This window comes from Pongo pygmaeus, chromosome 18, assembly GCF_028885625.2.
Source record: "Pongo pygmaeus isolate AG05252 chromosome 18, NHGRI_mPonPyg2-v2.0_pri, whole genome shotgun sequence".
Lineage (NCBI taxonomy): Eukaryota > Metazoa > Chordata > Mammalia > Primates > Hominidae > Pongo > Pongo pygmaeus.
Genome location: NC_072391.2, coordinates 79,800,492 through 79,872,580, shown reverse-complemented (window position 1 = coordinate 79,872,580; position 72,089 = coordinate 79,800,492). Strand labels below are relative to the sequence as shown.

Below are 72,089 nucleotides of genomic sequence, written 5' to 3'. Positions count from 1 at the left end.
TGCTGGGATTACAGGAGTGAGCCACCATGCCCGGCCTAGCTGGACACCTTTCATCCAGTCATCCTGTATCGTTTGGATGACTCAGGCACATGTACTAGGACAGGGAAAAAAAAACAAACCAGAAAAACCTGCCTTCTCCCAGGAAAACTGGAAATCCCACACTAGACTGCCTGCGTACAGAGGGTATGGAGCCTTCACGGTGAGAACCAGAATCCGTTGCGGCCTGATATCTGTGGCCTCATCTTGACTCAGTCAATAGATTTTTTATATATCCCAGGAGTAGGCAAGCACTACTCGTTACTGCCCAAGTTTCTGAGAATAGGACCAGAGAATCCCAGACTGGAGCAGAGAGTTGCTTATCCCAGTCATAGAGGCTTAACAGTCCCTCTAAAAATATCTGAGCAGCCGTGTTTGCAGCAACTGTCAAGCGTCCTCACTTGGCTCTGAGCCCTGGCCCTGGCCACCCCAGCTCTGCCCTGTTTCTGATCCTTATGGTCTGGCTTTCATTTCTGGCCTCCTGCTGATGATAATCCACAGTCAGTTGAACTTCATCTCATGTATCCCAAAACTCAACAATCTCAATTAATGAGAGAGTCAGAGTATTTTACTCTGCTGAAACTACACCATGACTGCTTTATACATCTTCAGTACTTTACTTTCTTGGACAAAGACTACAACCCATTTGGGGATCCTGTACATTTTACTGAACAAATATTGCAACTTCTTTCAAAGATATGTTTTCTGTATGCTTTTCTAAAAGCCTGAATGAAGTTTGCTAATTTATGGCAAGGACCACCTTCCTCTCCCCCACTGCACATCACGTCTTTCTCTTCTGAATGTCACAAGACCCCTTCATCCCCTGACAACCACAGGCCATGTTCACTGGGACTTTCTGTTGTATTCATGGATTCTTAAGCCTGTGACGTGATGTGTTAAGGGGTACAGTAGCTCCAGACCCCTGAGTGGTCAACACTTCCCTCCTTCCTGAGAAGCAGTTCTCATAAACTACAATGTTTTCTTAGAAAAATAAAATAAAAAGGATTTTTTTTTCCTGCAAAAACTTTTACTCCATGGATTAAAAGCAAAAACTGACTTCTCTAACTTGACCCTCAGCTTTCCCCGGCATACCCACTATGTTAGTTATCTATCGCTACCCCAAAACTTGGTAGCTTAAAACAACAATAAACATTTACTATCATTTAGAGTTTCAATGCGTCAGGAATTCAGGAGTAGCTTAGCTGGACATTCCTGACTGGGGGGTGTCTATCAGCGGCAAGGACTTGGCCAGGATGGCAGCCACTTGAACGTTTGTCTTTGGAGGATCTTTCAGAGTAGCTGCCCACATGGCTGGCAAATTGGTGCTGGCTTTCTACAGGAGACCCCAGTTCTCCTTCACCTGGGCCTCTCCAGAAAGCTGCTTGAGGTTCCCCAGGTCATGGTCACCAGATGCCCTCAAAGTAGGAGACCCAAGAGGCCAAGGTGGAAGCTGTCATGCCTTTTATGAAAGCCTGAGAGATTAACAAACTGTAATCATGGCCGTACTTGATAGGCTCTCTGAGTTACTTCATGAGCAGACTACACAAGCGCATGAACAGTAGGAGGCCAGGGTCACTGGGGGCCGTCAGGGAGGCTCGTCCTCCCACACTAGCCCTCTGGCCCTTCACTCCCCTCTCTGCTTCTGGTCACCACTTCACCAATCCCTGCTTAAGTTCCTGGAAACCCATATAGGATTGTCCACCTGGCTGGAGCCTCATCATGCCTGTTTAAGCCGCTGAAATTTTACATTATTAAAAAATATTAATTACAGAAAATTTCTTCTCTTATCTTAAATATAAAATGGAAAAATAGTGAGAGCCAAATTGGTACCAGCTCATAAGAGAAAAGATGCATGAATTGACTGCAAGCTCCGCCAGCCCAACGTAAAACACAGCTGGCGAAAAGAAATGGCCAGTGCAACTCGAGACGATATCAACAGTTATAAAGTGTGTTTTTCAAAGAAGGTGATCATCTTAGTGATGACTGAAATAGTTCAGGAGACTGGAACCTTGAGCTTAAATCTTTTATCATATCAAGAGGGACATGGACAACCCTAAGTTCAGAGGTAAGGAAGAAGGGGTGAAATCCAAACTTAAAACATATGAAGGTCTGGGCGCAGTGGCTCACACCTGTAATCCCAGCACTTTGGGAGGCCGAGGTGAGTGGATCACTTAAGCCCAGGAGTTCGAGACCAGCCTGGCCAACATGGCAAAACCTCATCTCTACTAAAAATACAAAAAAATTAGCTGGGTGTGGTGGCATGCTCCTGTAATCCCAGCTACTCAGGAGGCTGAGGCAGGATAATCTCTTGAACCCGGGAGGTGGAGGTGGAAGTGAGCCAAGATCATGCCACTGCACTCCAGCCTGGGCAACAACAGAGCAAGACACTGTCTCTAAAATAAAATAAAATAAAATAAAATAAAACAAAACATATGAAGGATGCCAATTATTTTACAGTTATCATGTCCAGTGCACTGACCCTTTTTTTAAATCATTGCATCCTCCCTTCCCTTCTTACCCAGCTTTTATCACAGCTGAAATTCCCTTTCCCATAGTCTCTTCCCTGGCCTATGGAAGCTTCCTAGTTTCCCCCTCTTTTTTTTCTCAGTACCCCACAGTGGACCAGCAGACTCATGGGTCACAGCAATGACAATGCTGCACACAGGCACAGCACTTTACAGTTTACCAAGTGCTTGCACATCTATTATCTCATCATCATTGGTGTAAGGCAGCTTAGCTTTGTCCTCTGGAGCCCCACAGGACAGAACCACAACCAATGACAGGCACCCTCAGGAAGACAGCGGGAACTATGTATTTCTTTCTTTATCCAAGGAAGGATATCTTAACACATGGACTCATGCAACCTTGTGAAGCAGGAAGAACAAGCTTCTCTACCCAGAAGGAAACTGAGGCCCAGAAAGCTTCAGTCACATGACCACTGCCTCACAGTATGTTGGTGGCAAAGGCCAAACCAGGAACCCAGGTCCTGGGACTGGAGTCTGCTGCTCTTCCCCCCAAAGAAACTCCTTCATGGGGAGGCGGAGGAGACAGGAGGACCAGGGAGAAAGTGCTTTGCCTGTCGCGGTGCAGAAGCTCAGGTGGTGGCACCCCTCGCCTGCTCCCTAGAGCTGAGGGAGATAATGGTTTGCTCTTATCAGTCCTCATTCATCTCTCTGTCCCCCTGTGACATTCATTATTGAAAACACAGGCACCAGGGAAGGGCAGGAGCTGGAATCGGAAGAATGCAGGGGCGCCCTTTATAGCCGCTAGCGGCTTTCTTTTCCATTTATAATAAACTCTGTTAAAAGCCTGTGCCGGGGAGTGTAAAAAAGTGGAGTGGAAGGAACAAAGGCAAACATGTATTTTATTTGTGTAAGAAAGGCTCATGGGAGAAGCTGGCTTTAGCATAACAACGCGCCTCTTGTCCGATATGTTACAGGAGCGAGAAAATTCAAAAGAGCTTATGGAAAGACATGGGATAAGTTGGAGCCTTGGTAGATTTAGGGAGCAGAATATGACAGACTCAACCCAGGTGAGGGGACTAAAAGGGTAGAAAGGGTTTCAGAACTGGGCAGACAGAAGTAGAGCCGCCTCACCCCCAGAGGCCCGGTCCAGGGGGAAGAGGGCTAAGGAGAGGTTGCCAGAGGAAGCAACCACCTGAATATGGCCCTGAATTCATAATCCCCCAGTAAGGTGTGAAGTGGTTTTGTCCTTCCCGTTCCCATGACACAGAGTGGTAACTTCTCACATCTCAACACACAATCGCAGAGTACTCACCAGGTCCAGCAGTAAAAAGGACTCTTCTATCAACACAGAGAAAGCAGCAGTAGGAAGATGGAGGAGTCCTCAGTCCCCAGGGCACCCATAGAAGAGGACCTCTGATGCTAAGGTGCCTACTTCTGCTCATTCCACTCCCTCTCTTCATGTCTGCAAAGAAGACCCAGGTCTCAACAGAGTTTCAGTTAGGATGAGTAAGTCAGAGCTTCCCCAAGTGTAATGAACAGCCTGGAAATCGGGGTGAAATGCAGGTTTTACTTTAGCAGGTCCAGAGTGGGGCCTGAGATTCTGAATTCCTAACAAGCTCCTAGGTGAGGCTGATGTTTCTGGTCCACGGACCATACTTTGAGTAGTAAGGCAATCAACTTCTGTTCTCCCTGCTGTAAAACAGATTTGATTAATAATGACTAATGTTTAATAATGGTTAGTGATTAATATGGTTATAATACTGTTACCAGAAATGGGTCCCAATCTAGACCCCAAGAGAGGGTTCTTGAATCTCTTGCAAGAAATAATTCGAGGTGAATCCATAAAGTAAAGTGAAAGCAAGTTTATTAGGAAAGTTAAGGAATAAAAGAATGGCTACTCCATAGGCAGAGAAGCCCTGAGGGCTGCTGGTTGTCCATTTTTATGGTTCTTTCTTGATGGTATGCTAAACAAAGGGTGGATTATTTATGCCACCCCATTTTAGACCATATACAGTAACTTCCCGATATTGCCGTGGCATTCGTAAACTGTAATGGCGCTGGTGGGAGTGTAGCAGTGAGGACAACCAGAGGTCACACTCGTTGCCATCTTGGTTTTGGTGGGTTTTAGCCACTTTCTTTACTGCATCCTGTTTATCAGCAATGTCTCTATAACCTGTATCTTGTACCAACCTCCTATCTTATCCTGTGACTAAGAATGCCATAACTTACTGGGAATGCAGCCCAGCAGGTCTCAGCCTTATTTTACCTAGTCCCTATTCCAGATGGAGTTGCTCTGATTCAAACACATCTAACAATACCATCCTCACTCTCTCATCACCAGAAGTAACTAAAATACTGGTTCCAAAACTGAGGGGAACCTGTAAAGCACCCTACATAGATAGTTAATATTCCTGGGGTCCTCAGTGCACTGCCCAAACACACTTGAAATCCAGAGAAACGTGCTGTAGAGACACAATGGCACGGGGAAATGGTGGGCCACTGGGACACCCAGATGATGTTTCTGTCCATACACTGGAGGGGCAGATTAGGGAAAGAAATTCAGTTCTACAATCCTGCGTCCAAATTCCTTTCTCCTTTTGCTTTTTGCTATAACTGTAATAGAACCAAAATTAATCATCTATAGGGATTCACCAACTTTCTCCTTCCCCAACTCAGACAGAGCTTTCAGGTGCTAAAGATAATTGAACAGGGCTGCTATGGGTGAGACAGGGCTAGGAGGAGTGTGAGACCACAGGCCATGTGAGAGATCCAGACACCAGAAGAAAAGACCATCAAATTGATCACAGACCCTCAGAACAGATGCTACCCCTTAACACCAATTCAGAGCATGCTGGCAGCTTCTTACTGCAGAAAACTGCAATAGATATTCTGCCTGATGGCATTCTCATTCCTGGGGTGCATAGAGCAGGCCAGAGGAGCCAGAGACTTGATGCCCCCAAAAGTAGCCATCAAACATTAACTGAAACATACAGTGCAGGCAAACTCCAGTTTCCTTGCCCTGCAGGTGAGACCACCGGAGGTGCAGTACTTAGGTCTCCAGGAGCCCCTCAGTTGCCCACAGAAGTAGCTGGCTTATTAACACACCCTTGGTAACTTCCTTACCTTCCCTGTCGTATTAATTTCCTGTGGCTGCTGTAACAAATCCTCGTAAATGGGATGGCTTTAAGCAACAGAAACGTATTCCCTTGCAGTCCTGGTGGCCAGAAGTCTGAGATCAGGGTGTCAGCAGGGCTGTGCTCCCTCTGGAGGCTGGAGAGGAGAATCCTCCCAGCTCTGGCAGCTCTGGGGATTTCTTGATTTGCTTCTACACCACTGCAATCTCTGCCTCTCCCGTCACATGCCCTTTTTTCTCCTGTGTCTCATCTCCTTTTTCCTCCTTCTTAGAAGGGTAAATGTGATTGTATTTAGGGCTCACCCAGATAATCCAGATAATCTCCCCAACCTAACAGCCTAATGTTATTATATCTGCAAAGATTTCGCAATAAAATGTAACACTCACAGATTGCAGAGATTAGGACAGGGCCGTCTTTTGGTGCCATTTTTTAGCTACCACATCTGCATCACTCTCCTACTTCCCTACTGGAGCTTCCTGGGATTATTTCCCGAACAAATTCTTTGCACTCAAATCCTAGTCTCAGGGTTGGCTTCTGGGGAAACCAAATCAAGACAACCCCCCTCAGTTGCTTGAGAACATGAAGAGAGACTGGAATTGCCACCTGTACTAGACTTTGAATTAGACCACGCCATGGGATTAGACCACGTGGGCCAGAGCTTCCTCAGTGCCACACAATAAAAGAGAGACTCCTCACAGCAGAGGCAGGGTCTGCTGGCTCCCCTGCATGCTCTGGCCCTCCAACCTTCTCAGCATCCGAGTGGTCCTGAGGGTCTCCTCACTGTCTTGGTGTTCAGTCTCCTCTCTTTGACATCTCCTTCTCCAACAACCCACTCTCCAGCCTTTCCCATCTTAGAGAGGAGGTGCCACCTGCAGATGGGAAGCAAAGGCAAACCAGGATTGAGGTCCAAGGGGCCAGCTGACAGCCCACTTCACTGGGAAAAACACAGCAACCTTACTTTTTTGCCCTTCTCTTGCCCTTCTCTCACTGACAGAAATAAGGGGGAGAAGCTCAAAGGATCACTCCGGCCTCTCCCTTCTAAAGCCTTAAAGTATGGCCCCACAGGGGATATCAACAGGGTTCTCTATTATTTTCCTCCAGAGCCCTCACATTTTCTTGAAAAACATTGTGGACCAAACAAGGCTTGCTTAGGAGGTAAAGGCCTGGAAGGGCATCATAAAACCTGCTGTTCTGCAAAGCACCTTCTCTGCCTGTCACATCCCTGGGGAGTAGTTTTATTTCTAAAGGCCCCATTATACACATAAGGAAACTGAGTCATGTAGAAATTAGGAAATGAATTCATAGTCTTGCAATTAGGAAGTGAGGGAGCAAACATTCCAAGCAAGTGGTTGCGCTTCTGACCGCTGCTCCACACACTGCCCACATCTCAGGGTCAGCTCTAGGCTCAGGCTGTGGCTGCTCGAGACTGCCCAGGGCTCCAAGCTCAGCTCCACACCCACTACCAATCCCCACGTACTCACCCCAAGTCACCACGTACTCACCCCAAGTCACCTCCCAGTACCTCACTGGTTCTGAGCTGCCTCTGACTGTTTCCTGGAAAATGACATCAAGGTTGACTGATAGGGACAAGAGCTCAGCCTTTGCCAGCAGGAAAAAGAGGAGGCCTGACTGTAGCAAGGGAGTGTCTCTGACTCTCTTGGCGGGAGTCTGTCAGCAGGCACCTTATTATGCTGTGAGAGTACGCGCAGGCCCCCCTCTGGCCCATTCATCATTGTTCTGCAAAGTCCATTGCTTTGATGCAGTAGCCTTGATGGCAGTTTTTCCTGCTGCTCCTGGCTTCAGCAACCTAGAAAGCAGGGCAATGGGTAATCAGTCTCACCGTCACTAGGCCAAATGGGAGAAATGCTCCTGTGGACATGGCCTCCCAGTGTGGGTGAGCAAAAGGGCAGTCTGAGGTTTTTAAATGAAAAGGCTGGCTTGTGGAAGCCTGTCTCCAAACAGAGGCAGCGTGAAGATGAATGGTGTAGCTGCCTGGAGCCCAGACAGTGTCCTTCTGCTCAGACTTTGTCAGAATCAGGGATGGGCTAGGGATAGGCTGTGCATGGAGAGCTCAGTCACTCTGGATGGCAAGAGAGTAGGCACTGGTTTCCAGAGATGGCCATGAGAGGCTGCCTGGAGAAAGTTCTGCCACAGGTAGGACTAACCATCAACAGGAACCCAGCACAGCCGTTAGCACACAAACTCCAGAGTCCAGTAACCTGGGCTTCATTCCTGACTTCCCTATTTTTCTAGCTGTATGATCTTGGCCATATTACTTGTCTACTCTGAACCCAAATTTCCTAAACAGTGAAATAGACAAAATAAACATCACTGGATTTTTGAGGTTCACAAGGTATAATCCATGTGCATAAAGTGTGCAGGCCATAATAAGTTTTTGATAACTGTTAGCTGTCATCAGCCTTATCATGGACAGAATATAGGGCTCACTCATAATGATACTCTGGTCAGCCTTAAAGATGAGAAAGATATATTTGGGTCCTCAAATCGTCACCATGTCCAAGCAAAGGCCTTGGAGGCATGGGAAGGTGAGAGAGTTTTATTATGAGACTAAAAAAATAATAAAGTGCTTTTAATCAGCATAGCACTAACTGCTCGAACAAATAAACCCCCAAATTCCAGTGGGTTAACAAAATATAAGTTATTTTTTACTCGTGTAACCCACCAGGTGTTCCCGGTTGGTAGGCAGCTTGGCACATTTTTAACCCATGGCCTCAGCCTCACCCTGCTCCTGAGGACAATGAGCTGGTAGAAAGGGAGAGAGTGTTGAGGAGAGAGTGTGGGAGGTATGCATCAGCCAGGCCTGGGAATGGAGCAAATCCCATCAGCCCTCATTCCATTGGTCAGAACTCAGTCACATGACCTCATTGAGCTGCAGGGGAGGTTGGGAAATATCTTAGGGAACATTTGGAGAAAAAGGAAGTGAGTTTGATGGACACATTTGACGAACAGAAATGAACAATTAGAGTATCACTTCTCAAGAGGCCAGGCCCACTGCTGGAGCCTTGTCATCCAGGTTGGTAGGGATTTGGTGTGGAGAGGCACTACTGAGCCTCCATATCTTAAAATTTATCACTCATGTGGCCCTTAGTTGATCCTTTCCTTTTTTGGCCTGCCTTTGGATTCTGAGCCCATGCACATGGCAGGACAAATGTGGGACATGTCCTCTCCTGAAAGAGTAGCAATTATAGACATGACATCAAAGAGAAGTGAGAGAAGCTGACCTCTGTTTTTCTTAAGGATGAAAAGAAAAAGAGGGACCCAGTGCCAAAAACCAAGCTTTAAGAAACTAGTTGATACAAGAGCCCATATTCTTCCATTTGAGTCCATGAGGTGACACATGCCCAATCTTAGTTGGTTTTCCATTGCTGTAAAAGAAGACCACAGACTGCATAATTTGTAAAGAATAGAAGTTTATTTGGCTCATGGTTCTGGGTGCTGGGAAGTTCAAGAGCATTGCACTGGCATCTGGTGAGGGTCATCTCATGGCAGAAGGGCCGAAGCAAGTATGCAAGACAAGATATGGGAGGAACTTATATCACTCCTGTGATAACCAAGCCACTCCAAGGTAAGAGCATTAATCCACTGATGAGGGCAGAACCCTCAAGAGCTAATCGCCTCTTAAAATCCCAACCTCTTAATACTGTTACAATGATAATTAAGTTTCAATAAGAATTTTGGAGGGGACATTCAAACCATCGCATGTCCACATTATTTTGGGCAAGCTGACCAAACCAGACTCACTGAGATTATACTGGCACTGGACTCCCAGTCATCTTGGTAGCTGGGAAAATGTGAGTCAATCCTTGAATGACAGATTATGTTTGCCACATTGTCACAGCTTGAAGCCAGAAGATGGTCATGGTATGGTCTCCTAAGAGCAAGGCTTGGGTTTTAATGAACAATTCACTGATTTTTGGAAAGAGAAAAGATTCAAAACTGTGTAATGTAATCCAGTCACAAGCTATCATCCAATTATCTGATGGTCATTTTAATCAACTTTCAACAGGTCACTATGTGGTCACTGACATCCAGGCATTCACTGGATGATAGGAGAGTCATTCTGGCTCTTTCATGAGAATAGCTATATTTGATGACCAAGTATATGGACATGCAACAGACAGCCTTGTGAATAACAATTTTATTGTTAATATAGTATGTTTTCTCTGAGTTTCAACTGTGAACTATTATACAGACATGGCATTGATCTCAATGTGTTTCCATTTTCACATCTAAAAAACAGATATTTAATGTTACTCCCCATACAGATTAGCTTATTATTTAATAAATATTCACTCTTTTTCCCTAAACTTTATGGGAGCAGTGCACTTCCCTGTCACGCGATATTAGACTTGACCATGTAACTTGCTTTGGCCATTGGAATCTGGATATAAGTGACAGTACATCACTTCTGACCCTAGGTCCTAGGAAACATTGTGTAATTCTACTCACCCCTGTAAGGGATTCCAACCTCCACTATAAGAAGGCCTTTCCTCTGCCCTAGATAAATGCTGCCCCTTCACCATGGCCCCGATAATGAAAATGTGTAGAACACAACCACTGATCCAATACCAGCTACCTCACAGCTGTATAAGCAAAAAATACTTATTGTTATATTCTGCTGAGTTTGGGGATGGCTTGTTATACAGCATTATGGTGGAAAAGGCTAACTGATACATTCTCCATATGGTGAGAATATAGCAGCATGGTCATTTTGTAATAGAAGACAACTTACATAATCAAGGCAATGATCGTGAGTTTCTTAAAAGCCCTAAGGTTGGACTGTGTCTTTGAACATGAGCTCTTCTCTATTGTCAGATCAGTTCTGTGGGTCAGGTACCAAGGAACTTGTTTTCCTTCCAGCAGGCAGTTTTCCATATGGCTCTGTCTTCATTTGCCAGACAAGTGAAGTCAGAACTTAGAGCTAATTCTGTTCTTCATTTGGAAAGTTTATCATTTTATTTTATATCTCCACAGTCAGGTTGGCCACACAAATCCTGTTTTTGAGAGTGCAAATTTTCTCCTTTCCAAGGAAGGCAGAGATAACGACTCTAGCACAGATGGAGGAGATTTCTTCAGGGAAGGAAAGCAGCATTTAGGTTGGTTAATGCCTTCCCTGGTGAGCCATTGTATTCTTGTTTGGGGTTTCTGGGCCCTCAATTTGGATACAGCAAGGCTCTTCAATGGAGATTTATGGCATGGAAACAGTCAACAAGAGCACATGAATCAATCTGGGAAGCCATCTTGCCCTCCACATAGTACACTTCCTTCTGCTTCCCCCAAGTATTTACCCTTTTCTTGCAATCATTATTTATCTGATGAACCATATTAAAGCAGTTTCATGGGTATATTTAGCCAACAGTTATCATAGTACATGCGTTAATATGATTGCTGCCTTGCTCAAATATGTGGTTTTATTTATGATCTATTTTACAAAATATCATATATTTCTATTATGAATATGTGCTAGGGAATATCACCTTGGGTCCAGTCATATTCTACATTGCAGAGGGAAGTGGGTAACTCTGAAATCTCCTTAGTTGTTTATTCTTCACACCAATATTCTAGGACAACTCTTCTCTAGCCTGGGTTCCAGACAAGGAGTATTGTTAATGTTGGGAAGATCTACGTGGAATGCTGCCACTTCCCCTCTCCAGCTTGTGCTCTCCCCAGTCCACATACCTTTCCTAGGTGATTTCATCAATTTCCATGGCTCGCTTATAGTTAGACCTCCAGCCAGAACACACCCCTGAGCTCCAAATTCACAAAAAACAACAGGATACTTGACACCTCCATTTTGATCACTTATAGACATTTCAAACATACTATATCCAAATGGAATTCTTAATCCACTCTCTCCACCCACATACAAACACCACATCTCCAAATGTGATTTTCTTCCAAACTTCCCTACTTTCAGTAAATGACATTTTTATCCTTTCAGGCAATTAAGTCAAGCGTCTGGAGTCATCCATGCCCCTGTGTTTCTCTGAGCCCTGATAACTAATGTCTTACATACTGAGTCCTATGGAGTCTATTTTCAAAACACATGTAGAGTTCATTCACTTTTCTCCACCATCACCACTCTAGCCGAGCACCATTAACTCTTCTATGGGCTTTTACAAACTCTTCTACTTGGTCTTCCTCTTCTTGTTCTCCCCATAGTCACCCAGTTGTGTGTGTGTGTTTTAATGTGAGTCGGTCCCTATCACAGTTATCTTCAAAACCTTCCAGTGACTTCCTCTTGTAAAAAAAAAAAATCACAGATTTAGTGGCTTAAATCAACAAAAGCTGATTATTTTACAGCTCTGGAGGTCAGAAGTTTGACATGCATCTTTTGAGCTAAAACCAAGGTATCAGGAGGTCTGGCTCCTTCTTGGGAGCTCCAGTTGGGGGATCAGTTCCTTTCCTTTCCCACCTTCTGGAGGCTGCCTGCATTCTTTGGCTCATGGCCCCATATCACTCCAACCTCTGCTTCTGTTGTCCTATCTTCTCCCTCACTCTGACTCTCCCACCTCTCCCTTATAAGGAAATTTCCCACGGCATAGGGATCACCCTATGCCTAAGGACGTTTCAAGATCCTTAACTCAATCACATCTTCAAAGTCCCTTTTGCCGCATAATATATTCACAGGTTTTGGGGATTAGGATATGGGGGCCTAATTGGGGACCATTATTTCATCTATCACATTTCCTATCTCACCTAGGACAAAATTAAGTTGTTTTCTTGGCCTATAAGACCCAACACAATCAGAGACCTTCTACCTCTCAAATTGCATGCCCTGGACTCTCTCCCTTATCCAGTCAAACTCCAACTGGTTTTCTCACCATGCCTCAAACATGTCAGTCCTGCTCTATCTGCTGTAGCTAGGAAGCTCTCCCAAAATACTCACACTTCCTCACGTAATCCAGGTCTCTGCTTAAATGCAATTTATGGAAAGGGCTTCCCTGACCAACTGTCTAATATAGAACCCCCAACCATACATGCACAAACACACACACACTCACATACATATACACACACATGTGCACACATACCCAACAAATACCCCATATATGAACATATACACACCACACACACACATACCCCATCATTGCCCTCACCCAATCTTATTTTTCTTCTTTGAAGCTCATATAGTATATATTTGTTTGATTCTTTATTTATTATTAAGTTCTTTCTTCTACGTGTAAGCTCTGTGAGAGCAGGGACTTTGCTTTTGTTCACTGCTCTTCATACAGCCCCTCAACAGTGCCTGGTGCACAGGAAACATTCAGTACATACGTAGTGAAAAAAAAATGAAAGAATAATAGAATTATATAGGTGCAGTGGGTTATATACAAGGGGTTTAGCTAACTATAATTGTTTAGAGTAAGATTTAATAGAGAAGGGAAAAGCTAGGCAAAATTTTGAGGGATAAATAGACATCCAGCAAGTGAACAAAACACTTATCAACCCTCCCAGGGTTGATACTCCCTTGGTGAAAGGAGAACATTGAATTTGTGGACCAAGAAGCCTGAAAACTCTTTTATCTCAAGGAAAGTAACCAAAGGACTTCTTCTCTTGGGCCACATCTCTTGCTCAGATGCTCATTGGTTAATAACTGTTTTTTTCAGTTCACCCAGGACTGCATGCCAGTGCCAACCAAGGCAGGCAAATGAACTCAAGTGTAATTGGGGAAAAATATCCATACTGAGTGAGGAGCCAGGGCCTTTCTGGTGGGAGATTTTGAGCAATGGTAAAATGGAGTTTAGCTAGGCTGCATCTTGGGAATGCAGAATCTGTCATTTTCCACTGAATCACGAACTGTTTAAGTCCCTATTATGTGCCACGTATCCAGAGCGCAATTTTGGCCATTCCCCTGAGGTGCCTATGGTCCAGTGACCCTCTTCATGCTAGTTCTCTGCCCAGGGTGAGGGTCACGGGAGTTAAGATCTCATTCCTCCTGGAAAGGGAGGGCAAGCTCAGCCAGCTGGACTTCAGTTCGAAGTTAGACAAGGTAACTGAATATGGTAATGGTACAGTCTACAGAATGGGGGATTGCGTCCATATTGATTACATTAAAGATCCTACTTTTCCATGCCTCCCTGATTTTTTGGTAGTGTCCTCACACTGATTCTTGTGGCGTGCTTTGGCCAACTGGATCAGAGGTTTCATAAAGTACCTGAGCAATCTGTTTCTCTCTTGGACCTGGTGCTACAGCTGTGAGACCATGCCCAGGTTTGCCTATAGGAGGAGGTAAGAAATACATGAGGAAAAGCTAATGTGTCCCAATAAAGACCATCCATCCCTTAAACAACTGCCCCAAGCAGTTCTGCTAACTGACCACAGATATATTAATGTACCCAGCCCAGATCATCTGAGCCTCAACCAGATCAATGGAACTATCTAGCTGTCAGTTACTCCTGAGAAATGGTAAACAGTTGTTGCTTAACCCATTAAATTTGGGTGTGGTTTGCTACACAGCAATAGCCACCTGATACAGGGTAAAGACAGACAGATTGTCCTGTGAAGGGGCCAACACAGAGAAGTATGGTTTGGTTAATTATAACTGTTTAAAGTAAGACTTAATAGAGAAGGGAAAAGCTAGGCAAAATTGTGAGGGATAAATAGACATTGAGCAAGTGAACAAAACACTTATCAATCCTCCCCATGGTTGATACACCCTCCGTGAAAGAAGAACGTTGAATTTGCGAACCAACAAGGCTGAAAACCCTTTCACCTCAAGGAAAATAACCAAAGAGCTTCCGCTCTTGGCCCATGTCTCTTGCTCAGATATGCTTGTTGGTTAATCACTTTTTTTCAGTTCATCCAGGGCCGCTTGTCAGTGTCAACCAAGGCAGGCAAATGAACTCTGGTGCAACTGGGGAACATTACACCAGAGTTCATTTGCTGCTGTGTCCCACGGCTAGGTTGCTGACTGCTGGCCCACTGGACAGAGTTCCCTGGCCACAGGTTCACATCTAAGACCTTCAAAAGGCAGGATGTACTGCTTGCCTGAGGGTGGTTGGCTTAGTTGTTGTGGTAGTTCTGCCCCCAGTGTTTGGACTGGTCAGTCATATTATTTTAGGCATCTAGAAAAACAAGTCTGGGCTGATGCTCGTGGCCTGTGAGAGGCTCAGGAAAAGAGAAGAGAACAAAAAGAAGTTCTCTCTCTACCCATAAGGAAGGATGCTCCTTAGAAATCAATGGCAGGGTGTGATGCTTAAGTCACCCTCCCCTGCAGGCTCAGCTGCTACCCAGAAATGACCTTGAAGAAGCAACATCTACAGCAAAACAAGCACAATTTCAGTGATTCCCTCTACAGTTTTACCGATGTTTGATGGACACAGATAGATATTCCTCAGACAGCAGAGATTTCTCTCTCAGATTCGCCCTCTCCTTGGAAGAAAATCAGCTGGACAGAATTTTTTTTCCCAAATGTAAAACATTGCTTCCCAACAAAAGAAATGAGATGTTTTCTACAGCTGCTCCACATCCATTATGCGTTTGCAGAAGCATTGTTTGTGAGGTTTTTATGATGCAAAAAAATAATTAAGATGAGAGGCATTTCTTGTCTCTGAATCTTTTTTGTTTAAACATGTTTTGCAAATGGCCAATATCTCCTGTTACTTAGGTTAGCTTCCAGAAAATGTTAGCACTTGATTATAAAATCAGCAGCTAATGTGCTTAATGACTTTCCATTATACCCAACAATAGCTGCAGTGTGTTTTAAAAATTCATTTGCATTCATACTTCTTCGACCTATCCATCAGAACATTGAGACAACCATGCTCTAACCGTTTACTAATAATTGCCCTGGTTAACCTGGGGGCCTTCCGTGTGGTGTATCCAGAGAGGGAAGAAAGTGCTTTCTGGAGGGAAGAGCAGGACTTGGCTCACAACCCAGCTTTGTCTTTCAAGAGCCCAGAGCCTATGTGTTTAATATTTAATAGGATGCTGGGCTCCCCACGAGCTAGTGAATCTCATGTCTCAATGGGGAAGGTCATAGGGAAAAGGGCCAGGACTGGTGCTGAGGGGAGCGCAGTAAAGAGGAATGGAAGATCTGGATGTTGAGGGGTGCCTGGGGGCAGAAAACAGAGGAATGAATTGTGTTTCCCCAAAATTCACATGCTGATGTCCTCACCACCAGTACTTCAAAGTGTGGCTGCGTTTGGAAATAGGGGCAGGAGAGAGGTAATTAACAAAAAATTAAGTCATACCGGCAAGTCAAAATTTAGTATGACTGCTGTCTCTCCTTATAAGAAAAGGAAATTTGGACACAGACATCTACAGAGGGAAGACCACACAAAGACATGAGGAGCAGTGGCCAGCTATCTGCAGGCTAAAGACAGAGGCCTCAGAAGAAATCAACCCTACCAACACTTTGATCTTGGACTCCTGGCCTCCAGAACCGAGAGAAAATAAATTTCTATTGTTTAAGCCACCCAGTACTTTGTTATGGTAGCCCTAGCAAACAAACACAGGCAGACTCTAATAACATCCACATCACAGTCCAGACGCTGAGTGGTTTCTGATGGTTTTCAATATAGGTATTCACCAGTGTGGTTCCTTTATAAGCTTCGCTACCCATTTCCATAAAATAGGCTACATGCAATGGGGATTCAAGCTCTCCTTTGAACCACTAGCCCCATCCCATCCCTCACACCACAGTCCGTCCTGTCCTTTGTGCCTCTGGCTCCTCCCAGGACTGGCCACTTAAGTCCTCTCCTGCCTTGTCTTCCAGACCTGTTACTCTGTACTCAGCTACTTTGCTGCTGCACCTTTCCTCTCTTGCCATAATTCCATAATCACTTTTTAGGCTTTCCTTCCTCACACCATACATCCTGTTTGTTCCAAACTTGGCCTTTCCCATTCTGGGGCAGGCCGATCAGCAACGCCACAGACACTTAAGCACAAGCCAAGTAAGTTTTGTTCTAGCACAGTGCTTCTCAAACTTTAATGTGCATGAGACACCTGGGGATCGTGTTAATCTTGTTAAAATGTCAATTATGATTCAAGGAGGCCTGACTGCAGCCTGGGATTCTGCATTTCCAACAAGGTTGTAGGTGTCTCTGAGGCTGCAGGTATAAGGATCACCTTGGAATAGCTCTAGCTTATGGCTTCCCAACCTTAGCACTGTTGGCCTTTGGGGCCAGATAATTCTCTGTGGTAGGGGCTGTCCTGAGTATTGCAGGATGTTTAGCAGCATTCCTGCCCTCAACCCACTGGATGCCAGTAGCACCTCCAGTTGTGACAACCAAAAATGTCTCCAAGTATTGCCAAATATCTCCAAGGGGGAGGTAAGGGGGAAATGGCTTCTCAAACCTCTACACATAATTTCTAGTGTTACTTCCTGAAGTCTTCTGATCATAGTATCTATTGAAAAGGAAAACAAACAAAGAAAGCGTCCATGATGTACCGGGGTAACTGAGGAGGTAGCTTGCTGCAGAAAATGACCACTCCAGGGACTTCAGTGCCCCAGACCCATGATGGCTACGAGGAGCAACTACTTGATTTGTGGGCCCCAGTGCAAAATGAAACTGTGGGGCTTCTTATTCAGAAATTATTAAGAAATTCAGGATAGCAACGGCAGAGCATTAAACCAAACGCTGTGTGACTATATAGGTCACACATATATAGGGGGCACATTCATAAAACTGGTCCTGCTGGCCATCCTGAAGGCCAATGGAGGGATTCATACTCATCACCTCCACTGGGTGGGATGATCTCCCACTAAGCAATCTCTCTCCCAGTAGTGTTAAGATCACCAGTAGCCTGGTGCAAGTTTATGAGCTGAACATTAGAAGAACAGCTGTTTTAAACCTATTCTGTTTTGTTCAATTTGTGGTTCAATATATTTCCCACCAAGAAGGTGGAGTACTTGACTCCTTTGTAAAAGCCCCAATTGGTAGGAAAGGGCCAAAGAAGGCTATAAAGATGCTGAAGATGCTCACTCTTAGCAAAGCTGTTTGGTACAATGACAGAGAGGCCAGTGTGGGTGAACTGAGAATTGAATTCATTGACATATTGTGGTAAAAGTTTCCCAACTCAATTTCTCCTGAATAGGAGGAGACTTTCCATGTATTCTCATTGTTTAGCTTCCACTTATATGTGAGAACATGCAGTATCTGGTTTCTGCACATGTACCCACGAGCCTTAAATTAAAGAAAAAAAAAAGAGAAGGAGACTGTCGTGGAGAACTCAGGCTACCAGCATAAGTAGAAAGCCTTCATTATCTCTTCTCACTTTGCTTTAACCAAGATGTATGGAAATCAGAGCCAGGATTTAGACTAAGGGGCAGCCAATCAAGGACACAGAAAAGCCAGGTGCAAATATTTTCTCCCATTCTACAGGTTGTCTGTTTAGTCTGTTGATAGATTCTTTTGCTGTGCAGAAGCTCTTGGTTTAATTAGAGCCCATTGGTTGATTTTTGCATTTGTTGCAACAGCTTTTGGCATCTTTGTAATGAAATCTTTGCTAGTTCCTATGTCCAAAATGGTATTGCCAGATTGTCTTCCAGGGATTTTATAGTTTTGGGTTTTACATTTAAGTCTTTAATACATTTTGAGTTGGTTTTCATATACAGTGTAAGGAAGAAGTCTAGTTTCAATCTTTTGCATATGGCTAGCCAGTTATCCCAGCACCATTTATTGAATAGGGAGTTCTTTCCCCATTACTTGTTTTTGTCAACTTTGCCAAAGATTAGATGGTTGTAAGTGTGCAGACTTGTTTCTGGGCTCTCTATTCTGTTCTGCTGGTCTGTGTGTCTGTTTCTGTACCAGTATCATGCTGTTTTGAAAACTATGCCTCTGACAAAGGTCTAATATCCAGCATCTATAAGAAACTTAAACTAATTTATAAGAAAAAAAGGGCCGGGCTTGGTGGCTCACACCTGTAATCCCAGCATTTTGGGAGGCTGAGGCGGGTGGATCACAAGGTCAGGAGATCGAGGCCATCCTGACTAACACGGCAAAACCCCGTCTCTACTAAAAATACAAAAAATTAGCCGGGTGTGGTGGCGAGTGCCTGTAGTCCCAGCTACGCAAGAGGCTGAGGCAGAAGAATGCCGTGAACCCGGGAGGCAGAGCTTGCAGTGAGCTGAGATTGCACCGCTGCACTCCAGCCGGGGTGACAGAGCGAGACTGTCTCAACAAGAGAGAAAGAAAGAAAGAGAGAGAGAGAGAGGAAAGAAAGAAAGAAAGAAAGAAAGAAAGAAAGAAAGAAAGAAAGAAAGAAAGAAAGAAAGAAAGAAAGAAAGAAGAGAGAAAGAAAGAACCCCATTAAAAAGCAGACAAAGGACATAGATAGGTACTTTTCAAAAGAAGACATGCACGTGGCCGACAAGTATATGAAAAAAAGCTCAGTACCGCTGATCATTAGAGAAATGTAAATCCAATCCACAATGAGATACCATCTCACACTAGCTAGAATGGCTATTACTAAAAAGTGAAAAAATAACATGAGGCCAGGCATAGTGGCTCACACCTATAATCCCAGCACTTTGGGAGGCCAAGGCAGGTGGATCACTTGAGGTCAGGAGTTCAAGACCAGCCTGGCCAACATGGTGAAACCCTGTTTCTACTAAAAATGCAAAAATTAGCCAGGTGTGGTGGCATGTGCATGTAATCCCAGCTACTTGGGAGGCTGAGCCAGGAGAATCGCTTGAACCTGGGAGGCGGAGGTTGCAGTGAGCCGAGATCGCACCACTGCACTCCATCCTGGGTGACACAGCGAGACTCAGTCTCAAATAAATAAGTAAATAACAAATGCTAGAGAGGACATGGAGAAAAGGGAACACTTATTTACTGTTGGTGGGAGTGTAAATTTGTTCAGCCATTGTGGAAAACGGTGTGGCAGTTCCTCAAAGAGCTGAAAGCAGAACTACCATCTGACCTAGCAATCTCATTACTGGGTATATACCCAAAGGAATATAAATCATTCTGTCATAAAGACACATGTACACGTATGTTCACTGTAGCACCATTCACAATAGCAAAGACATGAAATCAACCTAAATGCCCATCAATGGCAGACTAGATAAAGAAAAGTGGTACATACACCATGGAATACACACAATGGAATATACACCATGGAACACTATGCAGCCGTAAAAAGAACGAGATCATGTCCTTTGCAGGATGGATCTGGAGACCATTATCCTTAGCAAACTAACACAGGAACAAAAATCCAAACACTGCATGTTCTCACTTACAAGTGGGAGCCAAATGATGAAAACACATGGACACAAAGAGGGGAACAACACACCAACACACACTAGGGCCTACCTGAGGTGGAAGGTGGAAGGAGAAAGAGAAACAGAAAATACAATGAATGAGTAGTAGGCTTAGTATCTGGGTGCAATCTGTGCAAGCAACCCTCCGTGACACAAGTTTCCTTATGTAACAAACCTGCACGTGCACCCATGAACCTAAAAAAGACAGAAAGAAAAATCAGATGCCCTAGAAGAGCTGCTAAGCAGAAGAGAGCTGGGTAATCATCACTCACAAGGCGCCTGCTGCCTCCTGGCACAAGCCAGAGCAAACCATCAGCGGCGGGATTCGTAAATAAGCTCCAGTGAAGCCCCAGTGAAGCCTGGATGAAAGAAAATTACAAGTGGGTTATGAACAGGGGGAAAAATAACTACAGCTCTAAATAGGGATAGGAAACAGCTGAATTTAGAGCAAAGGTAAACAGCTTAATCTCGATAGTCTCGTCTTTCTAATTTGGACTAGAATGCCATTTTCTTCTTTCTTTCTTTTTTGTTTTTTGAGATGGAGTCTCACTCTGCTGCCCAGGCTGGAGTGCAGTGGTGCGGTCTCAGCTCACTGCAAGCTCCACCTCCTGGGTTCAAGCCATTGTCCTGCCTTAGCCTCCCAAGTAGCTAGGACTACAGGTGCCCACCACCACGCCCGGCTAATTTTTTGTATTTTTAGTAGAAATGGGATTTCACCGTGTTAGCCAGGATTGTCTCGATCTCCTGACCTTGTGATCCGCCCGCCTCAGCCTCCCAAAGTGCTGGGATTACAGGCATGAGCCACCATGCCCGGCCCCTTCTTTCATTCTTACAGTAAACGTGTAAGTTTCCTAGGGCTGCTATAGCAGTAACCCAAAACTGGGTAGCTTAAAACAATAGAGATTTATTCTCTTACAGTTTTGGAGCCCTGAAGTCTGAAATCAAGATGTCAGCAGGGCCCTGTTCCCTCTGGAGGCTCTAAGAGGGAATCCATTCTTGCCTCTTCCAGCTTCTGCTGGCTCTAAGCGTTCCTTAGCTCATGGCAGTGTCACTCCAAGCTCAGCCTCCATCCGCACATGCCATTGTATTCTGTATCTTCTGTCTTTTATAAGGACATTTGTCACTGGATTTAGGATCTACCTGAGTAATCTAGGGTAATCTCATTTTGAGATCTTTAATTGCATCTGCTAAAGCCTTGTTGTAAATAAGATACCATTCTCATGGTTCGGATACTGATATGCATCTATCTTTTGGGAGCCCACAATTTAACTCATTACAGTACACAAAAATTAATAGCCTGATTTTTTGGAAAAATCCTTAATTTTAAGGAAAATATCTAGAAAGCCACATTATGTGCTATGTTAAGGAAGATCCAATTCCCCTGCTTGCATGTTTCCATGAAGGGATTTCTATCCCATTCCCTAGAAGAAAGCAGGACTGGGTGCTTCTGGCCCTCCGCGTACCCCCTTACTCACTCATTCTGATGGGAGGGTCACAGGCTAATCTGTTTGTGAAGAGTAGGGAAGGTTCAACATCCCGTGGGCCACTGACCAAGAATGGGTGAGCATTCAGAGTAACAACATTCCTCCCCCAGATGATGGCTCCCTGGGTAGCTGGAGACCCTCTGCTGGCTGGGAACTTGCTTGGACTAAATCCTGAAAACCTAGTTGCTGAAGATAGGTTCAAGGTCTAGATTTAAGGGTTTCTTGTAAAAACACTCACTTTGACCTCAGGCCTAAGCTGTGTTCTCCAGCATGGCTAATAGGAGACCCTAAATATGAAAGGATTGGACACTGGCCTTGCTCATTAATATAATACATCTGATGTTTCACTTGACAGTCCCCTGGTTCTTCAAGTCTATGTTCAACTGGATAAGAGTTTAGAGGGGAGAAGAGGGAGGAGTAGAACCCCTAAATCTCCAAAATGCCACTTTTCTTTTCTTTTCTTTTGAGATGGAGTCTCACTGTGTGGCCCAGGCTGGTGCCATGGCACAATCACAGCTCATTGCAACCTCTGCCTCCCGGGTTCAAGTGATTCTTGGGCCTCAGCCTCCCAAGTAGCTGGGATTACAGGCATGTGCCACCATGCCCAGTTTTTTTTTTTTTTTTTTTTTTGGTATTTTTAGTAGAGATGGTGTTTTGCCATATTGGCCAGGCTGGTCTCAAGCTCCTGACCTCAAGTGATCTGCCTGCCTTGGCCTCCCAGAGTGCTGGGATCACAGACATGAGCTACGGTGCCCGGCCCAAAATGTCATTTTCATATTTTCTCCGATTTATGCATCCTTAAGTATTGCTCTGATAGCCAAGGCAGGGCCACTACTGCTTACGGGCTCTTAGCCATAAAAACTGAAGTTGTGTTATCTAGAAAAGACAGTCAACATTTATAGGTGTGGCCTTGCAAACTAAGACGGAGAAAGCGATAACACATACTATCGTAAAATCCAAAAGGTGAATTGCATAATAAAAGTTCTGGACTTGACAGCAAAATGTCAACATAAAATCTTAAATATTTACTCAGCCATATGTTGACTGTAAAATATCAAGCATTCCCTAGAATGAAAGAATAAAGAATTACCCTCACAATACTGAAAAACAAGAAACCACCTAAATGTCTGTCAATAACAGATGGTTAAATGAATCTGGCACCTCCATCCTCTGGGCTAGCATATAGCCACCGAGAAAAATAAGCCATGTTATGTAAAAAGAGAAGTTGCAGAACAATATGTAGCATAAGACCCTATTTTTGATAGGAAAAAGAAAACATATATTTCTATATGTTCCTATAAATGAAATGGTAGGCAAAAAGCTACAGATATTCACACTGAGCTGACAGCAGTGAGTACTTCTAGGAAGAGCAGACATCTTGGTGAGAGCAGGGCACAAGTGAAAAGAGAGTTTCATATTTGGGGAATTATTTAGATGTTTGATGATTAGAATGTAGTCTCTTACTTCTTGAACAACTTAAGTAACCATATCAATTAATTATTTTATTTCTTAAAAAGGGCAAGAGGCAGCAATAGATCTTTCCAGAGGCTGTATGAGTCAGGGTTCTCTAGAGGGACAGAACTAACAGGATAAATGTATATATAAAGGGGAGTTTATTAAGGTGTATTGGCTCACACAATCTCAAGGTGAGGTCCTACGATACGCCGTCTGCAAACTGAGGAACAAGGAAGCCAGTCTGAATTCCAAAGCTGAAGAACTTGCAGTCCAACGTTTGAGGTTAGCAAGCATCCAGCACAGGAGAAAGATGTAGGTCAGAAGACTAAGCCAATCTAGTCTTTCCACGTTCTTTTGTCTGCTTTTATTCTGGCCTCATGGGCGGCTGATTAGATGGTGCCCAACCAGATTGAGAGTGGGTCTGCCTTTCCCAGTCCACTGACTCAAATGTTAATCTCCTTTGGCAATACCCTCACAGACACACCCAGGAACAAGACTTTGCATCCTTCAATCTAATCAAGTTGACACTCAATATTAACCAACACAGAAGCTGTGTACAGGGATAGTTAGGTTTTATCTAAATAACAGGCACTTTATATTTAATAATGGATTTATTATTAAATTAATACATTAAATTATTATATTATATATTAAATTATTGTATATATTATATATAATAAATTAAATTATTATTATATAAGTTAAATTATTAAATTATTATTAAATTAACCCAAACTATATATCTATAACTGTGTGTGTGTGTATATATACACACACATGTGCACCTATATGCATAAGCAAATACATACATGCATATATATATGGAATTTTATATATATAGTAAGGATTTATTGACAACCATCTAATTTCAATTTACAGATTACATGGAGCAACTCATGATTCTTTTTCAGAACCTTTTATTTTTCTTTCTTTTTCTTTTCTGCTTCCAAATAAGCCCAAGTTGCATTTAACAAAAGAGCAATTTCCTGCTCCCCCTCCACCCTGGCTCTCCAAGGCACGCCCCTGGATGCCGGTTGAAGTGAATCAGCTCTGTACCCTGGGAGGTCCCAGCAGCCACACCTCCTTCATGTGATTGGTGGAGGTGGAGAAAGCTCTAGTCATGACTGTGGAATTGAAAGAGAAGGCCACATGACGTGGTAGAATCAGCAAGGATTTGGGAGTCAGATCAATGTAATTTAGGATTCTGGCTCTGCCAACTTGTAATTAAATGACCTGGCAGAATAATTCAATCTCACCTATACAATGAGGGATAAAATAAATACTTCAGAGGGTTAGCATGAAGATTCAAGGACATAGAGCAAACATCCAGGTAGAGCCGGGCCTGGCAAGAAGTCAGACTGCAAACGTTGTCCCTTGCTATCCACCACCTTTGGAGGACGGGAAAGTCTGTCTTGGTCTTTCATGAGTGAAAGGCTCTGTGCTTTGGGTTAACAAAAGGTGGCATAGAGTAGTAGGGATGGTTTACTTACTAACTTCGTGCCCTTGTGTGTCTTGACCAGGGTCGGATATAAATTCTATTATTGGAAGTTTCCAAGACCCTGGTAGACACACACCACCTTCCTCACATCTTTCAAGGCTTTTGTGTGATGGAAAGTACCCCACAACCCACATGAGCTTCATTCTTTATTTAGTCTAATTAATGTATGCTTTCCTTCCTCTTATTTTTGGGGCAAGGCCAATTGCATGAAATCGATTTCTAGAATTCCTTAAAGAAAAATACCTTCCATTCCAATTGGCATTTAACTAGTTTAAAATTATGATCCTTATTAGTAAGGCGTTATTGTCGTTCTTCTTGTTTTCTTTCCCACTCCTCACTGATATCTTCAGCCGCTGGTCATACCTTCCTTAGTATCCGCAGTTTCTGGATGCTAGGGACACTGCTCAAAATTTCCTTGGGTGAATCAGAAGCTAAAATTAGGGCAGCCACTCTTCCCTTACAAAACCCAGGCTCTGTCTCACCCTCTCATCTCTGTAGTTTGCTCATTTGCTGCCAGTCCGTGCCAGCACCTCCCTTTGCCATCTGAAGCTTCCTACGCACCCAACAGACCACGATGAAGAGTCGTGAAGTGGAAGTAAATATTCACGTGTCAGGCGGACTTTGCTATGCTCATACCAGAAAAAATTAGAGGCAGAAAGGGCAGGTGAGTATTGGCTAGGCTTGCTGTGAGCATTAAATTACATAATGTACATAAAGTGCCCAAGATAGCACCTGGCACATAGTGCTGGTGATGGCAATAACTTGTCTCCTCTTTCTCCTCTTCCCTGCTTCTCCTCTTCTTCCTTCTCTTCCTCCCCTTATTTTTCTCCCTACTTCTTCTTCTCCATCTCCTCCACTTTCTCCTCCTTGTTATTATTATTTGTACATTAATAGCAGCTATACTTACTTATGGAGCTCTTATTAAGCTAAGTGTTCACCTACAACATTGCATTTAATCCTCAAAATCACTTGGCAAGGCATACATTATTGAGCATCTCCAATTATGGCAAAGGCAATAATCAGTAGTTAAGACATTGAACTGCTGAGTCCAAACACCCAAATTTGAATCATCACTTAGCACTTATTCATTGTTGGCCTCTGAGCAAACAGTTTCTTCTCCAGAAGCTTTATCTGTAAAATGGTAAAATAAATACAGTAGTTCCCAACTTGGGCTGCTAAGAGGCTCACAGGGCAGGGCCTAGTGTCTGGCAAATAGTAGGGTTCTCCTTGTCGTGACCTTTTCTCCTTATCCCCTTCTACTGCTCCTAATTCTATAGACCAGCACTGCCTAATGGAATAATAAACATCTTGCAGTTATGTGTGAGTTGCACATGGAACTTAAATTTTCTAATGGTACATGAAAAGAAAGTAAAAACAAACAGAGGAGATCAACTTTAAAAATGAATTTTATCTAACCCAATATATCCAAGATATTATTATTTCAACATGTCAAGACGTAATCCATGCAGGAAATTATTAATGAAATATGTTACATTCATTTTTTTCATCCTAAGTGTTTGTAATCAAGTGGTGACTTTACATTTGCAGCACATCTCAGGACACACCAGCCACACTGGCCTCATTTCAGCAGCTCCGTCGCCACATGTGGATAGTGGCTGGTTTAAAATTATGATCCTTATTAGTAAAGCTCTATTGTCATTCTTTTTGTTTTCTTTCCCACTCCTCACTGATATCTTCAACTAGTCATACTTTCCTTAGTATTCACGGCTTCTGAATCCTGAAGACACTGCGCAAAATTTCCCCAGGTGAAACTGTCAGAAGCTGGACAGTGCTGGACAGGACAGTAAGAGACAAAGAGGATGGAGACAGGTCGTTATGTAATTAAGTGAACCCTCCCAGCCTACATGACTCACACGTGGTTCTATCAGGAGTCAGATCATGTCTGTCTCATTCCAAAGCCTGCCACAGTTTCTTGATAGTCACACAATCCATTAGAAAGTGGCTCAAGGGCCTAGTTTTATTCCTTCCAGATCTCCAAGTGGAATGATAATTATATTCAAAGCGGGGTGGGAGAGCCACCCCTTTGAATCTGGCAGGCTGCACCCCATCTCTCCAGTCAGCTGCTGTCACGCTGATGTGCACAGGCCTTTCTGTATGGAAGCCACCTATCTCTCTCACCCTCTAAAGAAACAGAAGGTTAGAGATGCAGCTGAGCCCCACCTCCCTCACCCTTCTCTGCCAGAGCTCACCTCTTCCCAGAGGCTGGTATGTCCTTTCCACTTAAGACCAGACTCATGTCAACCTTGGCAAGTCTGAGATATCCTCAGCACACCTCAGGGTGTGCAATGACTAATCAGTGCTGGTCTCCGGGGACAGCACGCCACTTGCTTACTCACCACAGTGAAGGACACATAAGCCTCGGGATTTCTCTTCAAATCACTTTGAATTGCTTGGCTCAAGTTCATGCATCTCTATCCCACCAAACATGCTCCCTGATCCTTGAGCACTCTGAAAAGCGTGTTGTTCTGGGATGATCTTCAGAACAGGAGCCCTGAGGGATCTGTCTTCACCCTCCTATCCCATTCACTCAGAGGAGGTCGCTGGGAGCCTTGGATTTTTCTGAAAGGTGACAGTTTCCTACGGTCTATACCAACATTTCTCAAGATCTGGTTAGAGATCAAATTTTTGACCATCCTCAGCAAATGGACAACATTTCTAGTTCTGACATAGAGCTAAATTTATTCTGCATGCAGGCTGATCTTTTTTTTGGTGTTCCAGTAAGACACTCTTGCTATTATCATTGCGACCAATGTCAGTTAGGTAGGTGCCCGGATGGTACAGCCTCTGTCCCTTAAGTTAAAAAAATCTAATTATCTTCTTTCACATCAGAACTGAGGATCCCGGTATCCCACAAGCATGTATCTCAAACACCTGAGCTAACCACTCATGTTAAAAAGAAATGAAAAATCCACAACACTGTATGTAATTTTAGATTCTTCTATGAAATAGTGGTGAGAGTAGATGGTGGTGTGGTGTTTGTCTTTGAATGTCCTTAATTGGCATAAGTTGACAATTCTATTTAAGTTCTCCAGAGTTATATATGTTTAAGTGCCCACACACAATATTGTATTTAATCCTTAAAACTGATCTGCAATGTAGACATATATAGAGCTATAAAATCTCCCTGTCTGGGAAATACTGATCGGATACTTGCAAAATGACATGAGATCTGGAAATTCTTGAAGACTAACAAGTAATGTACAGGTGAACAACTTTTTGAGGGGCAGCAGTAGAGAAGAGTGACTCAGCTCTGCTCTCAGGACTAATTGCTTATTTCCTTTTCTGAAGTGGGTGAACCAGCTCCTTTCTACCAGGACAGCATCACAAATAGCAGCTAACGTTGTTTCTGCCAGGCATCGTGTAAAGGACCTGTGTGCATTACCTGTGCACAGTGCCTGTGTGCATTACCAACTTTTATTATTATTATTATTGTTGAGACAGAGTCTCACTCTGTTAACCAGGTTGGAGTGCAGTGGCATGATCTTGGTTCAAACTGCACCCTCCACCTCCCGGGTTCAAGCAATTCTCCCATCTCAGCCTCCCGAGTAGCTGGGATGACTGGGACTACAGGCATGCACCACTATACCTGGCTAATGTTTGTATTTTTTTTAGCAGAGATGGGGTTTCACTAGTTCTAGGCTGGTCTCGAAATCCTGACCTCAAGTGATCCACTTGACTCAGCCTCCCAAAGTGCTGGAATTACAGGCATGAGCCACAGTGCCTGGCCACAACTTGAATTCTTATAATAACTCTGTTGGATAGACAGAGTATTCCTGCTATGGCAATAAGAATATCAGGAGGAAGCAAGGGAAGGCAACTGATTCAAAGCTGGGATTCAAATCCAGTTTGTCTGATTCCAGAGCTCATGTTCATACCTACTGTGTTATAATATATTGTGTAGCTATGTGGAAGTAAACGTAACATTATGGGAGCGAAAAGTATGTACAGTATCATGGATTTGGCATTTCTTTTTAACTTGGATGGTTAGCTCAGGTGTTTGGTATATATGACTTTGGGATGCCAAGATCTCCAGTTTCGATGTGGTAAAAATTAATTAGATTTTTGACTAAGGAGACTCAGATTATACCATCCTAGGCACCCGCCTAACTGACAGTGATCACAATGGAAGCAAAGAGAGTGTGACTGGCTCAGGGCAAATCCATCCCAACCACTTTCCAGGATGCACAAAGCACACACTCCATTGCAGAAGACAAAGAATTATCTCACCATCTCCCTGAGTCTAGCCTGAACTCTGCAGGCATGGTGTACAAGGATTTTCTGGGTACTTATCATTTCATCACCAACTTCTCCATGTTGCAGTCTTGCTAGAGGAGTTATTATAATCACACTAAAAGTATGAGGTCTAAATGAGGTGGTTTGAAGTGGAGCCTCAATCTGTCAGAAGTCTTTACTCCTGCTTTCACTACTGTTTCTCCACACCCCTCTCTTCAAACTGGAATAGTAACCTCCACAAAAATAGTGAGCAGATTTAGAGTACCATGCTATGGAAGTTATGACTGCACTTGGCTGCAAAAAGGGGACTCAAGTGAACTCAACTAATCAACATGGCGAGCCACATGGCACATTGCTCCAATTTAGTTAATCACTCAGCCAGCTCCAGGCAGGATTTGAGTCCTTCATTGTAACATAAGAAAATAGACTTGGCTCCCATTATCTTGGAAGCAATCTCAGCCTGCTGCTGATCAAAAGCAGAACAACCACACATTCTCATCTGCACAACCTTTATGAGTATCTATCTGTGGTTTGGTTCAGATCCAGGCACAAACTTGAATTAAAGGTTGAGATCGATGACTCAGAGCTTAGCTAGAAATGCAGGCGAGAAAATGGAGCTGTGAACTGGGAGGAGAATATGTCTGAAGGTGACAGGGAGAGATGGAAGCACCAAAAGCTCAGACCCACATCCCAGCTCATCTGCCCCAGGAGATCCCATTAAGCTGCAGTGCTCTGGGCAGCAGAGGGCACTATTAATACACTCTGAAGTAATTGGCACACTTAAGGAAGAAAGACGGGTTTAGAATAAGCTTGCATGTGGCGTTTGGGTGGGGAAGGTCATAGGATTATCCTTTTCACCTTCAGTCTCTCTTGTTCTCAAATTCAAATATTAACAAGAATCTAAAAAAAGGCTACAGGGTGAAACTGACTCTTGTGTGGAACTTCCAGTTTTTAGGATCTAAAGAACACACACACACAAATCCACGTTAAATAGATCACTGTAGTCCAACTTCATGGTGCTAAATGCCTTGCATGCATTATCTTATTTATCTACAACTCTGTGTGAGTAGGGACTGTTATTATCTCCATTTTATATCCGAGAAAACTGATACCCAAAGAGGTCAAGTGACTTGCCCCAAGTTACCAACTCATAAGTGGCAGAACTGGAATCTAAGCCAACTTCAGATGCCAAAGCCCATGCTTGCAACCTCTGTGCTATACCTCCTCACAGATATCTTTTCCATAACGTGAGAAGAAAACATCAACTCCTTAACCACTAGCAGGAATGGAAGGTGAAGTGAATTCAGTGTTGTTACATCTGTGCTTCAGAAGTTAGGAAAGGCAAGGATACTTAAACCCTGCTGTAATCTGTCTTCCTCCACTAGCCAGCTCCTCAACTTGTTTTGACAAAAGTTGTGGGTTAAGAAGTAGATGGCTATGTCAGAGGTTAAACAGCCTCCAGATTATGAAAATCTGACTGTGGCCCAAGAGTTTTAACCTTAACACCAACCTAAAGGTGTGGAACCAATCAGGGTTTGGAGGTTGCTAGTCACAGAAGCCAAGTCATGCCATGGTTAGAAAATCAAGGGGGTTTAGTTGGAGGAAACTGGTAACTCACTGAGCTAAGAGGGACTTGAGAGAAGTACAGAAACCAGGACCACACCATCACCATAATGGCCAATCCCTTTGGACACAGCCTTTGTCCTGTGACCGGCCTAGCTTGGACCCTGTGCCCACTCCTGTAGTGGGTGGTGGGTGGGAGGAAAGGGTGGACAGTGTGTGCATTCTGCTGTCTACAAGAGCTTCATAAAATGGTAGAAATTTCCTGAAATAAACATAGGGGCTTTTTTTCCAGAAAAGAAAAAGAAGAAGGCTAAATGTTAGACAAGCGAAATCAATTAAGGTCCAAGGCAGATACCTTCAAGTGGCCCAATTTCTCTGGAAGCCATAAAGTTAGGAGTTGTTCATCACTTGATCCATCTCTATCTTAAAAATCTAGCACAGAACATGGCAAAGAGTAAATGCTCAATAAATGATGAAAATACACATTAATCAACCAACAAACCAACAAACTCAATGACAAGCAAGTGGCACCAATGAAAGAAACAGACTTCCTAGGTGGTCGACTTTCTAGAGATATCACCAATATGAACTTACAATCCTCCCACCTCTAAAATAGTCTATTTTGGAACTCCTACTACACCTAATTTCTGGACCTTCCTGAGGCACTGCTCTGGCTAATATCACTAATCACGTTCCCAAGTAGTATTTAGATGAAGATACAGAGGCCACTCATCTTGGTACTCTCAGTGTTCAAAGTGCATTGCAATTCTCTAGTTCAGTTCCTTTCCTAGGGATGACAAATACATGGTGTGTGTGCCCCTAACCTCCCCACTCTCCATATCCAGGACAGACCTTGTTAATGGATCATGACATTCATCCTATTGAGCCCAAACAGCCAGGAACAATCCATCAGGCTGGGCACACAAGGTAAAACCCACTTATTATGCCTGACTCAAGACATTTGGAATCACTACTTCAGCACACAGCCAAATGATGACCCAGCTCATGCCTGACCACCTTCATAGATGGGAAATACGATCTCATGGAGACAGCATATTCCATCTTAAGAACTCTGTTAGAGTTTTTTCCTTTAGGGACACTTCTGGGTGAACATAGAGACAACACACCTGGGCCTGCTGTGACTGCCTGTTCCCAAATTTTTATGAAATGATCCTGAAGATACAAACAACAGACTGCAGCTGGCCCTTGCAGAAAAAAAAAATGACAAAAATCCTGGGGAAATTTTTACTAACTGCACTGATGAAAGGGATGGATGGAAAGGCACAATTTTTGAAATACACACATGTACTACCCTTTCATTCACAACAGCATAAATGCCCTCCAACACACACAAAAGTAGGCAATACACCAGCCCCTTACTCCATTAAATTTTACTTCATGCCCTTATTCCTACACTTCTCAGGAAAGAAATGGAAGCCAACCTCCAGGAACACCCTTCTGAGATACCCAGAACTAGGGTCAGGGCAGTCCCTTTCTCCTTCCCCATCAATTGCTCTTCCTTATCTCCATTCATTTTAAGAAAATAACATTGGCATGTGCTGTGATGATAATTAGGTTTGATTTTAAGATACTTCGCTACCTGAGGAAAGGTCCTTTTGGTAGCAATGTGGTATCTCATGCCCACATTGTACAATGAAAAACTGCAGAAAGGGTCTGAGAAACCAAGTTGAAGGAAGAAGCTTCCTCCTCACTGCAGTAGGGCTGTAGTAGAGCTACCTGCCTGCTGAGCATGAAAAGTGAGTTTGCATATGGACACATACGAGTATGGACACATCACTAAGATCTCATTGGAGACGAAGAAGTCAACACCTGTAGGGTGTTCTTCCCAGTCCCTTGAGAAGACATCCCTTACCCTCTAAGAAAAGGCCAGTACAATCACACCAATACAATACCCGGAGCAAAGGGGTCACTAACAAAATAACGTGTTGAGCAAATGAATGAGAGAATGACCAAATGAATGAATGACAAAATGAACACATTTAAAATGATAACGGGCATAGGGACAAAGAAAAACACATCTTTCGAAATTGTATTCTTTAAGAAATGAGCAGAGCATGGGTTTTGCAGAGCCAGGTCAGGGAGCTGCAGTGAAGGACAGGTGGAAAAGATGAGAAAGATACAACGCTGAGTTCACTACTGAAGTTCAATGGGAATCCAGATATTCAATAGCATAATTAAGGTCCTCCTTGGAGGCAGGGAAGAGCAGAGAGGAAAATGAAAATTCAATCAGTATGTGTCTGTGAGAATGGAGGCGCTCCTAGAGGGATGAAGAAGCTGGGCCTGTTCCTGGGGGTGCCCTACCTCCCATCACTCAGACGTCTATGTGCAAATGTCACTTCCTTGGAGATGCCTTCCCTGACTATCTGAAATAGAGCCTCTCTTTTGCTCCCTGTTTACTTAATACACTGTGCTTTGCTTCACATTTATTTGTACATATTTGTTGTCTGTCTCCCTGACTGGAAGTTCCACAGGGGCTAGGTCCTTATCTGCCCATGGGTGAATTAGCACCTAGAATGCTGGGCATGTAGGAGGCACTTAATGAGTATTTGTTACATGGATGCCTGAATAAAGAAGGAAAGAAAAATTTGTTATAACCAAATATGGTTTACTCTTTCAGAGCAAGGGTGGATTAACAATAGGAAATCAACGATACAATGCATCATGTCAGTAGATAAACTTGTAATCATCTTGTAGTCTTGTAACCTTGTCAGAGGGCAAATAGGACCATACTAATTTCTTATACAAATCCCATCAATGCTTCCCATTGCTTCTGGAATAAAGATCCAAATCATAGCATAGACTACATGGCCCCCTGTCATCTGGCCCCTGCCTCCCCTGAAGCTTATGTTCCAAGATGTGTTCTCCTTCAACAGGAGCCTTCCCCTCTACACTCAATGTGTCTCATTCTCTCTCACCTCATGTTTACAAGTGTGGTCCTTGTGACTTGGAAACTCCTCCTCTTCTGCCAACTCACCTCTATTCTACCTGGGTCTCAGCTGAATCTTCAGTTTGCAAGGAAAGTTTCCCTGGTCTCCCTGAATAGAAAAAAAGTTCTCCTAGTAAAGGTTCTTTGAACACCATGCACCTCTCTGTCCTGGCACATGTCACATTTTTAACTTTATATTTATTTGGGTGGTTATTTGATCAATATATCTCTCCTTCTGTAGTCTGTGGGCTCTGAGAGAGTAATGGCCAATCTTTTGATGTTTGGTACTGTAGACTATCTTGGGCCATAGGAGATGTTAAATATTTTCTGAAAGAAGAAAAACTGCTCCAGCTTTCTTAGCTTCTCCTAAAATAACAAGACTTAAAGCCTCACCCATGTATGGTTGCTAAGGCAAAGAGGTGAGGACATTCATATTTCATGATACAACCCTATTACAGGATTGAACAACAGTGACATTACTATCTTCCAATATGGTGCCATTAGACTACATTGTCTACAATTTTATTCTTATGTACTTACATTCCTGGACTCCAGGGTAAAATATTATGCTTATACCTACCAAACTTTCTCTTCTTAAACTAAGCACAATATTTTATCCTTTTTATGGTCCTTGTGAATCTGGTTTTGTCGAATTACATGTTTCCTATCATTCTTAGGTTTATGTCACCCACAATTAGTTTCTTCTAAATTATTGATGAGTGTTGTAGAATTACAGTGATGATTATGAGGATATCTATCATTTCCTGAGTTCTTACTTAAAAGCACTAGATCCATGCAGTTTATTCACACATTGACTCCTGTCACCTTTGTAACAACACTGTGAGGTGGACATTCCATCTCAGTCTCTAGAGATGGTAAATCTGTGGATCTGCTCATCAGTTAACTTCTCCAAGATCTCATAGCTCATAAGTGGAAGGAAAAGGATTTAAACTCAGATGTTTATGCCCCCTTAGCCTCTTTACATTCCTCTAGTGATTTTCAAATTTTTCTCTCCCATGAAGTCCATTGTTTCAGCTAAATCTTACACAAAAGCATGCAAATCAGCTAAAATCAGAATGGATCTCTTCCTAACACAGCTTCAAAATCACTAAAGCACATCAGGCTGATTTTCACCAAAGAAAGCCTTAAGCCAGAAGCCTGGATAAACTCCTTAAAAGCCTCTGTTAGAGTCACTTGCCGTAGAACATTCTAGAATGTTCTGAAATATTTTAGAATGCTCTAGAAAACTCTGTACTTATGGAAATGTCCCATATTGCACTATCCAATATGACAGTCACTAGGCACATGGGCTGTTGAACAATAGAAATGTGGCTAGTGTAATTGAGAAACTGAAAATTTAATTTACATGTACATTTAAGATGAAATAGCCAGACATGGCTACTATTATAATGGACAATGCATTTTTACAAATTATGAGTTGACTTTATTATACCAGCCTCTATCTCATACTTCCTTTTTATCTTCAAAACACAATTGATCAGGAACAAAAACGTAATCTCAAGCTTCTAGAAATCTGGCACAGAGTATTCACCAAAGAACTGAATACTCCTTTGCAGTCAGGTGGGGGCCATGCAACTAGATATGGCCAAGGAACTGTGAGTGGAAGTGACATGTGGCTCTCTCAGGCTGAGATAATGAAGACTTAGTGTGCCTTAACACCCTTCTCTTCCCTTGGAGACCATGTGTTCCAGACAACAGAACTAGAAAGATGTGAGAAGGCACTTCACATGGGAGATAAGCCTTGTTTTACTTAATCCACTGGGATGTCAGAGTTAATTGTTACAGCAGCAGCCTGTTGTATAGGCTGACTAACACATGGTAACAAAGAGAACACTTTGGATTCTTGACAAAATAAGAGCAAGAAAGCAGCAGCAGAAGCAGAATTCAGAGGTGTGAGAAACCAAAGGCAACAGAGCAAGGTGAGCCAAAAATAAATTCCACTAACAGTAGCACTTATTTTTTTGCCTTACCCTGGTGGAGAAAAGAGGCATTTTTACAATAAGCATCCTCCAGGTTCACGGTGGCAGGTGGTTAGGAATGGTAATCTCTGTTCTGTTATCATACAGCTTGCTTGTAAAGAAAAGTTGTCCACACTAAGCACCATTTTGCTTCTTTCCTTGGGAAACAGCCTTAATCCAATTACGTTACATAAGTGGAGATTATAAAACCTGCATTAGCAATGATTCTTCTGGCAGCCTGATGTCCTGGGATCTGTCACCTGGAAATTGTTTAATGGGACATATGTGGACCTTTGGTATTGGGGGCAATGTGGGAAATAGACATTTATGGCTACAGCTTGTCAGACAGGACTTTTTTTTTGCTAGAGGCAATTTCTGATGGTGATGATGATTCTGCTAAGCTCCATCAGTTCTCTCTCTTCCCCAGCCTGAAAATTCAGTGCCCAGTTTGTCACCATTAGTTAAGATCCACTGAATTTTTTGCTAAAAATGTGCATTCATTCAACACATATTTACAGAATATCTTTTCTGCCAGATTTGCATGGCATTCAGAGATTTCTCTGTGGGAACTTCTTGGGTCAGAACATAATCCGCATATCCACTGTTATCTCCCAGACCCTCAATAGTGCAGGAAATCATGAATTGTAATTCTCAATGTCATGGCCTTGTGAGAGTTGTAAAGCCTTCAGGACAGCATACTACCATGTAGTGTTGGGAGCCAGCTCTGGGCCACGTAGCCCAGCTGTGAATTCTGGCTGTGCGACCTGCCAGTGCTGTGACTGTGGGTAAGTGAGTTATTTTCTCTGTGGCTCAGGGTAGTGAATACTGAAGGTGCTGCCTAAACCTCCTTGAATAATCCCCTTAATCAGTTGGGTGTGTCCGTGGTGCACCTACTTCAGCATGCTTTCACCTCATGCTCTTCTGAAGATCACCCATGGACTTCTGGAGCCACTTTGCTCAAACAAACAGAGAGTCTGGGAGTTTATGACCCCAGCGGCATCTGTGATCAATGACTAGTGCAGGAATATCAATGTCCAACAGCCTCAACTATGGACAGGATAAAGTCTGCTGTGCAATTTACCTCCAGAGCTCCTGCACAGGTTCAAACTGAGGCTGGGTCTTCACTCAAAATCTCACCCTGTTGTCCTGCCCTACTCTGTTTCTTTCACTCCCATACCAATTTCCTCGGGAAACACTTTCTCTTTTTTTTTTTAATATAATAATAAAGTTTTCATTTTAGAGTAGTTTTATGTACAGAAAAATGTGCAAAGATACTACAAGATTTCCCATATACTCCACATCCAGTTTTCTCTATTATTAACATATTTCATTAATAGGATACATTTGTCACAATAATGGAATCAATATTGATAGATAATTATTAAGTAAAGGCCATACTTTATTCTCATATCCTTAATTTTCACCTAATGTTCATTTTTTGCTCCAGGATTCCATCCAGGATCCCACATGACATTTAGTTATCAAGCCTCCCTAGGCTCCTCTTCGCTACGACATTTTCCCCGGCTTTCTTCGTTGGAGATAACCAGTTTTGAGGTATACTGGTCCATTATCCAGTAGGATGCTCCTCAGTTGAGATTTGTCTAACATGTTTCTCATAATTAAACTAAAGGTGTGGAATTGAGAAAAGAAGACCACAGAAATAAAGTGTTATTTTCATTACAATATATAAAGACTATACACTCTCTAAAGTTACTCTCCTCCCCCTCTCCATACTGTACTCTTCGTAAGGAAGTCACTACTTGTAGCCCACACCTAAGGACTAGGGAATTATAATCCACTTCCTTGCAAGTGAAGTATCTATGTACATTATTTGGAATTCTTCTGCATGGGAGATTTGTCTCCTGTTTATTAATTTGTTCAATCATTTGTTTATATCAACATAAACTCATACATATTTACTTTATACTTCAGGCTATACTACAATGTACACCAGTTTTTGCACAAATTGTTCTAGGTTGGGCCATTGAGAACTCTTTCAGGTGGATCCTGTGCCCCTCAAAATACCACCATCATTGTGCAGTTTTTACATTTTTATTTCCATCACTTTCTTATTTTCTGGCACAAGAAGCTGTGAAGCTCATTTGTGTAATGCTATCCAAGTCCTAGAATCAGCAATTTCTTCAAGGAGCCCTAGTTACTTTTATTTGAAAATTGTATTAGAAGGCAAGATCTGGGTGTTAGATGGCTATTGGGGTGTCATTACCCCTCAACTGACAGATCAATATTGACAGGTTATATTGGATTTTCAAACCCCACCTGAGAAGCATTCTACCAGATAATGGAGCAGTATACCTCAAAACTGATCATCCAAAACGTATTTTTAAAATATATATATCAGTATGTATGTATGTATGTATGTATACGCATACATATATATGTACATACATGCATACATGTGTTCATACATATGTGTACATGTATGTATATACACGAATCTCTGTATAAACATATATACACATAGCTATATATTAAGCCAAGCATATTCACCCTAATGTCTCTGACTCTAATTCACTATCTAATACATCATTCTAGCCATCTTTCCTTGCTTGTCCATAACCTCCAGCACCAACAGTGAGAAATGATGGCTTCTACTATCTGTCACTGATTTACATTTCCACTATCTAGGAATAGAGATTTCAGAGTTGTTAACCCATACTCCTATGGGAAACAATTTTATCAACTAGAGGACAGTGCTTATATACTTAATCTTACAGACTCCACTCATTTCAAAGTTACTTAGATCAGCAACTTTTTCTCGCAGCCCCTTCAGTAAAGTTGGTTTATACATTTGTAATACACTTAGATTCTTTTGTTACATTCTATATTTCATCTTGGGATCTTACAACTTCCTAAATATTTCCATTTGCAGGCACCAAAGATCATTCTTTATACTATAAACTTATGAATTTTAATGAATGCATAGTGTCATATATCCACCATTAATGTACCATATAGAATAGATTCACTACTGTAAAAAACCTTTCAAACTTGACTTACACGACCCTTTCTCCTTCCCTCAAACCCCTGGCAACTGTTGATTTCTTTTTCAGTATTATATTGGTTATTCTAGGTCTTTTGCCTTTCCTAATAAACTTTAGAATTCTTTGTCAATGTCTACAAAATATGTTGCTTGAATTTGATTGAGATTGCATTGAATATACAGGTTGTGTTGGGAAGAACTGACATTTTAAAAATAGTCTTCCAATCTATGAATGCATAATATATCTCAATCTATTTAGATCTTCTTTGATTTCTTTTATCAGTGTTTTACAGTTTTCCACATATAGAGCTTGTACTTATTTTACTTAGATTTAAACACTTCATTTAAAAAATTTTAATGCTATTGTAAATGAATCTTATATCTCACAACTTTGCTATAGTCACTGATTAGTCCCATGACTGATTTTTCTTTTTCATGGATTCTTTGGGATTTTCTGACAATCAGATCATCTGTGAATAAAGAGCTTTATTTTTCCCTTTCAACATGCATATCTTTTATTTCATTTTCTTGTCTTATTGCAGTAGCTATAACCTTCAGTACAATGCTGAATAAGAGTGGTAAACAATGGCATTCTTGCCTTATTCTGTTGAAGGACAATGTCCAATTTCTTACCATTAAGTATGATATCAGCTGTAAATAATTTGTATATATGCTTTATTAGTTGAACAAGTTCCCCTCTATTCCTAGTTTGCTTAATTTTTTATTATAAATGGGTGTTGAATTTTGTCAGCTGCTTTTTGTGCATCAGTTGATATTATATAATTTTGCTTCTTTATCCAATTGATATAATGGATTACAATGATTGATTTTTGAACGTTGAACCAGCCTTGCATACTTACAATAAATTCTACTTGGTTGTGGTATTTTTTTTATAGATTTTTAGATTTTATTTCCTAATATTCTGTTGAGAGTTTTTGTTCATGAGAGACACTGGGCCTGTAGTTTTCTTGTAATGTCTTTATCTTGTTTTGGTATTAAGGTAGTGCTATTCTCATAGAATGTTTTAGAGAGGATTTCGTTTACACCTGCTTGAATTTTCTGTAAGAAGTTCTAAAGTATTGGTAACATTTTTTTTAAATAAACTATATAAATCTAGTCTCAGTATCTGTCTCTGAGACACACAACCCAAGATGTTGCCTCATCTGTAAAATGATAATTATAATGACTTCTTCCTCATAGGATTGTTATGAGATCATACAAGTTAATGTAGCAGATGCTCTGAGCACCCCACCCAGGCCCCTTTACTAGTCAAATAAAGTTTCTATGAACTCTGGCTGCTAACAGCTCACAGCTGCTCTCCATTTCCATCATATGCCCTAGGAGGACAAGAACTGTTTCATCCAAAGGAAACGCCATTCACCAGAGGCAGCCCACAGTTCATGAATGGCAATCCCCTTGCTTCAAGTAGCAGAGACAACTTCATGGGGCAAATTAAGGCAGGAATACCCCCATGGATCAGGCCAAGACTAGACTTTACCTGCGATTACATCTTTACTCAGCATTTCCCTTCCCTATCCTCATTCCCCTTTTCCCTCAGTTATTTCTTAAGGGCATTCTCTTAATAAATTGCATGTACTTGAATCCCTGATCAAACTTGACCTCTGGGAAACCAAAACTAGGGCAGTTAGCAAACAGAAGCGGTCCTGGGAAAAATAAACGAGAGTCTACTGTTGAGTCATTGCCAGCTGATGGACAACAAGGATTCACATGATTAGAACGATGTGGAATACTGATCACCCTGATGGGTGAGGAAAATGCAATTGCAGACTTTCACATGTGGTGAGTTGAAACAGGCTACCACCAGGTGCAATAGCTCACGCCTATAATCCCAGCACTTCGGGAGGCCGAGGCGGGCAGATCACCTAAGGTCAGGAGTTCAAGACCAGTCTGGCAAACATGGTGAAACCCCATCTCCACTAAAAATACAAAAATTAGCCAGGCATGGTGATGAGCGCCTGTAATGCTAGCTCCTGGGGAGGCTGAAGCACGAGAATCACTTGAGCCCTGGAGGTGGAGGTTGCAGTGAGCCGAGATCACGCCACTGCTCTCCAGCCTGGGCAAAAGAATGAGACTCCATCTCAAAAACAAAATGAAAACAAAATCAAGCAAACAAACAAAAAAAGAAACAGGCAATCAGTGGTAGGGAATGCACTATGTCATGCAATATCACTGGTGTTTGAGAGGTGAGGGGTGGGGGGAGTTAGTATGCACAAGAACGGTAGAATTGAGTGGTTGTTGCTAAAGACAACATTTATTGATGCTTTGATGAGAGAAAATGACAGAGAGAAAATGCATCTTCAAATCTCAGGAAAAAATAGCCTAGAATGTAACAAAAGGAAATCTTCAGATTCTCATCTGGATTATCCTATGATGCTCTAGGAAGCCATGCCACCTAAGCGGGTTTCCCCAAATGACCCCGTGGCCTTTATATGTGTGACATCAAAATTTCTAGCTGCTAAAGCAAACATATTAAAAAAGAAAATCAGTCAAGTCAATCATTCAGCCTTATGGACCTAAACAAAAAGGATATTGAAGAATCTTTGACTTTACAGCATGTGGGTTTTGTCAAAGAGATAGTTCCACTGTCACGGGGCTTACAGCTTTTCCCAATTCAGTTAATTGGAACCTCACAGGAAAGCAAATGCTGTAAAATAAAAGACTCAAACATCTGGGACCCCATGCACAATCCAGTGGAAATCACTAATATGAAGCAGTCGCAGCTTGTGGATGGGAATTTTAAGAGCATTTATTTCTAAGAACTCCTGCTCAGAGAGAGTGTGGCTTCTATTTATAGCTAGTGCACAAGTCAGGTTTAGGTGGTGGTTCTTCTTAGTATGCAATTTAGTGAGGCATCCCCAGTGTATTCCTTTGATAGAAATACATTTATCAAGCACCTCTTTTGGGCCAGACACTGTGCTGGGGTACAGTGGTGAACAAAGTAGACACTGATAAGTGTCTCCTCACAGAGCTTAAAGTCTAGCTTCATTCAAACAACTCATGGTCCAGCAAGACAGCATCATAGAGAAAAGTTGCTCCCGACCAGACATGTGACATTAAGTAAAAGGACACAGTCAGTCCAAGGTACCCTCACCCTCTTTGCTCCCTCTAGGGTTCTCCATTAGCCACCCAACTAGAAGGAGGGGGCCCAGGAGCCCCGGTGAGGCAGTCTGTAGCCTCCAAGGCACTGAGTAGCAAGAAGGGAGCAGAGTGAATCTCCAGGGCAATTAAAGATAACGGCACACAGCCATGACCCAGTGATGATGAATAACTATTATCTCAGCAAACTACTCCCCTCTAGCCATACAGGCTTCAGGATACTCTTATGGTGTCACTTGTATATAATTTTTCTCTCACTTAATTCTAAATCAAATAATCTGCTTTAATCGATAGAACTAATTTTTATCTTCCTATATACATAGCTTCTTGGAGGGTAATGCTCATTCCCCTTCTCCTTTTATGTGACCTAGTTCTTTGGAGAAAATTAGTCCCTTTGAGAACTCTTAAATTCCTAAAAGATCCTATTTAGCCTTTTGGTATAAAAATACTGTTAGAGATAAAATCTGTAAAATCCCAATTTTACTGCCAATTTGTGTTTGGAGCCACTTTCATGTGAGAGCTCATGAGACTGTTGAAGAAAAGACAATCTAACAGTGGTAAACATACGCCTAAAGAGTAATGGTGCATGATCAGAATTGTTATTATTAAGTGCTCACTTGGTACCTTCCAAAAGAGGAACTTTATCGCATAGGACAACCTTGACAGCAACATGTTCTAACAGTGAGGAGATGTTGTAGTAATACAATGTCAATGATATTAACAACAATAACATTGGAGTGTATTTTTCAAGTGCTTATACAAAGTGCCTGACACCATACTCAGCCCTTTATACATATTATTTTACTTAATATTCTATTGATAGCATTAATATTCATTTTATACACATCGCATTCAATACTCAAATTGCTTTTATTATTATAGGGTTTGTGTTTTGTGCATTTTATTGGACTCAGTTGATATTATTTCAACATTTTTATTCACATAATTTTATGCGTTTTTATGCCTTTTACCTAATACTAAAATTGTTATTATTCTAGGATTTTTATACATATTATTTTATACTTTTTATTACACGTACTACTCAAATTGCTATGATCATTCCAGCTTTACAGCCTAGGGAGTATGAGCGATCACTCAGAATCACGAAGCTGATGAGCAGTGGAGCTGAGCTGAAACAGTCTGTCTCTCTCTCTCCAACACAAATAAATTGCCTCCCTCTAACTGGAATAGCTGACGTGCAGAAATCCTCACTACATGCCAAGGCCAAGTACTGTGATAACTGTCCTTGTATGCACTTTTTGCATTTGATCTTCACTACAGCCCTATGAGGTGGGTTCTATTTTCAATCTCTATTTTGGGGATCTCAAAAATGGCACCCAGACAAGTTATGGTAATTAAGAGATACGTCTACTATCCAGACATCTGCTAGGAATCTAATTCAGCTAAAAATAGAGGGTCTGGAGAGTTGCTGCGTTGGAGACTGTTTCAACCTCTTGGCGCTGATGAACCAGTAAGGCGACCTGTGACTGAGGACTTAGCCTGGGTTTGAAAAGAAAGGTGTTAGTAGTGACAGAGGGGCAGTAGGCCATAAAAAGGTAACTCTACTTTCCTGAGATTTTTAATAATAAGGGAAGAAAAAACACCAGCACTGGAAAGCAACAACAACAACAAAACTACTTTCCTAAGAAATCAGATTCCTTTAAAAACGTGGTATCTGAGTCCCATGGTTGTAAGTGACAAAAAGTGACTCTGGCTTCTTGAGCAAACAACAACAAAGAAGATAAAAGTATAGCTGTTTACTTTACACAGAGAAAGTATGGGCATGATGTTTGGTAGGCTAAATAGTTACATGACTTAGAAGGGCCAGAAGATTCTGAAGGAGGATTGCAGAGATGAAATCACAAACTACTCCAGTGAAAAAGAAAAGAATTGAAGCCAGAAAAGCAGCACCATGGCCCTCAGAAGCCATCAGGTCTGAAAAAGTCCAGTAACAAAGGCAGAGCATGTGATCAGAGACAAAGATGGGACATCCATGTTGACCTATAGGAATGGCTTGAGGCAAGGCAAGCCCAGAATGAATGTAGGCAATAGCCAAGGGAAAAAAAAAAAAAAAAAAACAGGAATTCACAGCACATTTCCTGGACAGGACTGAGCAGGGAACTAACATTTGTTGACCTTGGTTATTGTGAGTTTAGGTTCTGCAGTCTGACAGAGCTGACTTGGAATCCTCGTTGTGCCACAACCAAAGCTACTAACACTGGAAAGCTCTTCTCTCAGATGTCCACGGGGCTGACTTCCTTATTTCTTTCAAGTCTTCATTGATATCATCACCTTCTCAATGAGGCCACCCTGACCACTTCTTCCCTCCCCCGACCTATCTCCAGCACTTTCAGTCTCCCTTTCCCTGCTCTACTTTCATTTTTCCATAGCAGTAATTATCTTCTAATATATTAAATACATTTGTTATTATTGTATGTGTTGTTTATTGTTTGCCTCGACTTTCCACATATATGAGGGTAGGGACATTTGTTGGTTTTGTTCAAAGATGTATCCCAAGTGCTGGAATAGTACTTGGGATACAGTACCTGGCTTATAGTAGTGCCTAAAAAATACTCGCTCAGATTTCCCCATCTTTGAATTGATTGTTTTCCTGCTACTGAGTTGCATTTCTTATATATTTTGCATATTAACATTTTATTAGATGCATGATTTGCAAATAATTTCTCCCATTCCATAGGCTGTCTCTTCACTCTGTTGACTTTTTCTTGGTTGTGCAGAAGTTTCTAGTTTGATGTAATCCCATTTGTCTATTTTTGCTTTTGCTGCCTGTGTTTTATGGGGGTTAGATCTAAAAGAATTATTGCCCAAACTAACATCCTGGAACTTTTTATCCATGTTTTCTTCTAGTAGTTTTACTAGAGATGGGGTTTTTTAGTAGAGATGGTGTTTCACCATCTTGGCCAAGCTGCTCTTGAACTCCCGACCTCGTGATCCACCCACCTCGGCCTCCCAAAGTGCTGGGATTACAGGCATGAGCCACCACGCCCAGCCCAGATTAACTTTTTAATGTACTTTGAGATGACTTTTTATATGGTGTAAGGCAAGGGTCCAATTTTATTCTTTTTGATATCCAGTTTTTCTTTTTCTTTTCTTTTTTTCTGTTTTTTTTTTTTTTTTTTTTTTTTGAGACCCAGGCTAGAGTGCAATGGCTTAATCTCGGCTCACCGCAATATTCACCTCCTGGGTTCAAGTGATTCTCCTGCCTCAGCCTCCCAAGTACCTGGGATTACAAACATGAACCACCACGCCTAGCTAATTTTGTATTTTCAGTAGAGATGGGGTTTCTCCATGTCGGTCAGGCTGGTCTCAAACTCCCAACCTCAGGTGATCCTCCCACCTTGGTCTCCCAATGTGCTGGGGTTACAGGCATGAGCCACTGCACCCAGCCGGATATCCACTTTTTCTAACAACTTTTATTGAAGAGACTGTCTTTTCCCTAGTATGTGTTCTTGGCATCTTTGTCAAAAAATCTATTGACCATTAATGTCTGGATTTATTTCTGGACTTTCTATTCTGTTCCATTGGTCTATGTGTATGTTTTCATGCCAGTACCATGCTATTTTCATTACTATAGCTTTGTAGTATATTTTAAGGTCAGGTAATGTGATGCTTCAAAATTTCTTTGGCTCTTCAGGATCTTTTGTGATTCCATATAAATTTTAGAATTTTTTTTTCTACTTCTGTGAAAAGGGTCATTGGAATGTTAATAGAGATTGCACTGAATCAGGAGATCAGTTTAGGTAGTATGGACATTTTAACAATATAAATTAGTTCAATCCGTGAACACAAGATATCTTTCCATTTATTTGTGTCTAGTCCAATTTCTTGCATCAGTGTTTTATAGTTTTCAGTGTAGAGATCTTTTACCTCCTTGTTAAATTTATCTCTAAGTATTTTATTTTTTGTAGCTATTGTGAGAGTGTTTTCTTGCTTTCTTTTTTAGACAGCTCATTGTTAATGTATAGAAATAGTATTGTTTTTTTGTTGATATTGTATCATGCCACTTTGCTGAATTTTTATATTACCTCCAACAGTTTTATTTGTGGAGTCTTTAGGAGTCTTCTATATATAAGATAATGTCATCTCTAAACACAAATAATTTAAGTTCTTTCTTTCTGATTTAGCTGCTTTTTATTTCTTTTTCTTGCCTAATTACTCTGGCTAGGACTTCCACTACTACGTTGGATAGACATTTCTCAAAAGAAGACATAAAATGACCAACACATGTATGAAAAAAAAGCTCAATATCACTAATTATCATGGAAATGCAAAGTAAAATCACAATGAGATATCACCTCACACCTATTAGATTGGTTACTACCAAAAAGATGAAAGGTAAGTGTTGGCAAGAATATGGAAAAAAGTGAACCTCTGTTGGTGGGAATATAAATAAAGCCATTTATAGAACACAGTATGGGGTTTCCTAAAAAAAATAAAAATAGAACTACCATATGATCCAGCAGTCCACTACTGGGTATACATTGAAAGCAAATGAAATCAGAATGTCGAAGATCTATCTGCACTCCCATGTTCATTGCAGCATTGTTCTCAACAGCCAAGCTATAAAACCAATCTACATGTCCATCAATGGATAAGTGGATAAAGACAATGTGGTATATATACACAATAGAATACTATTCAGCCTTAAAAAAGAAGGAAACCCTGCCATTTGTAACAACATGGATGGACCTGCGACATTATGCTAAGTGAATTAAGCCAAGTACAAAAAGACAGAGGCTACATGATCTCACTTGTATGTGGAATCTAAAAAAGCTGAACTAAAAGAAGCAGAGAATAGAAGAGTGGTTACCAGGGGCTGGGGGTGAGGGGGGAATGGACTGCAGAGACGGTAAAAAGATACAAAATTTCAGCTAGGCAAGAGGAACACATTCAAGAATTCAAGAGATCTATCATATAACAATGCACTGTATATTTAAAAATCAGCAAATAGATTTTAAGCATTCTCATCAAAATAAATAAGTATGTGAGGTAATTCATATGTTAATTCACTTGATTTAGCTATTCAACAATGTATACATATTTCAAAACATTGTGTTGTACACCATGAATATATACAATTTTTGTTTGTGAGTTAAAAAATAAATAATAAATAAAATAAATACTTTCTTAAGGGACAAATGAAGTTCCTTAATGTATCTGTATGTTGCCTATAAACTGGGGGCAATTTTTACTATGTTTTATGAGAATTAAGTGAGATAATGAATGTTAAAATTTCTTGGCACAGTGTCTGCAAAAAACATTCACTAAATGTTGGTAATTATAGTTATTTTTACAGCGACTAATTATCTCATCTGATCCTCATATTAACTCTGAAAACTAATATCTTATAGATGACAAAACTGTGATCCAGGGAGATAAAGCCAACCATTAGCTTAACCTAGCACCAAAGGGTCTCCATTTGTGGGAATGGGATAGAGAAGAATGCTAGAGAAGTGAAAAAGAGGTTCACGCCTCATTTTTTCCAAGCCTTTTCCAGTAGAGAATGGTTAGCCCTAGGCTCACTATCACAGGGATAGAATTCCCAAAACAATGATCACATATATTCAGTGAACATTTTGTTTCCTAATGTATTGATCACTAGAAATCCGTTGGGTTCACTAGCAGGCATTTGTACTATAAAATTGCATTTGCCTCCTTGATAATGTTACTTCAATGACAGAGGTAAGAGCACAATGTATCTTAATTCAACAGGGCACATAACAAGGCTCAGTGGAGGCCTTATGCACAAGATGGTGGCATGTAGTTCACTTGTTAGATTTATCATCTAAATCAAGGATTGATATGGTTTGGGTCTGTGGCCCCACCCCAAATCTCATGTTGAATTTTAATTCTCAGTGTTGAAGGAGAGGCCTGGTGGGAGGTAATTGGATCATGGGGGTGGACGTCCCCCTTGCTGTTCTTGTGATAGTGAATTCTCGAGAGATTTGGTTGTTTGAAAGGGTTGTAGCACCTCCCTCTTCACTCTCTCTCCTGCTTTGCCATGGGAAGACAGGCCTGCTTCCCCTTTGCCTTCTGTCACGATTGTACATTTCCTGAGGCCTCCTCAGCCATGCTTCCTGTATAGCCTGTAGAACTGTGAGTCAATTAAACTTCTTTTCTTGGTAAATTACCCAGTCTCAGGTAGTTCCTTATAGCAGTGTGAGAACAGACTAATACAAGGATCAGCAAAATTTTTCTGTAAAGGACCAGATAGTAAATATTTTAAACTTTACAGGCCATATGGTCTCTGTCACAACTATGACTCGATTCTGTCATTATAGAATTTCACACAATGAGGTGTGAAAGCAGCCACAGACAGTATGTACCACATAAATGTGGCTGTGTTCCAATAAAACTTTATTTACAAAAACAAGCTGCAGGCCTGATTTGACTCATGGGCCATGGTTTTCCAATTCCTGGCCTACATGGTTGATTGCACCCCTAAGTAAGCCATGGACTGAACCGGCAAAAGTCTCCATTACAGTGATATGAGGGAAGATTGGCTACGTTTATGAGTGATACAAAGCCAGAAGAAATATCCAATATGATGGATGACAAAGTCAAGTTTCAAAGTCATGCTGAGGAGCCAAAACTATTAGTCTAAATTAATTTATATTGTTATTTGATTAACAAAACATTATCACAACCAAGCTAAGCTACATTCTACCAAAAAATTAAAGAGTAAGTTGGATTTAGCAATAATTGCTCAAAAACAATCTGGTGTTGGCAATATGCTTCATGAATTATTCATTCACTAATTCATTCATTCATTCACTTACTCATTTAGTTTTCAACACTAAGTCTTAATTGTTTAGTATGATCTCTGCATAGTGCTGGAGTGGTTTTGATGATAAATAAAACAGCCTTAGTCCTTAAGGACACATAATATGGTCTATTGGACAGGACTGGTGCCTTTTATTTCATTCATTTATTCTTTTTTTTTTCCAGCAAATCAACATTACAGCCAATAATGTGGCAGGTCCAGAATGTGGTGTGGAAATGACAAAGGCAAATGAGACTTGATCTTTACTTTTCAGGAACTCAGGAAATAGTCTTGGAAACACACACACCTATGTAAACCAATAAATTACAGTGCAGCATGCTGTAAGCTGTTTCAGAAATACTAATCAAATGTTGTGAGAACAGAGAGGATGAAACAGCTAATTCACTAGGAGTCCATGAAACCCTAATATTTGGGCTGTTTTTGGGAAGTGGATTAGGAGTTTGACTATCAGACGTTAATGTATTATCCAGTGTGTGAGAAATGTTTGTGCCTGGTGACAAACAACTATGAATTCCTGTGCTTTGCTTAGCGTTCCAGTTAATAAAATTATCTGTTAGATCATAGGCAATTTTTTAAAGACAATATTTTCTTGATAATTTAAATGTTGCTTACAAATTTTACTATCAACCCTTAAATATTAATTATGCCACAGATACAAATATAATCTCTTAGCTTGGGTTTCTCCAGATGCATTCTCTGATAGGAGTTTGAGAATACACAATATATTTGGAAGTTGTAGGCCATTGGCAAAGGAATGGGCAATCAATTTGAGGAAACAGAGTCAGCCCCTACGGGATATGTTATCAAGCCAGTAGGTGACTAACAATCCTGTGAGGAACAGATGGAAAGCCATGCCTCAGAATTATCCTGGCCAAGAGGCAAGGGAGGTGGGGTTTCTATACCCCTACACGTGTGAGTCATTGGGTAGGGCTGTTGTCCCAGGTTGGTAATGAGGGCAGTCAATTCCAGGGCACTTCCAGCCCACCCTGTGCACATATGTGGGTGTGTCCTGGAAGCCTGTGGGTGGCCCATGGACAAAGATGCAGTTCACCCTCAGGGAGTCAACTGGAATGCACAAAAATAGGGATGTGAAGGCACAAGGTTAGAACATCAGCACCAGCAGGAGCTGCTATGCACACTACATCTGAGTCTTTCAAAAATTTTAGGCCCTTCAAGAGCAGACAAAACACAAATAATGCTTCCAAATGTACTAAAACACACTAAAACCAATTCTAAAATAGCATTTCATTGATTGTTTCATTATATGTATACTTGAACTTTCAGTTATCTAGAGTTATTGCAATGCAGGTTGTATTACTTCCTGGAGTTTTCATTATAATATTTTGACAGTTTCCTTGATTGCATGTATCATAAGCATACCCAAAGTATAAGAACAACTTCTCAGACCAGCTGAGGTTAAAAATCCCCTAAGGTAATGCAAGCCTGGCCATTAGGCTGAGTAAACTCCATTCAATACACCCTTATGATACAACTTCCTAGGTACAACTTTTCACATAGGTTTTCTTCTCGGCAACTTTGGGATCTCACCACAAACTGTGTACTTTGAACGTCTTGTTGGGCTGGTATTATAACTCTTTGCCTCTTATGCTGTCATTTTAATTTATTGCTCTGGTAGGCTAGCATTATTAAAAATCCACAAATTTATATTCAAATTTTATTATAATCTGTACAGCTTTCCAGAGGTTTCATCTCCTAGTAGATGAGCAATTGGGTCTGTGTACTTAGCGTGAGTCTCAAGGACTTTTGGCTAATTAATCATTTTGGAACATCTCCTTCTACTTGGTCATTTACACAGGACCATCAGTGCTGACCTGTCCTGCCTGAACTTTCAACATAATCTGCTTTGTTATTTTTGGAGTTATTTGACTTATGCACATTTGTCTAGCTTATTCTTTCTTAATTACTCTGATAGAAGCAAGTACATATGTCTATGTCATATTCAAGTACTTGATTGAAGAAAATAAAAATATTCATTTGCGTGAGAAGTGCCCTAGTTTTGTAATAAAAGGACAGACCCTGGAGCCAACAGCCTAGGTTCAAATTTAGGGTCCCCCCCTCACCAGCTGTATGGACTTGGAAAAGTCACTTAATCTCTATGAACTTCTATAACCTCATTTGTAAAATTGGATTATTAGAGCCTATTGGGGATTTTTTTGTTTTGTCTTATATGAGTTATTTGATGTAGGGCACTTAGCATGGCACCTGGTGATATGGGTTGGCTTTGTGTCTCCACCCAAATCTCATGTAGATTTGCAGAAGAGGGGCCTGGTGGCAGGTCATTGGTTCATGGAGGCAGATTGCCCCCTTACTATTCTTGTGATAGTAAGTTCTCATGACATCTGGTTGTTTAAACGTGTGTAGCACCTTCACCTTCACTCTCTCTCTCCTGTTCAACCATGTGAAGACATGCCTGCTTCCCCATTTGCCTTCCACCATAATTGAAAGTTTCCTGAGGCCTCCCCAACCATGCACCTCTACAGCCTGCAGTACTGTGAGCAAATTAAACCTCTTTTCTTTATACATTACTATATTAGTCTGTTCTCGGTTTGCTAATAAAGACATACTTGAGATGAGGTAATTTATAAAGGAAAGAGGTTTAATCAACTCACAGTTCCACAGGACTAGGGAGGCCTCAGGAAACTTACAAGCATGGCAGAAGGGGAAGCAAACACATCCTTTTCCACAAGACGACAGGAGAGAGAAGGAGAATCAAACGAAGGGGGAAGCCCTTTATAAAACCACCAGATCTCATGAGAACTTACTCACTATGCCAAAAATAGCATAGGAGAAAATGCCCCCACGATTGAATTACATGCCCACTGGGTCTCTCCCATGACACGTAGGGATTATGGGAATTACAATTCAAGATAAGATTTGGGTGGGAACACAGCCAAACCATATCATTCTGCCCTTGGCTCCTCCTAAATCTGATGCCCTCACATTTCAAAACACAATCATGCCTTTCCAACAGTCCTTCAAATTCTTAACTCATTCCATCATTAACTCAGAAGTCCAAGTCCAAAGTCTCATCTGGGATAAGGCAAGTCTCTTCTGCTTATGAGCCTGTAAAATCAAAAGCAAGTTAATTACTTACTAGATACAATGGAGGTGCAGACATTGGGTACATACACCCAAATGGGAGAAATTGGCCAAAACAAAGGGGCTACAGACCCCAGGCAAGTCTAAAATCCAATACGGGAGTCCTTAAACCCTAAAGTTCCAAAACGATCTACTTTGACTCCATGTCTCATATACAGGTCACGCTGATGCAAGAGATGGGCTCCCATGGCCTTGGGCAGTTCTACCCCTGAGGCTTTGCAGGGTATAGCCCCACTCCTGGCTGCTGTCACAGCTGGCGCTGAGTGTCTGCAGCTTTTCCAAGTGCACAGTGCAAGCTGTTGGTGGATCTACCATTCTGGGGCCTGGAGGACAGTGGCCCTTTTCTCACAGCTCCACTAGGCAGTGCCCCAGTGGGGACTCTGTGTGGAGGCCCCAACCCTACATCTCCTTTCCACACTGCCCTAGCAGAGGTTCTCCATGAGGGCTCTGCCTCTGCAGGAGACTTCTGCCTGTACATCCAGGCATTGCCATACATCTTCTGAAATCTAGGTGGAGGTTCCCAAACTTCAGTTCTTGACTTCTGTCCACTCACAGGCCTAACACCACGTGTAAACCACCAAGGCTTGGGGCTTGCACCTTCTGAAGCAATGGCCTGACACGTACCTTGCCCCTTTCAGCCACAGCTGGAGCTAACACAGCTGGGACTCAGGGCACCATGTCCCAAGGCTACATAGAGCAGGGGGTCCCTGGGCCTGGCCCACAAAACCATTTTTCCCTCCTAGGCCTGTGGGTCTGTGATGTGAGGGGCTGCTGTGAGAGTCTGTGACATACCCTGGGGACATTTTCCCCATCGTCTTGGCTATTAATATTGGCTCCTTGTTACTTGTGCAAATTTCTGCAGCAAGCTTGAATTTCTCCCCAGAAAATGGGGTTTTCTTTTCTATTGCATTTTCAGTCTGCAAACTTTCCAAATTTTTATGATCTGCTTCCTCTTGAATGGTTTGCTGCTTAGAAATTTCTTCCACCAGGTATCCTAAATCATCTCTCTCAAGTTCAAAGTTCCACAGATCTCTAGGGCAGGGGCAGAATGCTGCCAGTCTCCTTGCATAACAAGAGTGACCTTTACTCCAGTTCCCAGCAAGTTCCTCATCTTTATCTGAGACCACCTCAGCCTGGACTTCGTTGTCCGTATCACTATCAGCATTTTGGTCAAAGCCACTCAACAAGTCTCTAGGAAGTTCCAAACTTTCCCACATATTCCTCCTGTCTTCTGAGCCCTCCAAGACTCTAGGAAGTTCCCACATTTCCCACATTTTCCTGTCATCTTCTGAACCCTCCAAATGGTTCCAACCTCTGCCTGTTACCCAGTTCCAAAGCCACTTCCACATTTTTGGGCATGTTTATAGCAGTGCCCCACTCTCTGCAATACGAATTTACCATATTAGTCTATTCTCACATTGCTAATAAAGACATGCCCAAGACTAAGTAATTTATTTAAAAAAAAAAAAAGAGGTTTAATTGACTCACAGTTCCACAGGGCTGGGAAGACCCCAGGAAACTTACACTCATGGCAGAAGGGGAAGCAAATGCATCCTTCAAAAGGTGGAAGGAGAGAGAAGAATGAGAATTGAGCAAAGGGATAAGCCCATTATAAAACCATCAGATCTCATGAGAACTCACTCACTATCATGAGAATAGCATGGGAGAAACTGCCACCATGATTCAGTTACACTCCCACTGGGTCCCTCCCATGACACAAGGGGATTATGGAAACTGCAACTCAAGATTAGATTTCAGTGGCGGCACAGCAAACCAAATCAATTGCCAGTCTCAGGTAGTTACTTATAGCAATCTGAGAATGGACTAATACAGAAAATTGGTACTGGGAGGTGTAGCATTGCCATAAAGATACCTGAAAATGTGGAAATAGCTTTAGAACAGGGTAATGGGCAGAGGCTGAAACGGTTTGGAGGGCTCAGAAGAAAACAGGAAAAAGAGAGAATGTTCAGAACTTCCTGGAGACTTTTAAATTGTTGTAACCAAAATGCTGATAGTGATGTGGACAATGAAGTCCAGGCTGAGGTTGTCTCAGATGGAGATGAGAAATTTATTGGGAACCGGAGTAAAGGTCACTTCTGTTATGCATTAGCAAAGAATTGGAGGCATTCTGCTCCTGCCCTAGAGACGTATGGAACTTTGAACTTGAAAGAGATGATTTAGGGTATCTGGCAGAAGAAATTTCTAAGTAGCAAAAACGTTCAATATATGGCCTGGCTACTTCTAACAGTGTGTACTCATATACTTGAGCAAAGAGATGACCTGAAACTGGAAATTATATTTAAAAGGGAAGCAGAGCATAAAAGCTTAGAAAATTTGCATCCTGGCCATGTAGCAGAAAAGAAAAACCCATTTTTGGGGGAGGAATTCAAGCTAGCTGCAAAAATTTGCATAACTAAAGAGGAGCCAAATGTTAATAGCCAAGACAACAGGGAAAATGCCTCAAAGACATTTCAGACACCTTCATGGCAGCCTCTCTCATCATAGGCCTGGAGGCCTAGGAAGAGAGAATGGCTTCCTGGGCCAAACTCAGGGATCTGCTGTCCTCCACAACCTCCGGACACTGCTCCCTGTGTTGCAGCCACTCCAGCTCCAGCTGTAGCTAAAAGGGTCCCAAATACATCTCAGGCCACTGCTCCAGAGGATACAAGCCATAAGGTTTGGTGGCTTCCGTGTGGTATTAAGCCTGTGGGTGCACAGGGGGCAATATTTGAGGCTTAGGAGCCTCTACCTAGATTTCAGAGGATGTAGGGAAACACCTGGATGTCCAGGCAGAAGACATGGAAATCCTCTACTAGAGCAATCTGGAGAGGAAATGTGGGGTTGGAGGCCCCACACAGAGTTCCCACTGGGGCACTGCCTAGTGGAGCTGTGAGAAGAGGGCCACCATCCTCCAGACCCTAGAATGGTAGATCCACTGACAGCTTGCACTATGTGCTTGGAAAAGCGACATGCACTCAACACCAGCTATGAAGACAGCTGCAGAAGCTGTACCCTGCAAAGCCACAGGAGCAGGGCTGCCCAAGGCCTTGGGAGCCTACCCCTTGTGCCAGTGTGACCTGGATGTGAGACATGGAGTCAAAGGAGGAGATTATTTTGGAGTTTTAAGATTTAATGACCGCCCTGCTGGGTGTCTGACTTGCATGGGGCCCGTAGCCCCTTTGTTTCATTTGATTTCTCTTTTTTGGAAAGGGAATATTTACCCAATGCCTATACCCCCATTGTATCTTGGAATTAACTAACTTGTTTTTTATTTTACAGGTTCATAGGTGGAAGGGACTCACTTTGTCTCAGATGAAACTTTGGACTTGGACTTTTGAGTTAATGCTGAAATGAGTTAAGACTGGGGACTATTGAGAAGGGATAATTGTATTTTGCAATGTGAGAAGGACATGAGACTTGGGAGGGGCCGGGGGTAGAAAGATATGGTTTGGATTTGTGTCTCTGCTCAAATCTCATGTTGAATTGTATTCTCCAATATTAGAGGAGGGGTGTGGTGGGAGGAGATTACATCATGGGAGCAGATTTTCCCCTTGCTATTTTCATGACAGTGAGTGAGTTCTGATGATATCTGGTTATTTAAAAGTGTATAGCACCTCCCCATTCACTCTCTCCTGCTCTACCATGTGAAGACATGCCTGCTTCCCCTTTTGCCTTCTGCCATGACTGAAAGTTTCCTGAGCCCTCCCCAACTATGCTACCTATACATCCTGCAGAACTGTCAGCCAATTAAACATTTTTTCTTTATAAATTACCCAGTTTCAGGAAGTTCTTTATAGCAATGTGAGAATGGCCTAATATATTTGGCATGTAGTAAGTCCTAGATAAGCATTTGCCATTATTGTTTTTTCCATGAAGATAATGTCCCAACTCTCCCCTATTTATTAAAATCAACTGCAGCATAAAACATATCCTATGATCTTTGTCTTTTTGGTATAAAAACTACCTTACATGCTTTATAATAATTTTTCTCTACTCAGTAGCATTATTAACACAATCTTTCATGGATATAATCTTTCCCAATTAATTATAATTATTACTATTATTTTCCTATTATTGATGCTCAAATTGCTACCCCTTAGCTGGTGGGAGTTCCCTTAAGCTGGATTCTTTGTTCATACAGCACATTCCTGGTGATTTTGAAGCAACCTTTCTTTCTGGCAACAAGATGGCATTCCAAACCCATTCTGTCTTTTTTCCATTCCTAAATACATGGAATAAACAAACATCCTTGTGTTTTTTAGTGTAGTGTTAAATGAAATGTAGGTACTGGGGTTGGTAAAGGTGCTGGATAATGTGTGCCAGTTGCTGCTACTGATGAGCCATTTTTAGCAATGATAGAGCTATGTTATTTTAAAATCATGAGTTCATATTTATCTTTCTTAATACAACAAACTAGTTTGTGATATCCCACTTTTCAGCCAGGGTGGGGTTTTTTGATTACTACAGTTTTATCTTAATAGTACAAAGAAGGGTCAAAATGAGAGGACACGGAAGGCAAAGAGAACATAATATATAAAGGCAGAATAGCGAAGTGACAGTCTTCCATGCAGTCACTCAGGGATCCAAACATATATATATATATATATATATATCTTTTTTTTTTTTTTGAGAGACAGTCTCGCTCTATTGCCCAGGATGGAGTGCAGGGGTGTGACCTTGGCTCACTGCAGCCTCTGCCTCCTGGGTTCAAGTGATTTTCCTGCCTCAGGCTCCTGAGTAGCTGGCAAACTTCTTCTATTTAGTGGCCCTACCATCCCCTGGGGCTGGGTGCTCTTCTCTAGATTTCCTGCATTTGACTTGCAGCTGAAGGAAGAGAGAGGGTGGAAGATCATGCATGGAAGGTTTTAATAGGGTAACTGTGGTCGTAGTGTTCATCATGTACACCCATTCTATTAGACTACCCTGAACATGAGCCCACCTAAATGAAAATTAAGCTGGAAAATGTAATCTAGCTAGGCGTCCAGGAAGAAAAGGAGCATGAGTAGTCTCTATTGTATAGAGCTGTGCCTGGTTTTGTTCCCCATATTTTTAGAGCCTTTTCGGCCCCACACCAGAAAGATTTAGGGCCTCAGTAAATACTTATTGAACTATTGAATAGTAAATGACACAAGGCTGAAAAAGTAGCCTGGGATCAGATTGCCTGGGGTCTTGAATATCACACTGCCTAAGGTGGCCTTTCTTATACAGGTAGTGAGAGTCTTCCTATCAATAGTGTGCTGAGGCTTCCAGCAAAAACAAATGCAATTCAATACAGATAAGAGAGGACAGATATGAACTGAGGAAGTAGTTGTCTTACCACCTACAGTATTTCACTCATTTCTGCATATCACCTGGTTGAAAGAACTTTAATGAATTAGGAAGCATTTGAAGGTCAACTGAAATAATAGAAGCTGCAAACTATGGCCTCTGAATGTAACTGGAAAAAATAATACGCTGTTCAAGCAAGAAAAGGGGAGACCCAGTAGGAGGGTGTGGAGGTGGTTGGGGCATGGAGACGAGAAGTCTCAAACCACCTGAAAATCTCTGGGAAGTCCCATAGCAATCCTAGAAAGACTTGTGAGGTAGAAGCCTTAAAAGTAATGTGGCTAGAATTATAGAGCATTTGCTGTTTTGTGACTGGCTTATTTCACTTAGCATCACGCCCTCAAGTTTCATTCATGTAGTATATGACAGGATTTCCTTCCTTTTTATGGTTGAATAATATTCCATTGTATGTATATGCCACATTTTGTTTATTCACCTGTTCATAGGTATTTGAGTGGCTTCTACCTCTTGAAATATACTTAACTATAATACCACTTTAAAGGGTTGAGAGAGAAAAGGAAGGAAGGAAGGGAGGGAAGAAAGGAAGGACAGATAGATGGAAGGAAGGAAGGAAACTGAGAGTAAAACGTAAAAAGGTGATGTTCTAGACAGCAACTAACAACCTACCCAAGTGGTGAAACTCCCAGATGCAGTGGCCCCCTAGACCCACAATAAACAGAGATCTGATCCACGCAAGCTTCATCCTTCTTGCTCCTCCCTTAGGGGCAATAATGGTTTTGAAAGGCTGCTTCCAAGATGCCCAAAGTCCTATGTGTCTGATGGCCTCCTTCTGCTGAGAGGTCTGCAACATGGGCTTTTGTGCACTCTGGATTCAGAATGTGAGTAAGTGCCCTAAAATGCTGACATGCCAACTCCCACAGAATTTCCAAGAGCTCCATTTCCAAATCCCCATTCTTTTCCTCTGGGATATTTCCAATCTGTGAATATGGAATGCAGCTTGTGATTATAAGTTCTGGTGTTGAGATCAAACAGACCTAGGTTTGCAAACTGGCTTCTGCCTTCACAATCTGTGTGTGTTTGAGGAAGTTAATTGATTTGCTTGAGCCTCAGTTTCCTTGGCAATGAAACGAGAATAATGTAAGTTCTCTCTTGGTTCTTTTCTCCAGATCTACTCTCTACACATTGACATCCTGCTGTCTCTCAGGGAGAGTAACCCACATGAACCATACCAGTGGTTCCCATCCAGGACAGTTCCCACTCACCTCCCCAGGGACACTTGGAAATATCTAGAGACATTTTTGCATATCACAAAATGCAAAACAAAAAAAAATGTACCCTGCAAAGCCACAAGAGCAGAGCAGACCAAGGCTTTGGGAGCCTACCCCTTGCATCAATGTGGCCTAGATGTGAGACATGGAGTCAAAGCTTTTCAGTATCTGATGGGTAGGGGCTAGGGATGCTGTTAAACATACTGCAATGCATAGGATAGTTCTCTACAATAAAGAATTATTCAATCTTAAATGCCAACAGTTCAGAGGTTGATAAACCCTGGACTACCCCAGCAGATTTTCTTGCCCTGTGGATTCTGGTTGACTTCAGCCAGTGGGTAAGCCTAGCAGGAATCAGCAGAGGAAGGAGAGGAAGGTTAAGCTATTGATTCCCACTGCTCCCACACCAAGGGGTTACCTTAAGCTGGCTGTGTACCCCCATCAAAGGCCTGTGCTCTACCCGGGGCAGGCTCTTCTCCTTCTGGGTTCTGGCAACTGCTACCTCTCCTCATCTTTTTGGCTTAGGGGTGGTAACATCTCTGTTGCTACCTTTGTAAAGAAGGTAAAAAGTGAAAACGTGATGTTCTGGACAGCAACTAACAGTCCACTCTAATGCTGAAACCCTGAGATGCAGTGACCACCTGGACCCACAATGAATAGAGATCTGATCTACCCAGGCTCCATCCTTCTTGCCCTCCCTTAGCAGCAATAATGGTTTTGAAAGGCTGCTTCCAAGATGCCCAAAGTCCTGATGGCCTCCTTCTGGGAGGTCTGCCACATGGGCTACTGTGCACCCTGGATTCAGAATGTGACTAAGTGCCCTAAAATGCTGACATGCCAACTCCCACAGAATTTCCAAGAGCTCCATTTCCAAATCCCCATTCTTTTCCTTTGTAAAGAAGGTAGCAACAGAGCTGTTACCACCCCTAAGCCAACCATTTTTTTTTTTGTAAAACATAGTACCCTTTCAAAGTAACCCTCCTCTAGTTATCATAATTTTACTGTATCATCTGTTTCCATGTAGGATTCTGAGTGGTATCAGTACCAACCTCATAGGCTGTTATAAGCTTTCAGTGAGATAATAGATAGAAATGTTTGGCACAGAGAAACACCTGTTGTAAATGCCCGGTAAATCATAGTCTTCTCACAGGTCCACTTTGGGCATTGCTGTTACTCTGGGCCCTCTTGACAGATGATCCTCCCTTCATGTGAGCCACCTGAAAATTTCTTTTTTAATTTGCAGCATACTTAAATCTTAGGAGTAGATCAATTTTTTTTTCACAGCTGTGCTCCAGTGTCCAGAGAGAGCCTTTCTGCCATAGAGCTCAAATATGGCATTAAAATATGTTGTGAGTTGGAAAGCCTGTGCAGAAATTCCAGGCCTATATCTGCTCTCAGGCAGCAAGACATTATTTGTGTCCCTGTCACATAAATTTGGGAGCCCTGTCCATGCTGGCCTTTTTCTCTCTAGGTTTCCTGACTCAATAGTAAAAATGGATGAGCCCAATTTTTATTCCCAGTGCCAGGAGGAAAATGGTAGGGTTACAGCCTACTGCAGATATAGTTGGACAAGATTCAAACCAGGCAAGGGAAATTGCCATGCTTCTGCCCAAGAGATCATGGGGCCTTGGGCAGCTTCACCATGGGTGAAATGCAAGACCAGAGTCCAGGCATAGAGCCTGTTTGAGGAAATGGTGGAGCCTATGGGGCAACTCATTCCTTCATCCCAATAATATACATTGATATTTTAGAGTACTTCTGATGCTTTGGCATTTAAGCTTCTTCCACACTCTTACCTCCAGGATAGAGAACAATAATAATTATAGATACTATTCACATTCACATTCACAGTCTCGTTTAGAACTTGCAAAAGCTCTATGAGGTAGGTGTTCCTATTGGGCCATTTTAAAGATGAGAAAACTGAGAACTGGGGAGGGTAAATCATGTACTCTAGTTTAGCAGTGAATTAGGGTTCACATGCAGACAGTTGGACTCTAGAGTCAGACAGACCAGTATGAGCATAAAAAAGTTATTTTGCCTTGCTGACTTTCTGTCTTCTATGACACAGAGATCATGGTACCCATCTGACTGTCCTGTCTATAGCCAATACTAAAGACTGGCAGTTAGCACTATTATTAATGAGTAAGGAGCTGCCAGTCTGTCATCCCTGAGTTCCAATCCTGCTCTGCTTCTTAACAGCTATGCCCCTAGGGCAAATCATTTAACCTACCTGGGCTCATTTTTCTTATGTGCAAAATGTCCACCTTACAGGGTTACCAAGAGGACTCAAAAATCAATGCAAAGCTCTCCAAAGTGGAGCACACACACTCCAAGGTGGGGCTCATGATGATCCACTGCGGTACAGAAATAATTAGAATTTCTACTTGTAATTGATTTGTCTCCAAAGAAACTTAAGCTTTCCTAATATTTATGTATATACAGACACTTGCCACCCACTTTTTTTTTTTTTTTTTTTTTTGAGACAGAGTCTCACTCTGTCGCCCAGGCTTGAGTGCAGTGGTGCAATCATGGCTCACTGCAGCCTCTATCTCCCTGGCTCAAGTGATCCTCCTACCCCAGTCCCCTAAGTAGCTGGGACCGCAGGCATGTATCACCACACCTAGTTAAATTTTGTATTTTTAATAGAGACAGGGTTTTGTCATGTTGCCCAGGCTGGTCTCAAACTCCTGAGCTCAAGGGATCTGCCCACCTCAGCCTCCCAAAGCACTGGGATTCCAGGCATGAGCCACCACGCCCAGGCTTATATTTGATCTGTATGTCAACTCTTTTCTTTATTTTGCAATGCAAAGTAGCTGCTGACACCCCCTCATTCATTCACTTGCTTTTAGTGAATTGCCTTGTGTGGCAATTTTTATGTGCCTGGGTAAATTTACGGGTTATAATACCAAGTTTTATGACTTAAAAAACATTCCTGCTAAGAATCTATTTATTAAAATACTAATAGGTAAATATAAGTGAGCAGCCGGAAAATGATGGAACTCACCCTTCTTCCACTTCTGTTTGGGTTCTTCATGCACCACCTTAAAAGGCAAAATAAATGATGGTATGAACCATGCTGACAAAGCACTGCCCACCACCCATTCAAAGGAAATTATCATAAAATGGTTTGGAATATGGATTTATACCCATTCTTATTAATCACAATTTTTTCCCTATGTCTAACTTGTACCTGGAGATACCATCTAACGATAGTACATGGCCACCACAATTAGCAACACATCAAATATTATTTATTGTAACTTAATTTCCTCCTTTAAAAATTGCTTAAAAATTGCATATGTTTCATAAGATACTCAAAACACACCCTTTGATATTGTGTAAGTGGCTAATCAAATGTAATGATATCAGTGGCATATGCTTCAAATCACTTTTGTAGATGGGGTGTACAATTTTAAAAGTGTAGGGACACCTAAGATTATGTATATAATATACTAATTAACTCAAAATCTGCCATGCAGTAGCTTCTCAATAAACAGCAACTGTTATTAACAATTTCCTATTTATTGGGCACTTACTGCATACAATTTTTTTACAAATCTTAAAACACTTTTGTTATGAAAAATTTCAAACACCCAAAATATAGAATCATTTAATGACCCTCATGTACCCAAACCCAGCTTCAGCAATCAACATCATTTTGCCAGTCTTGTTTTATCCCTTCCCCCACTTATTTTTCCAAACTATTTTAAAGTAAATCTTAGATCCTTTCCCCTGTAAAGAGCTCTGCATAGATCGCTAACCGATAAAGACTTTGGTTTAACCACCTTCCCATTTTCACACTAAAATTATCTTAATGTTACATTACGCATTGTAACACACACACACTAATTATCTTAATATCATCACTGTGCAATTATTATTATTATATTTTGGAAATGCAAATATGATCAGATTCCTCCAGGGGTACCCCATCGTCTCTCCTTCACAACCATACCCACTCTCTACACAGAGGCAAAATCTAATACCACCTGCTCCTTCCACCCCCACCCCCAAACCCCTGCTTTTTCCTCCACGCTCTGGGCATATTCCTTCTGGAGTCCCTGAAATACCTTCTTCAGTCCCTCCCTGCTCAGCACTCCGTCTGGCTGGATCCTTTCCCTGTTCTCCCCAGAGCCAGCTCCTTCTCAACCTTCAGGCCTCAGCTCTAGGTCACCTTGGCAGAGGGGCCTTTCCTGACTGTCCACGCAGGACCCTAGCTGCCGTTTTTGCTCCTCCACTGTGATGAGTGCTCATATGTCTCTGAGCACTCATCACAAAGCTAAGGTTTTCAGCTTGCTTCTTGCCTGTCCCCATCATTGACCGGGAAGAGCTGGGTCTGTTCTATTCACTAGCCTTGTCCTGGGGTTGAGCTCAAGGCCTGGGAGATAGTGGCAGACCACATATATTGTTGAACAGAAAGGAACAATGAAACCATGATCTTACCCCCTGCTTCCTGCTCATTCCCATCTTATCTTCCAGCATCTGTTCTTGCTTCTCCTCCAACCTGTACCATCTTCCACCTCCCTCTCAACGGCCCACCTGTCCTTTACTACATCTTCTCCATCCCACAAGATTCAGATAAGGTGAGACCTCCTTTGGGAAGCCTGAGCTGCCTCTGTCCTCACTTCCCTCACCAAGTTCATTGTATCATTTGTGTACCTCTCACCCTCACAACATGCTGTGCTCCTGTCCTACTCATCTTTGTAGTCCTGCACAATGCCTGGAGCACAAGCTTGGGATCTCCATCAAGTTTTTAGGACCAAACAAAGGAATTATTCAGGGTTGGAAAGCAGAGTTAAGCCTAAAGGACAAGGGAATGCAAAGTAAATAATACAGCAGGGATCAAGGACAGGGCCCAAGGACATAATGGAATGTCACACCAGGAAGGTTTGGATCAGTTATTGAGATCTAAATGCTGAACAAGTGAGAAGTTTCCAGGCTTCCATTTAAGGATGTGCCAGATGCGATCTCGGGGAGATGAAACCCTTTAAACAAACCTAGAATAATCAGAATATAAGCTCCACTAGGAAGAAGCTTTTCTAGGGGAGGAATTTTTATCTGTACCATTCACTGCTGTATCTACCATGCTTGGTACATATAGTAGGTGCTCAATTAAGATTTCTTGAATGAATAAATACATGGATAAATAAACTCAGGGCTGGATGAAGACAAGGCAGAGATACAAACTGGAGACAAACAGAGGCGGGATAATAGCTATTTCCTCAGCAGCCATGGAAAGCACCTAAGAAACAAGACACAAACCTGCCAACCCTATGATGGTCAATACCAAACCTACTTCATTTAAACTTATATTTCCAGTACCCAACAGTCTCTGGCTCCTAACAGTGCTCAAAAATTTGTTGTGGAATACATGGCTGCTTTTGCAAGATGAGTGCCAGCATTATTTACCTTCAAATGAATTAGAGTTTTCAATGCTTTTCATGTCTTTAGTGAAAATTCTATATTAGTTCAATTTCTAAGTTTTTGTTAGCTCTGTTTTTAAGTGTTGGATCAATTCCAACTTATCAATCAAGGTCAGAGTTGTCATTAGAGCATCTGCTTTGCTAACATGAGTGTGTTTATATTTTATTGAGCTTTCTATTTTTACAAGCCTGACATACTAGTACATGCCAGGCCATCTCCAGATCAAGAAACTATAAATGGAACAGCAGCATTTTATGAGCTATTAATAGATTGTCAATGAGAAAAGAGGAGAGGCTTTGAAGATACATAGATTTGGCAAATTTTACATTAAACAAAGAATTATTCAGTACAGGATTGCTCAGAGCCTTTGTTGTATTAATGTGAAATTATGATTCCACGAAGAGAGGGTTTCAGAAGATGTAGTTCTCCAAGTTGTTTATTGGCAGAACCCTATGTTAGGTGTTTTTCATAGGACACCATTTAGCAATTCTGAGGTTATTGTTCCCAGAGCATGGCTTAGAAACACTGTTTTCCAGAATACCAAACCATGAAGCTTTTTGCATTTTCCAAACCACTTAGTTTGCTTAAATAACTGTTCTACCATAATTAAGGGAGGTGTGCACTTATTCACACTTCTCACCCACTCCTCTTAAGAACAGAAACACAAGAATCCAGAGAGATTGGGCTTTGATATGAGCTTGACTTAGTACAAATTACAGATTTACCACTTAACAAATTGTATAACATCCTACAAATTAATTACTTCTTAGCTTTAGTTTTCTCATCCATAAAAATAAGAACAATGACAGCACAGTAGACAGACGCCACAGTCATCATGGTCAGTGATATCTTTGACAGGGCATGGCAACGCCTGGCACAGAGGAGGTAATAATTCATTCATGGAGTATCAGGCACAGTGGAGACTCTGGATGCAGCTATAAACAAAACAGACTGAAGTCCCCTGTCCTTGGGAGATTCTAGCCCAGCCGTGATAGATAGAAAGGTAGACAGAGGTGGACAGGACTCCCCAGATAGTCCCCAAAGTATAGCCAGGGTGGACACCAGAACTCTAGGGCAACATGGGTAGTCTCTGGCCAAGTTCCTGGTGAAAGGAAAGCTATGAATTGTCCTGTTGCCAAGACCCACCTGAATGCTGCCTGTGTACTGTCGCTATAGCCTAATTAGTGGCAGAGGATGCCTTGATCCCTCCTGCTCCCCAGTATGATGGGGGCTCAGAACAGCAGAACACCTGTGCAGCCTCACACTAGAGTGTCTTTGGACACACACGCCAGCCAGCCCCATAGTGAGGACCAAAGACACAAGGAGATCATTTCCAGTCAAATTCATCAATTGTAATGAAATCTCCACGTTTGCTGCTAGAGACTGATCCCACAGATACTTGCAGATGATAAAGCCAGACCAGGAGGCTAGAGCCCTGTTTATTATAAAGAGGCTCCTGCAACTTTTTGAAACGGCAACCCACACCTCAATGAGCAGATGCTCTATGCTGTTTTGTACTTGTCTCCCAATGATGGAGCCAAATGATCCACCGAGCTGCCTGCATGTTCTCCATCACCTGCCTGCCTGGAAGATGGAGAAGTTAGTTTCTAACTGCACTTAATTTTTCTCCTACTGCTTGCCTCCCTCCCATGGCAGCTTTCTTACAGGCACTGGGCATTTAACTGTACATGCCACTATTCATCGTGCCCAGAGCTTAAGCAGGGGCTGCTGGCCCTAGCTTCTTCACACTGTAGGCTGAGCGTGCTCTGATTCCTGTCCCATCTGCTTCATGAATCATAGTTCATGTTCTCATGATTATCTCATGTTTTGGGCTCAAGAGGGAGATCCTAGCAAGCTCAAGAAGAAGGTGAAGTTTTTAGTTTGCAACAAATGAGGAACACAACTGTGCATACTTCCTTTGTATATCAATTAGCAGCATATGGTGAGAGCCAAACACACTAATAAAGTTATAAAGAAATATAGGGGTTAGAGAGACAGATGCTTCCTCATAGGTGCCGGCAAGAGCGCATGCTGTTAACGTTGCAATTTCCCAGACAGATTGTCTGAACACCTGCGGATGTTCAAGGGCCCTCCTACTCTCAAGTACTCTCCTTGGTGTCTCTTTCAACAAGATCATCATAATTCAGGGAGGGGTATGGTGTTTAGGGTGGAGAGGCTATGTGACAAGTTTCATCTCACACCTGGGGTTGGCTAGAGTGCTGTGTTGAGAAGGATTCTGAGGCTGCACTTGGGCTCAGCGGGAACAAAGACAGTGTTTAGTTATTGTGTTTGTCACAACGAGGCACGGAGCAAGAAAAAGCACATGCACACATTGGACCTGTCTGTGAATGGAAAGAGCCCTCACTGAGAAACCAAACATCTTGTGGTCCTGAGGAAGTCATTCCCTTTCCTCAGCCTTGGTTTCCTGATCTGTAAAATCAAGATGGTGATAATATTTCCATTATGGTGTCATGGTAAAGATCAAACCAATGAAGTGTGTAAAAAGGCTTTGAGAACTAGAAGACATTATGCAAACAGGAGGTAATATACTTGTAAAAATATCTATGTATGTACCTGAGTGTATGTGTGTGCTTGCTTTTCTAATGCTCTAGAGAGAGGTTCTGAACCTTGGCACTTTGACATTTTGTATTGGATCATTCTTTGTTAAGAGGGTCTGGCTTCTGCCTTGGCCTCCACCCACTCAATGCTGGTAGCATTGTACCCCTCAACAGTTATGACCATCAAACATGTCTCCCAGACATTGATTACCAAATGTCTGCTCAGGGAAAAATTGCTCCCAGTTGAGAGCCACTGGCCTAGCACAGTAGTTTCTCCTCTGGCTGCACATTAGACTGACCTGGGGGGCTTTTATAACTATGTCAATGGCAGGCTTCAAGCTCCAACCAGGAAGCTGCTATTCAATTAGCCAGGGACGAGTGGGGCATCAACAGTTATCCCAAGGTGATTCCAATACACATTGCAGAATTGAGAGCCTTTCACAAAAGAAGGAAGGAATCCTTTCTGAGAGAACATAGGTTCTCCTCTCTGAAAAGCTACAACCCCGTGGGTTCCCCAGCTGTGTCTAAGACATGAAGCCACATGGTCCTCTAGGGAAAGGCCAGGGGTCCTTCCTGTGGGGAGAAATCAAGGAGAAGGTTCCCCACGCCCCAAACCAATGTGCAATGTCCTTCCTCCATTTAACCACAAGAATTTTATTTTTCTAATGAGTCTATGAACAATGTATTCTTTCACAGATGACTGAGAGAATGTGACGAAGAAGATAATGAAACAGGATGGATATCCATGCACATCCATCTTGAAGCAACTTTTCAAAGACAATGGAAGCCCTAACATCCCTTTGATGAAACGAAGCTACACAGAAACATAGCAAGTAACATATGACTGGGTACAAATGGTAAAATTAAAGGCAAACATTGTTGATGAGCTCACCAGAGCTTGAAGTATGGAAACACAATATTAGCCTTGGTGGAAAATAACTTCATTGAAATATGTCCTTCCTGCCACACAGCTTTGCTAAGATTCTGAAAGCATTCTGTCTCTTTCAGCCTCTGGCTGTCACCAGGCATTTTCAATAGAATGAACAGAGAAGAGAGTTTGGGAATGAAAGTAAAAGATAATTGAAGTCTTGCCTTGATCTATTGTTACAATCGAATAAGCAGAGACAAATACATGGTCCCTGCTTAGACCCTCATGGAAGCCCTTCAGCTCCTGGGGCCAGTGAAACAGTCAGTCCGTCAGCATATACTTACAGGACACCCACCATAAATAAGTCACCACGCTACGCTCTCCAGGGGATACAAAGATGGATAAGATGCAGATCCTGACTTCTAGCTGTTTGTAGTCTAGTTAGGGACCTATAAAGACATAATCAATAATACTGCATGGCCTGAGCTTAAGTCCAAATGAATGATATCAAAGAGAGACACCAAGCTGGTGGGTTTCACAGGAAACTAAGTAAACATTGGACATAGAGACCCAGCAATGCAATCAGTCCCCCGGCATTGTTTCTTATGAATTGATGTGCACGGGGCTGTTAGTCTCCTGAATGAAGGAGGAAAGCACCCAGCCGAGAGTCATGTGACAGAGAAAAGCTGGAATGATGACTGTCTCCTCCTTGGACACAGCAATCAGCTGTGTCCCTGTGTAAGAGATGGGGGCGTAGAGGAGGCACAGGCAGAAGCAAAGGGGGTGAGACAGAGGATCAGAGGAAAGGGTCACCTCCTCTCTCTGAGTGGTGAACAATGGCGAGACCAGCAGGGACTTGTGGAGGGTGCAGAGAAGGTGAAGCTCTTGCCTTTTGCCATGGAGCAGAAGCAGCCTTCGAGGCAGACCTTGATTTTTCAGCAGAGAGAAACGGGATCTCAATATGTGGCAAGAATATGACCACGGTGCTGCCAGGAAAGCAGCATGAGACTGTACATGTGTGACCTCTGTGTGTCACCCTTTGGGAATTGCTGGACATATTTGGCTTATCTTTTAGGGATCTGTCAGCAGATATCTTCATTCTGAGCTTGGGAGCTGGGGGAATGCTCTATGATACTAGTGGATGAGCAAAAGGAAGGTAACTAAGCAGAAAACACATAGGAGGAAAGCCTGCTTTGAATATGTTTGCCTGTAAAACTATGTGTGAGGCAAGCAGTACTGTAAATAATCAGCATTACACAGGCTGAGACCAACATGTCACTAGGACCAAGCCCCTGAAATCTCTCTTGGCCAAGGAGGTTGTGCTTGAATCATGACCCCTAGCCCTGGGGGTGTCAAAGAGCCTGATCTGGTGCTTCGTGTCACTAGTGAGGCTTTGCTTGGGCCACATGAGACTCCATGGGGGACTTTTGGATTGTTGCTATGGGGCTACCGCCTAGTCCAAGCCCCTTTGTCTGGGGCTACCACTTAGTCCAGGCCCCTTTCTCCACTACCTCTTAACTGGTCTCCTTGCCCCAAGAGCATATGCTTCACACAGCAGCAGAGTAAGCCTTTTGAAACTCCAATTAGACCGCAGCACTGCCCTGCTCAAAAAACTTCCAGTGGCTTCCCTTCTTACTTATGGTGAAATTCACATTTCTTTCCACGCCCATTTGCTCCACAGTGTCTACCCTGCTTCCTTCCCAAACTTTTCCAAACTCTGTCTTGCTCATTTCACTCCAGTGCCAATGGCTCTGGACCTCTCACCCATTTTCTACCTAAGAGTCTTTGCACTTGCTGCCAACATATTATTCCCCATATATTTCATAATTGTTCCATCTCCCCATTCAGGTCTCTACTCAAATATTATGTCTCCAGAGAGCCCCTCCCTGACCATGTTCCCTAAAGAAGCCCCATCGCTTTCTAGCTCCTTATCCTAATTAATATTTCTTCATAGCACTTACCTCCCAAAATCACATTATAAATTTACTTGTTTATTGTTTCTCTCTCATATTAGAATATAAACTCCAAGAGGACAAACTATGCCCAGAACCTAGAACAGTGCCTGCCACATACTAAGTGCACAATAAATCATATTCAATGAAAGATTGAACAACAACCTCTTCCAAAACTACCAGACAAATTGCTGAGAGGTCTCATCCCTCTTTTGAAGGAAGCCACTAACATGCATTGAGCTTCGTGGTTACAAAAGCTCCCCAGGACTTTTGGCCCTAACTGAACAGTCCCGTTTGTTCCCCAACCATCCCAGCATGCATCAGCTCTGGTGGTTTATTAGCTATTTTTGTTTATTTGCTTTTGCTTCTCTCTGACCAGGTGAGTATCATCCCCACAAAACAAGAATCCTGCCTGGTTTGTTAACTGCTACAACCTCAATGCCTGGCAAAGAACAGATGCTCAGTAAATATTTGCTGGACATAAATCCAGCTAAGCCAAGATTCCATTGGTTGGTTAATATTTTGCACCCAAGGGCCAGATCTTACATTTACTATTACTAAATATTAATGTGTTAGGTTCAACTCATCATTCCTGTCCACTCAAATCTTTGAGATTCTGCTTCTGTCATTCAGCATATCACCATCCCTGGCTGTCTATGGAAACTTCATAAAGCTGCCGCCACATCATTTCCAAGCCAGTGACGACAGTAGCAGACAAGTGCTGTCTGTTCCTGCAGACAACCCTCTTCCTGCTTCCTTTTTCTCATTGCTGATCAAGTTGTAAAACTCAGGGTTTAGCCCTGGCCCCCTCCTCTACATACCGCCCTTTTGCTACCCCACTCTTCAAAAGGAGGAGGCACAAAATACACTATGGGCTTGGGAACAGGCTAGACCAAGGTTTGAATCCCCCATTCTTCACTTATTCACTTTGTAAATGCTGTTAATTCCCTTTGCTTCTTGCATTTCAGTTTCCTTCATCTGATACATAGAGATAAACTTAGTACCTCTAGAAGTATTGTGTGGACTCAACGCAGTGACAAAAAATACCCAGTACCATGCCAGGCACTTGAGAAATGTGTGATCTATGTGCATTTAAAACAAAACAAACAACTCTGGCAGGCCAGATTTGGAAATGAGAGGAGAGTGAAACCCAGATATTTCACCAAGACGTTTCTAAGACAAAGTGGAAAAAAAAAAAAAAAAAAAAAGCCCAGTACCTCTACAAAATAGTCTCCAATTAAAGGTCATGTAGACAGTTGTGGCCACTGGTTTAATGTTCCCATTAAAGTCCCCATGCATTCATGTACCTGAAGAAGGGTTGTGGGGCTTGTACATGGAGGACAAAAAAAAGCGGTGAAGTGCATGGGAACACAGGGATACCAGTGGACAGGGCCAACTGGCAGGCCCGTGACTCCTCACTCCGCCCCGCTATCCTTATAGCACCTATTCAGCACGTTCACCCAGCTGGCATTTTTGCATGTACCTAAGACTCATTTAAATAATGGGGCAAACGGTTAAGATGGGGAAATAATCATAAAAAGCTCAGGGAAAGGTATGCAAATAGAAAACTCCACAAACATGGAGGAGGCTGGGAGAACAAAGATAATCAAAGGCATTATCAACACAGCCCAGGTGTGCGCTCACTGGGAGCCTGAGTGGGTGCCAGGCAGGGGAGGAGGGGCAGCCCCTGCCTGCTCAGGGTCTTATGTCTGATTTTATTTATAAGCCTGCTGTCTCTCTCGAGCTCCAAAGAAGCCTGGCAGATGGAGCTCAGCCGTCTTCGGGAGTGGACGAAAGTGTAAATTAGGTGTTTCCCATACTGTCTCTCCTCAATACCTTTCCGATACTGTGTTCACCCTGATACGGCAGCCCCAGAGATGCGTTAAAAATGACATCAAATGTCACTGCGTCTCTGCTCAAAGCTCTCAGTGGCTTTCACCTTCCTCAGAATAAAGGCTACCCTCCTTTCCCTCCAGCTAAGACTGGCCCTCTGACTTCAGCCCCTCCCTCCTTCCTCGCTCTGTCTAGCCTATTCTGCTCTTTGCAGATCCATAAACCCACCCCCAGGGCTCTCGTCTCAGCTCTTTGCTCATTTCTCTCTCTCCTCTTTCAGTCTCGGCTCAAATGTCTTGGTCTCTTAGAGCCTTTCTCTGTTCATGCAGACTAACTGCAAACCCTCCCTCCTCCTGACTCTCCCTTTCCTCGGTTTGTCTTTCTTGGCACTGACCACCATCTAATATAACTTACATTCTGCTTCTAACTTTTACAATCTCTTTCTCCTAACTAGAACATAAGCGCAGTGAGGACAGGGCATTTGGTCTGTATCTCCACTGGCATCTCCCTAGCATTGCCAACTTTACCTGGCACGTGGTGGGCACTTAATAAACAAAGATTTGTTGAATGAATGTCTTTTTGTGGAGTAAAGCTATACACATTTCTCCCTCTTTTTCTTTTTTCTATCTCATCGCCTGCTGAGCTAAAGGAGCTAATTCCTGATGAAAAGCGTATGCGCTGCACCTGGCACAGGATACATACTTAACAATTATTGGCTGACATTATGACTGGACAAGTTTAACCCCTATAAAGTGAGCACTGGCAGCAATGCTATCCTCACTGTGGTGCTCAAGGAGAAACTGAATGAAGATAGTGGCAGAGAGCAAGGCCCGATTTGGTGCTACTGGCACAAGAAGGAACTGGGAACAGGGCTGAACCAGTGGGTGGGACCCTCAGACGTCAGGCAGAAAAAGCTGAGAAGACAGAGGGTAGAAATTATAACAGGGGTGACTTACTGTAGCCTGTGGTCCTTCAAACTACAGGAATAACCATGCCAGCAGTTGCATGCATCTTGGTTACAGCTAACTACAGATGGCGATCCCTTCCCACCCCCATCCCTGTTCCCCAAGGAAAACCATTTTCTCATCACCCAAGTAAGCAAGGCCCAGTGCTGAGTCTGATCCCTACAGGAGCTCCCACTCTAGCCAGGCTGCATGGATTGGCACATCCAATATGTTGAGCCACATTTCCCAAAGGGCAGCCAGTTGCATGCTATAGAGCTGACGGCAATAAAGGTAGGTGCATAAGTGGACACCAGCCCCTTACCAACACCGTCATTATACACAGAACCTCAGACGGGCCTCACAGGCTCTGCATGGACTGGCCCCTGGCCCTGTTGCTCCCTTTCCTTCTCAGGGCTACAGTCACACTAGCACCTCCAGTTCTTTGAGGGCCTTTTATCTGGACACTCTTTCCCCTCTCCGGCATCTGTTCACCTCCCATTCCTCTTTTAGGTCATATGTCTAATGCCCTCTCCTGACAGAGGCTGTTTCTCACTTCCCAGGGCTAAGTCTCCCACTTGTATAACTTTCCCTTTGTTGCATCATATAGGCATATTGTAGGCAGTGTGTGTGTGTGTGTGTGTGTGTGTGATTATAAATTAGTTAATGAGAATCCCACTCATTGGAACCCATCTTCCCAGAAACAAGCCTAAATCCTCTCAGTAGCATTATCCTCAATTTATCATCTCTTCTCACTCTGTTTTCAGGCTCTCCATCAAGACAACAGTGGGTCCCAGCAGTTACACCCACAACATGCTCTCCAGACATTTGCAGTCCTGATTTTTAGCCTGGCTTGAGTACCCAATATCTC

At 42.4% G+C, this 72,089-nt stretch overlaps 1 long non-coding RNA gene across 2 annotated transcripts; it reads left to right on the top strand.

Moving 5' to 3' along the window:
• The first annotated feature begins 34,341 nt into the window (after positions 1-34,341).
• Positions 34,342-66,705, top strand: LOC134738519 (uncharacterized). 2 transcript variants are annotated; one of them, XR_010124252.1, is made up of 3 exons: positions 34,342-34,647; positions 34,765-35,006; positions 66,321-66,705. It is a non-coding gene; the product is annotated as an uncharacterized LOC134738519 (long non-coding RNA). The 2 variants fall into 2 exon arrangements; XR_010124253.1 differs by lacking the exon at positions 66,321-66,705 and adding an exon at positions 57,541-57,895.
• The last annotated feature ends 5,384 nt before the right edge of the window (positions 66,706-72,089 follow it).